General features: G+C 41.6%; 3 protein-coding genes and 1 pseudogene across 4 annotated transcripts in view; 1 reads left to right on the plus strand and 3 right to left on the minus strand.

Moving 5' to 3' along the window:
- The window catches only part of LOC134203338 (uncharacterized), a 1,233-nt pseudogene extending 479 nt beyond the window's left edge, over positions 1-754 (minus strand).
- Positions 755-5,231: 4,477 nt separating this feature from the next.
- On the minus strand, positions 5,232-6,297 carry LOC134203340 (uncharacterized). Its single transcript, XM_062678214.1, has one exon. It carries the CDS (start codon positions 6,135-6,137, stop codon positions 5,232-5,234), a length of 906 nt encoding a protein of 301 aa, XP_062534198.1. The 5' UTR covers positions 6,138-6,297.
- Positions 6,298-14,599: 8,302 nt separating this feature from the next.
- LOC134203339 (platelet-activating factor acetylhydrolase IB subunit beta homolog) lies at positions 14,600-50,840 on the minus strand. Its single transcript, XM_062678213.1, has 2 exons — positions 50,149-50,840; positions 14,600-16,005 (listed from the first exon to the last, which is right to left on the minus strand). The coding sequence occupies exons 1-2, from the start codon at positions 50,542-50,544 to the stop codon at positions 15,724-15,726; spliced, it is 678 nt and encodes a 225-aa protein (XP_062534197.1). The 5' UTR covers positions 50,545-50,840; the 3' UTR covers positions 14,600-15,723.
- Positions 50,841-69,851: 19,011 nt separating this feature from the next.
- The window catches only part of LOC134203341 (uncharacterized), a 4,665-nt gene continuing 2,427 nt past the window's right edge, over positions 69,852-72,089 (plus strand). The window contains exons 1-5 of one of the 2 annotated variants that reach the window (XM_062678216.1): positions 69,852-70,009; positions 70,084-70,282; positions 70,362-70,610; positions 70,673-71,020; positions 71,967-72,089. The exon at positions 71,967-72,089 is cut by the window's right edge and continues 593 nt beyond it. In XM_062678216.1, the coding sequence (XP_062534200.1) occupies positions 70,099-70,282; positions 70,362-70,610; positions 70,673-71,020; positions 71,967-72,089 (904 nt within the window). In that variant the 5' untranslated portion in view covers positions 69,852-70,009; positions 70,084-70,098. Of the gene's footprint in view, positions 70,010-70,080; positions 70,283-70,361; positions 70,611-70,672; positions 71,021-71,966 lie in introns of both variants that reach the window. The other variant, XM_062678215.1, reaches the window with a different exon arrangement.

Genomic DNA, 72,089 nt, shown 5'->3' on the forward strand with positions numbered 1-72,089 from the left:
AATATGGTTTATGATTTTGGTCGGATTTACCTTAATTCCAGTTATTGGTGTGAAGGGTGGTATCTCCACGTTAGTACTGGAATATTCGACGTCATCTAATTCTAAAGTACAGTGTGAATGCTGAATAAGATTTGGACCACTGAGGGACCTGGTAACTGAACAGTTGGATGTCAAAGTTATATTGTGTCCGTGGATTACAATATTGCCATCGTTAATCTTCCGTATAATTTTACCTCCATAAATACGTTCTATAGGGCAATCAGCTGTTTTTCCGGAGATTAACTTTTGCATACACTCTGTGAGTGGTTCCAAACTGCTACTGGAACATACATACTTTCAGATAAAATGGTGCTGGTACATGAATGCGGTAACCATCTTCAATTACTGCTTCGACAAAGTTGAGCGTATATAATGCTCCTTCGATTTGGGGTATTTTGAGTACGTTGATGATGTTATCTTTGTTGAACATTGCGTAAGAGCTTGCAATATTCAAAATGCTGTCCACCGAGTTAAGTCCAAAGTCGTTGTTGCGAAGGATTCGTTGAATGGCTTCTAATTCTCCTCCTTGGATGATGCGGCTACTTGGTATGCTACGTCTGGTCAGTGTAAGAGATTCCTCGACTACTTCTAAATAATATAATAGTTCATCTAATTTGAATACAAAATTGAGTGAATCGAAACTTTTGAATGTAACGTTTTCTAACTTCTGCGCATTATCTATCAGAAAATTGAAAGTGTTTGTAAGATTTTTCATTCGGTTTTCAAATAAATGATTAATATGTACCTGATTATTGTTTGCGACTATTAAGGAATTTATAGAGCTATTGATAACTTTCAAATCTTCCGCGTCAGGACTCCCTGATACGTATTTCCAAGCCCTACCGAGTGATTCCCATCTCTTGAATCTATTCTGAGGCGTAATTCAATCAAATGTTAGATTGATTTGGTCTATCTTTTTCCTAATAACTTGTTCGAAAAGCGAATCGGTTAGATCAAAACTCAGTTCAATCAAAGGTAATTGCCTATTTCCGGGGATTAAACCACCCGACTTGGACGTTAATTTACAATGTTATGAAAACTCATATGTGAATATGTACGTTATGTGGAAGGTATTGATTTGGAAAATGTATTGGAGGTAACCACTTTCCCTTCGATGGGACTCGAACCCATGACCCTACAGTACGCTAGACTGGTGCTCTTAACCAACTAAGCTACGAAGGACCTCCGTCGGCCTTCGCAACCTAGCGGCTACTGAACGAGCTCGAGATTCCCAAATCGGACGCATAGTCAAATCACTCGCAATCCATTTATCAAGCCAATACTTCCACATGTGTATTATACACGTCCACATTAGAGGAGCGTGAGTATTTAGAATGTCTGGCGGCTATATACATTCTTCATCAGCAACGGTACTGATCAAGTGAGGTTGTGTAAGCTATAAGGCTTGATAAATGAATTGCGAGTGATTTGACTATGCGTCCAATTTGGGAATCTCGAGCTCGTTCAGTAGCCGCTAGGTTGCGAAGGCCGACGGAGGTCCTTCGTAGCTTAGTTGGTTAAAGCACCAGTCTAGCGTACTGTAGGGTCATGCGTTCGAGTCCCATCGAAGGGAAAGTGGTTACCTCCAATACATTTTCCAAATCAATACCTTCCACATAACGTACATATTCACATATGAGTTTTCATAAGATCAAAACTGTTAACTGCATAATTGAACAAATCTATAGCTTCCTTGAAATCTGTCAAATTTATAGGATGTATTATTCTGTCGTAGTTGCTGCTAATCCTGACTTGCCCTAGAGGTATGATTGCTAGGGAGTCGTGGGTTAGATCGTATATACGGATGTCTGTCCAAGCCGTTGGTGTCCAGAGTAGGACACATAGTCTGAATAGAAGTCATGAGAATAACGTCTCGTAAGTTTAATTATATTTTTAAGTTTTTCCTATGGATTTTTATATCTTTGGTGTCGGTAACTGTTTTATCGTTTTGTTCCTTTATTTCGACTAATCTTTACCTTTGGCCTTTATTTTAGCAAGAATTTCTCTACTTCTTATGTCCTGATACCCTTTGTCTGTTTCTACTATTTTTGCATTTTGTCTATCAGCTTCTCTAGCAATATTGTCTTTGGCGGTTTGTCTTATGTGTTGTTTTGTCATGTTAATATCCTTTAAGTCCAGCGACGTGGAGTTCCCAAATATTATTTGTCTTGGTGTCAAGTTTGTTGTCGAGTGCTTGGCATCATTATATAAGGCTGTTATTAAAGAAAGTCCTTGATAGAGGGTCAGATTGATAATTTTGCGTCGGTTCGCTAAATACATTTCTAAAACAGTGTTATGGAACCTCTCGATGATGCCATTGCTATTGCTGCTACTGGCATAGTGAACGGCAACACCGTTTTCTTCCAAGAATGTTCTGAAATTTTGACTTCGAAATGAAGTAGCTTGATCACAGGTGATCGATTTAGGTATCCCGAAAGTTTTAAAATATTTGATAAGGGTTTCGGATAGTTCCTCGCTGGTTTCGTTGCAGATTTTGTAGATTTGGGCAAATTTGGAAAAAGAATCAACGATTGTTAAGAACTTCTCTCCTTCTTTAATATAAACGTCTATGAAAATATTCTCCAACGGTTTATCATATGTTCTTCTCGTGATTGAAATTTTGAATGGATGCCTTTCATATTTAGCAAATTTACAATCCTGGCATTCCTTCGCGAAAGTCTTAACAATCGATAACATCTCTGGGAAAAATACTGACTGACGAACTTCTTCGTAATTAAGCTTCCAATTTCTATGGTTGAAATTATGGGTTTTACGAACAAATTCATCTTGGTCTCTTGAAATTAAATCTGGTAACTTGAGGTTGCAGAATTGGATTCTCATCCCTTTGAAATTGTTATGTATGATTTGTAAGCAAGATTTCACAACTGTTGGTGGAGCAAAGATTCCATTCGTTATTCCAGGAGCTAGATAATTTTTAAGGATTTGCATTAGTTGGTCCTCCGTATAATCATCCTGGTGGAATATGTGCCTGCTAAAACCTGGAAATACAGAATAAGAAATGTGAGGGGACTTTTTCTTGTCTTGGGATATATGCATAATGAGTTGGTTTCTGAACTTATTTACTATGTCGGGCCCATAGACAGGATCATTTTCGTATAATTCATTTTCCAATACAGTTTGTAAATTCACTTCAGATTCTTCAATTCGTGGTATTCTGGATAGTCCGTCAGCTACCACGTTTTGTTTCCCTTTTTGTATATCAGTTGGAAATCGAATTGTTCCAGATACAGACGTTGGCGAGTTACTCGACCTGTGGCATCAGTCAATTTGAGTTCCTTTGTTAGAGGCTCGTGATCTGTATAAATGGTAAATTTCATACCATGCAGATATAGCCTGAACTTTTTGGCTGCAAAGTAAATAGTCAGAAGTTCCTTGTCTGTGGCAGAGTATTTCTCCTCTGCTCTCGATAAAGTTCGCGAAAGATACGCGATTGGTTTTTCGTGCCCGTCTTCCATTTGTGTCAGGACCGCTCCGATCGCGTGATTAGACGCATCGGTGGTCAAAATGAACGGCTTTTCTAAATCGGGATAAGCAAGTAAGAGTTTCGTGCTCATGATCTCTTTAAGCTCACTAAACGCCTTTTCATATTCAGAATTAAGAACGATAAGTTTATTCTTTCCCCGAAGCATGCTTGTCATTGGCTTCGCAATTTTAGCAAAACCCGGTATAAAGCGTCTGTAATATGAAACAGTACCTAGGAACGATTTAAGTTCCTTCGGTGTTTTCGGAAGAGGCCAATTTTTGACTGCCTCTACCTTGTTTGGGTTAGGTTTAACCCCTTCTGTTGTTACGACATGTCCTAGGAATTCTACCTCCTTACGTAGGAATTCGGACTTGTCACACTGAATTTTTAAATTTGCCTCTTTCAGTGTGGTCATAACTTTCTGAATATCCTTCATGTGTTCTTCCAGCGAGCTGGAGAAAATAATGATATCGTCCATATAGACGAAACATCTTACTCCAACATGCTTACGTAGCACAGAATCCATAAGTCGTTGAAATGTCGCGGGCGCATTCCTTAACCCGAACGGCATTCGCACAAATTCATATTTTCCGCTGTCGACATTGAATGCCGTCTTTGGAATATCAGCTGGGTCTACCTCTATCTGGTGGAAGCCACTAGCAAAATCAATTACAGAAAAATATTGCGCTTTCCCTAAGCGGTCTAGAATTTCGCTTATCTCGGGAATAGGGTAACGATCCGCAGGTGTGACTTTATTCAACTTCCTATAGTCAACAACAATGCGATACTTTTGCACTCCTGAATTGTCGGCTTTCTTCGGAACGACCCAAATGGGGGAGGTCCACGCAGAAGAAGACTCTCGTATGATACCGGAGCTCAACATTTTCTGAATCTGTTCGCTCACTCTTTCTCTAAGATGGTACGGGTATTTATACGTTCGCTGATGAATCGGATTGCTATCGGAGGTTTCAATTTTGTGTTTTACCTGGTGATTGAAGTCTAATCTCTGTCCTTCTTGGTAGGAAATACTTTTGAAAGGTTGTAATGTTTTTGCTAACAGTTTAACTTCCTCTTTACTTAAGTGATCCGCGGGGAAATTGAGTTTCGAGCGAGTTTCATTTTGATTTAAGAAAAAAATGTTCGTTCTCGAGCGGTTTAGCTTCGTTCAGTTTAGCATGTGTAGTGCTGAATACATGCACGGTGGCACGGTTGTTTTTGGCGGCATACAAATCAGGTTGTAATGTGACGCCGGTTGTTAAATTAATTTCGTCTTCAATGAGAAATGTCCCATTTGACGTAGTATTTATTTCTACTACATTTTCCGTTTGTTCGTGAAAGTTCCATGAACTCAGGTAGTATTTTGAAAGTTCAAAGTTATGCTTTCCAATCATCAGCTGATGATTGCCTGAATCTATTTTCGCTTTCATTTCTGCCAAATTTTCATAGCCAATGAGGCCATCGAAAAACTCATGAAATTTGAAAACGTGGAAGGGTAATTTCTTATTCAATACACTGGGAAAAATATTCATATGGATCATTCTATCAATTATAAACTTGCCATTCTTATTTGTTATAATCGCGGGTTTGTCTGTTATTTTAGAGTTACGCACATTTTTCGGATTTATGTACGATTTATTCGCGCCCGTATCAACTAAAAATTAAAGTACACCTTTTTTAGACCGGCAGCGAATGTATGGAATAAAATTGTTTACGTTGTTGTTTTCGTTTCGTCGTAAAAATTTGAATCATCACTCTGCACTGCATTCACGTTTTCATCATTTTCTTCATCGTCACTGATATCTACGTCGACTTCGTTGTTGTTGTGTTCTGCGCGGGGCTTAGGTTGATGCACTTTTCTATACGCAAATTTATTACCGTTCGCATTAGTTTTGCCATAATAATTGTTGTTGTTGTTAGAACCACTGCTACCGGGCTGACTCTGGGGTTTAGATTGTGAATGAAATCTGAACGGCTTAGATCGGATTTCGGCATTTTGGTTGATGCATACGGCTTCGTATGCTTCTTCTAACGATTGCGGTTTGGATTGCCTTATGATGGAGGCCAGGGGTTCACCTATGTTGTCAAGGTATTTTGCAACGCTTAATATATCTATAATTTGTTTCTCTGAAATTGGGTTGGATGAAAGATTCGCCTTCAATCGTGTATTTATCTCTTTACATTCATTATAAAATTTAAGATGGGTTTTGTCTTTACGACTGATATTAAATAATGCTGACACATTAGTAGCAAAGTCTCGGTGGTCCCCATATTGCTCGAGGAGCACCTGTTTGATACCACTGATGGTATCGGGATTGCCATTTGCGCATACTACCGCGCGAGCATCCCCTTTAATTTTATTTTTTATTGCTCTAAGATACATAGAGCTAATTGAGTCGGGCTGGCCGTTAGCCCCTTTGATTTTGAACATCTCGTACAGCTCATCTACTTCACGTAGCCAGCTGGATAGTTCCTTCTTATTACCGGTGAATTCCGATAAGTTTTTTATTGGGTCGGGAATAGAGAATTTGCTGCTACTCCCAACCGTTAATAAAATTCTTAGCTGTTCTAATTCAGCTTTAAGTGCTTCGATTTCGGAGGCTCTAGTTTCGGGCATTTTTGCAATATAAATAATATATCAAGTATAAGTGTAAATGAAAAAATGTTTTACTTACAGTAGCGAAGGCTGCATCCACGGGTTCTCTGCTGCTCGTTGCTGTGCGGCGGGATTTTCCACTATTTAAACACCTCACTAACTATCCCACTTCTGACACCACTTAGGGCAGGGGATACCTTCACTGACTTTTTAAAAAACTTTTTATTACAATAAACACTAACTTTATTTACTACACTACTTGCACTGACCAGAGCACTGATGAAAAAGAGGCCGAGCCACGCTGTTGCTGGCAGTTTTATAATATAAAACTGCTGACTCGGCGATTGTTCCGGCACCTTCGCTGATTGGTGCATACACGTGGCGTGATGCACCGTACGATTCGCTAACGCATACTTCTTGAAATAAAATTTCATTGAAATTCTTATAGAATGAACTCCCACGAAGTTTAATAGAAAAAAAACTCTTCAGAAACATAGTGAAAATCGTAGAGAAGAATTTGTCCAGAATATCTGAGCTGTGGCACGCAATTTCACAAGATTCTTGGAGCAGAAATTCCTCTTAGTTCATTAAGAAGAGATTCCTCAGAATTTCTGGAGGATCCTTCAAAATGTATGCCTGAGGATTGTCCTGATCTTTTGGAGAAGTAATTCCACAACTGTACTGCCACTGTTTACTACATGAATCATATCTCGCCTCACTTTTCAAAAGGTCCTAAGTAACATTTTTTCATGAATTAATTTGAATAGCGCAATCAACAGAAAAACATGAAAGCTTTTGATTGCAGTACTTAAATTAATTCATGAAAAAAATGTTACTTAGGTCCTTTTGAAAAGTTAAGCGAGATATATTCAATTGCTTTGAAACCATCGAAGTAGGCCTAATGTGAACCACAACTTAGAGTCACATCATCAGCAATCAAAGCAATCGGGGAATGTGTCGTCCAACACATTCAGTGAACAAATAGTTCGACAAGGTGCTCCAAGTGGCTCCCGCTTGCCAACAGTCAGTCAGGATGAACTCCACATTTTGGATTTCCAGCCTTTAAAAAAATGTTGTATTGAGCAAGCGGGAGCACCCATAAAGAAATTGAATTGTTTGTGCAAGTGGAAGTGATGTGGTCGAATACTCGGACACTGCGTGAGTAAATTTTAGAAAATAAATTAAAACTATTTTCTGCAGATTTGAACCACTATTAAGTCACGAGATTCAATTATTTTTCAATTGTTTTGGTGTATGAATGCGTCATTTTATGTACGGATCAATCCATTTTGCGTTGCGGCGCCTTCCTTAGCAGCAGCATAGTAGTTTCATTTAATGGAACAAATTAAGGCTCTATAAACCGTAATCAATCCGATAATGACGATGATTTATTCAAATCCGCACTAATACTAATGCACTTTTGAATGAAATTTAATATTTTGAGGCTATTTACCGACTTACCCTTCATCAAAATAAATTCATGGCATTTCCATATTAATTTTTCACTTATTGAAACTAGCAATTACTAAGGAATTGCTAGAAAATCGCTGAAAACTGCCTTTTTCCTAGGCCGACATTCGTACACGTAAAAAAATAACCTTATATGTTATGGCAAAAAACCATTCGAAAATACTTATACTCTTCATTATGCCACCTAATGAATGATCCCATATCAAAAAGCTAATAACATTCATAAGTTAATGAAAAGTATAAGTTTCCGAATGTATGTGACTAATGCGATGTATAAGTTTTTTCTTATACATGTCATTAAGCGCCTGCTTTGGCAAAAAGTATTAGAAATATTAATAATAAACAACATTAAATTTTTTTACGTGTATGCTCATCAAACGCATACTAACGTTTGAACGTTCGGATCAAACACATACACACCCACTTGATTTTTCACTTGATTTTTTTCCACTGTCTTCGTGATTTTATCACTCCTAAAAACTATTCACTAACTTAGTTTCACATTTTTCTTTAATCCTGGACACCAATTAATTCACTTCACGTCCAAAAACTGTCGAAAACTGCTTTCCAAAAATCGAAGTGAGAGACAAATTTGACGACCGTATTGTGAATGTAATAAAATGCGGAAGACTCAAATTCACTAGCGCAATAAGTGAAATGGTGAGTACAAAATCTACGCGATGCAACTTCATTCAATCCGAACAATACAACGTATACGCCAGCCAACACGCAAACAAAGGTGTGCATACACAAGAAAATAAACCATTTTATAAAAAGCTCAAATGACAGGAGACCTAACACTAATATTTACATTTTACAAGGAACATTTGCGAAAATGGAATGAAATGATGATGATGATGACGAATTGATGATGGTTTGCATGCAAATTTACCAAAACAAAGACCGAGCCGTTCACTCAAAATTTTGATCAGCTGATCGAATCTGTCTCGTAAAATGGCTTATAATAATCTCTTCACCGTTGCCAGATATATTTATTGAATCATTGTTGCTGGTCGGATTGAGCAAATGAACCAGAAACAAATATTTAAACACGTTATGTAAGCTTCTGTTACACTCTAAGTGGTGTATTAACAATTTTAAAAACCGATAAATATCTATAAATTTGATACACCGTGAACATGTGTTAGAATATAAAATAACATTTCGTCAAGTCTGGCAACATTATGTGTCAGCTGACATATTTTTAACACCCCATTTCCACTCACCCCAGTTGTAAACAAAATTTATTTATCACTGCTGCACTTTTCTGTGCCAATTGCATCACTATTACAAACAAGCGATACAGTCATTAATTTTCAAAACATTGTGATGGAGTCTTGAGCCTTAAACAAATTTCAAACATGAATAAAACACTGTTGGAGAAGCCAGTGAGTTTGTTCTATTTTACCTCAGATTCAAACTAGAATGGTGTTCGAGGGTTTGCAACGAGACTGAATCACTACTGATTTCACTCTAAAAGTGATTTGTAATCGATGGTCCATTTGAGAGCTATAAAAACCAATTTTAATTCACCGAGTAGTGATACTGCCTTTTTCGCATTTAGTCAAGACACCAACCTTATATGGGGCTTATATGGTTCTATGTACCATTTTCTTTATACTCAATCCAGTTGAAACCCGAAATAGGGTGCTAGCGAAGTTGGATTTTTTTCACAATCCGTACGTTAAACCTTACTTCGGAAGTGGTGCGCTGAATAGCACTTCGCGATATGAAAACAGCGCACCACTTCCGAAGTTAGGTTTAACGTACGGATTGTGAGAAAAATCCAACTTCGCTATCCCACAATTCCGGTTTTCAACTGGATTGAGAATAAAACTTTTAAACGCAACGGTCGATCGTTATCAAATTCAATAGTGATCAACAAGGCTTTGTCCCCTGTCGAAAAAAACTTGTTGCGATAAAATCGGTTAAAGATTCCTATACGAAAAGTTGTCTAATGTTTTTCTTAGCTTTTGTGCACACACATACACACACATACACGCATAGGGCTGCGAAACGGTGAGTTGACATCTGGGAAGGAGTGACCTACCCAGCTCGGGTCCTCACAAGTTCAAATCTCACGCTTATACGGGTCTTCCGATGACAATCGACCGCCAGCTAAGGGTTTTGTACTTAGCTGGTAGTGCAGCCTGGGCACTGTTGTCCTTCTGACATCAGCCAGAGTGAGGGGGTGCGACCAAGGGGACCATCGTCCCTAACCCTAAAGTGTAGGCGACAACCCCTTCGCAAGAGGTGGGTTGTTCAGGTCTCCGCCTAGGAGGCAAGAGACAATAGTTGGCAGCTCAGTGTGAAGCGACAGCGTAAGACTCTTAACCATCTCCCAGGCTCCGCCGGTAGAGGTTATAGACGGCCCATGGCTTGTGAAGGCAATGAATCGCAAACGCGATGGGCTTTCGGTCTTCGAGGTGGCGATGGAACAGCTGGACGCCATCATCGACTTTGCGTCATCGAAGCATAATATCAGTAAGGAACTCAAGAGGAGCTTGCTGAAACTTCGAAAGTCGATGCTGGACGCCAAGCTGGAGAGGGCGGTCGGGACGGCCAAGTGTGAACCCGTGAAATCGGTGGAGTCGAGGTCTACCCAGACTGAGGCCCAAGGATTCGCGGACTCGGGCAAGGTCGAATCGACCGAAGGCGTGCCAACGAAGACGGTGGTACCAAAGTCTACCCAGACTGAGGCTCAAGTATTTGCGGGTACGTCGGGGCTGACTGCTCCAACGGAGCAGACACAAAAACGGGGGAGGCAGTCTCCAGGGGATAAGCTCCCTGGGGCCGCTCCAAAACGCGGAGGGTTACTACCCCGAACAAGGGTAGTGGGACTGGGAAGCTGAACCCCGGCCAGGTACCTCCAAAACCGGGGAGGAAGGACCTGGAAAGGTCCGTCCACCCAAGAAAGACGGTGGTAAGGGATTACGGCAGGCTGAAAGTTCTCAGCCGCACCAGACCAGGGGAAATGGAGGGGAATGACGCCTCCTGGACCCTGGTCAAGAACAAGAGGAAACCGAAGACGTCAAGGGCCGAAAAGAAGGCCCAGGCGAATGAGGGTAGCAAGAAGTCTAGGGTAGGCGCCAATCGCTCCAGGGGCGATGCCCTAGTCATCACGGCGGACGAGGCTCAGTACTCGGACGTTTTGAAGGCGTTGAGGAGTGACGTCAAGCTCGGTGAACTCGGCGCCAACGTACGTCGAATAAGACGTATCCGGATGGACGAGATGATCCTCGAGCTAAAGCGGGGCGTCTCGCAAAAGGGCGCCGCCTACAAGAAGTTGGCGGAGGAAGTTCTAGGCGAGACGGTCAAGGTGAGGGCACTCACTACGGAGGTGAATCTAAGGGCTAAAGACCTGGACGAGATCACCGAAGTCGAAGAGCTCGTCACGGCACTGCGGCGACAGTGTGAACTGGAGACGCTCTCCGCAGCCGTTCGACTTCGGAAAGGTCCGGCAGGGACACAGGTAGCATTGGTTCGGCTATCTGCAGCTAACGCCTCCAAGGTAGTCAAGTTAGGGAGCGCCAAGGTGGGATGGTCGGTGTGCTCTGCATATACGAGCAACCCGAAGTTTGCTTCAAGTGCCTGGAACCGGGGCACAAGCAATGGGACTGCAAAGGCCCTGACAGAAGCAATCTCTGCCGACGCTGCGGGTTGGAGGGCCATAAGGCACAATGCTGCACGAACCCTCCCAATTGTTTGATTTGTTCCAGCAAAGCTGTGAACAGCAAGCACCCCATGGGGGGTTCGAAGGCGTTTAAGCGTGCTGCAAAATCACAGTGCAGGTAACGCAACTGGCTTGCTCGGCCTCGCCTCGAGTGTTTGGTGTGCGCAGGTTTAGAGGAAACGGCGGAACACGTGTTGTTCGTGTGCTCACGTTTTCGCGCAATGCGTGACCACATGCTTGCCACATGTGGTCTGGACACCAGTGGTGCAATTTATCAACAATGCCTGCTGAGTGTGATTCTTTTGTTTTGTATTTTTCTCTGCTCCTCTTTGCCTATGACGGTGCCTTTCAGTCAGAACGACAAAGCAGGTGTAGCCAAGATGAATACACCACTAGGTGTTCCAATCTGCCAAATTCACGATTCAGCCATCTTGGATTTTAGTATGGGAGAGCCAGCCGGTTTGTTTATGTTTTGCACCGAAAATGAATTTTTCACCCCGCCTTCTTCTCGTCCATAAATTGGGCAGACTGCAACACCTAGCTGTGTATTCATCTTGGGTGTAGCTTAGCAAACTCGGTTTGCCAACAGCGGGCTGAAGCTGATGATCATTCGGCACAAATTTCCTGTCATTGTTTTTCAAGTGATAGTATTCACCCATGCATTTATATAGGGCCGTCGCATTCACACAGCAGCGAGTGAACTGAATAGACTGTCAGTGCGGGCTGCGTGTGCAATGGTCCAATGCACCGAATGAACACAATGACGTTTGAGACGGGCGCTGTTTACTAAAAATGAACACTTGCATGAACTCGATGAATGAAAAAGTATTCATTCTTAGTAAACAGCGCACCGCTCAAACGTCAATGATGAACTCGGTGCATTGGACCATGAGAAGAGAGGTCTTTTGTTTACTTTATCTTTTATTGTTGCTGCTAACCATTTTCAGTTTTCACTGCTAGGAAGTGAGTGTTTAGAGGAATGGTATCAATATCAAACAAATTTCAGTCACTGAGATTGAGAATTCGCACCACTGCTGGACACTACCCCGGACAACCTAGTTCGGAGGATGTGTAAAGATGAAGTTGGCTGGAACGCCGTTTTATCGGCTATCGTCCAAATCGTCTCGGAGCTACACAGAAGGTGGCGCGTGGACTCGAGGAATGGCTAGTTCAGGCGCAAATAAGAGGTGGTCCAAGGGTTCGGAGTCGGCTTCATGGCTTCATGGTCATGCCCTGTGGTCGAACTCGATCCTTTTATCGAACAAGTGGCCGCGTGAAGAACAACATGGTATCGTCGCTTTCGCGGCGTCGGTCAACCGGGCGGGTTCCGAGCCCGAGGACGGAAAGGGGTCCTCGTCAAGGCTGGGGCAGGCGTAGGCACCGCGTCGGCAAGTCCCTTTGTGTGCTGGCGAATAGGCCCTATCGCAGAAAGGTCAATTTGGGGTGCACGCGGCATCATCATTCTTGATACCAGTCGTGCAGAGGGAAGCAGGCGCGTAGTCGACCCTGCCCACCTTCCGAGGACATAGGGCGTGGTAAGGCCACCAGGAAAGCCGGCAATGCGCTGGCACGACACCATGGTGTTCTTCTAAAAAAGCGAGTCACGAGGTTCGATGCTGCAAGGACTCGCAGCTAACCTCGAGGGTGCGTTATGCACTGGCCCCCCATTTGAAGCATTACTTTCTGGTTGTACCGAAGGGACGATGGGCTTGGCGGCAATGGAAACGGTTTAGCTGGTCGGGGATGCAGTCCTGCCTCCCTCATTGGAGGTGGCCCCTAACCCAGCACTTCCTGGTCAACCCAGGATGTCTGTTGAGCAGATTCCCCCTCCATTGTTTAGGAAGAAAAAAAAAAAAAAAACACAGACATCACCTCAATTCGTCGAACTGAGTCGATTGGTATATAACACTATGGGTCTCCGGGCCTCCTATAAAAAGTTCATTTTTGGAGCGAACATATAGCCTTTACGTATACTTTGTATACGAGAAAGGCTAAAACATGTTTTTTCCGTTTTCGTCTCTTCACGGTCTCGATCTTCCTGCTGGTCCTTTTTCCTCCGGATAATCGAGTTTTGTCTGTTCCGCGCCCGTTGATATCGTGCCTCGTTCGCCATCGTGCGGTGTTGCAGCAATCTCGCCCATGCTGCATTCTTCTCTTCTACAAGCTGCACACATACGCCGTCATACCAGTCGTAACTCTGATCTGGGGACACCATGCCTAGTGTGACGGTTGCGGAGCTTCCAGTGGCGGATTGAATATCTCTTCAGCCATCTTCAAAAGAAGCTGCGCCTTGCTGCTCTTCCGTTGGGAGTGTCACCTCCAGCTGCTGCGTGTAGTCTTGGACTAGTTTACCGTCTTGCGTATAGTACACCGTCGAGAGTTTTGAACGCAAGCATACTGCAACGAGGTAGTGGTCGAATTCAATATTCGCATTGTTGTAAATGCGGACGTTCGTGATGTCGGAGAAGATTTTACCATTGAATATAACGTGGTCGATTTTGTTTTCCGTTTTGTGGTTAGGTGATCTTCATGTGGCCTTGTGGATATACTTGCGGGGATAGAAGGTGCTTTGGACTACCATTCCGCGGGAGGCTGCGAAGTTTGCATCGTTGGTCGTTGTCATTCGATACGGTGTGCAGACTATCCGGTCCGATGACCGGTCTATACATTTCCTCTCTTCCTACCTGTGCGTTCATGTCACCGATGACGATTTTGACGTCCCGCAGTGGGCATCCATCGTATGTCTGCTCCAGCTGTGCGTAGAACGCTTCTTTCTCGTCGTCGGGTCTCCCCTCGTGTGGGCATTGCACGTTGATGATGTTATAGTTGAAGAAACGTTACCCGAGAAATTAATGAATTCCAACCGTGCAACCGTGCATGATATCAATGAAAATACGCATTCGGCCAAATTACCCCATTGGCAAAATCACTCCGACAACCCTACAATGTCGAACCACTGCGCTACAATGTCGAGCTACGATACTTTGTGTTGAATGACAGGTAAACAGCGTGAACCGATTGATAGCATACAAAGCGACATTCCGTGCTTTTCCCAAATATGTGCAGCGGAAAGTCCTACATTTGGAATGCCTGCTTGTGAACATTGGGAATTTTTCCGAGTTCGTCACTTCACATAGCATTAAGCTCTTTTGCTATGAAGATTGCCATTTTCAGCCAATAGAATGGAGAAGCATGGTGCCTCATTGGGTCCTAGTACAGTTATACGGTTGAGTGTCTTCAAGTATAACATAATACTAGATCTTCTTTCTTGTTTTTGCAAGTTACTATCTAGCATCTACCATGGACATTCTTTTCTTCTCGCTTAATGAAACAAGATCCCTTTCAGTAGCAAAATCACTGCACAGCATCTTTATTTCCATCTGGTTATTCTAGGGGTTATTCGCTCATCATATATCATGTTTATCATTCTTCCGCATCTGTTTCGTTATCAGACCACAATCTTTGGAATACGACTTGAACCCGGATTACGAATTCCAATTCAAACAAACTTGCAGTTGAAAATCTATAATTAAGTGTAATCGGTTATTGAATACATGAAGTTAAAAGGTAATTATAACAAAATGTAAACTAGTACAAAAATAAATTATATTTGGAAAGTTCGCAGCAATGTATGCATGCTGCACCTCCCCGGAGCTGAAATCTTTTCTTCCTTTTCCAATAAGTTTATGTTATTTGGTTGTTGATTTGTTCAAGTCCGATAAGAAGTCTCTTGCATTAACGCGCACTTTATATTCAATGCTCCGATTTAGTAGTTAGCACTATTTCTTATATTTTTCATGTAAGAACAGTATAGAAAAATATGCAACCATGTTTAGAGTAGATTTGTATTTCGTCGTAGATTTCAGTTCATCAAGATTGAGATCATAGTAAATTCTAGTGTTCTAAACTCGTGGAATTACTCGTTACTTTGAATAGTTTTGTGAGGTAAGGTGGAATGTTTTAAGAATCACTACATATTCGTAAGAAGACGGCGGTCTAAAGAATAGGGCCAAATCTTAACAACTAGCCTAGTACGGTTGGAGCCAAAACAGAAATTTCTGGAAGCTACTATCAATGATTATTTTTTATAAAAACTATACTAGCCGAGAAATAACTTCGCCATCAGCGATATAACGCTAACACTATGCCTAATAAATATTGGATACATGGAATAAATAATATCATTGTGAGTCAAAATAACGATTAATATGAAACACGTTCATAGTTCTATCGAATATAAACATTCTAATAAGCTTTTTATCATAATCAAGAGGAATGTGCAATTTTATAAGTTGTTTGACTTTAATCCTACATCGAGTTGCAAATGAGACAAAACAAATGACCTACTGGCTAAGAATGTTCGTAAGAAGTATGAGAATGTCGCACAGCTCTACCACTATCGCTGCCAATGCCTGTTGCCTGTTCCAAGAGAATTGACTCGTACCATTCGCCGTCGTTCTTGGTTCACTCCGATGGGGTAAGGTCACGCTCCTTCTCGTTTTCGGTCAGTATCTGCTGCAGTAGGTCCCAAACAGGCTCGAACACCTTTTTGCAGCCCACGTTCGTCAGGTTCAGGTAGTCGAACATATCGTGATGGCTGATGGTACCGTCACTCTGTATCAGGCCCGAGTCGACGCAAACAATCTGCACCTTGTTCATTCCGACGCAGCGTTCCTTGAGAAGCTGATTGACGGCACGGTTTTTGTCTCGGAGTGCGTTCGGCTGGTGCCCACGGGGAAGAAGAGTCTGAAAGCGATATAAATTATATTAGTACTAGCTTTTTTTATTTCTTTATTAAAGAGGCTTGCAGCCCAAGGCTGGCTCACCTCTGGAGAGGGAGATTAGTACCAGCTGACTCGGCAAGTTTCGTCTAAAGTTTAATGAATCAGAAATAAGGCTTATCATTTACAAAATAAATATAAGACAGAATGTAAGATAAATTGATTCATCGGAAATATTCAATTTTAATTTTCAAAGTTTCTCGCTCATCATACATTTTCCATTTTTCGTGAAACTTTTCGTGTGGTCAACTGGATGCAGGGTATTTTAGTGAAAGTAACCTCATCTAGCACTTACTTATGGATCCTGTACAACACCGGTGGTGCAAAGGGCCGACTCAGTTGACATTTAGCTTTCATAGTGTGAAGACGTTATTGAAATTATTGCCAAGTGAAAACAATCGCCATTACATTTTTCCGTCGGCCAACAACATCATCGTAAGGATTCCCTATATCTAGACTTCAGCACCATGCCAGCCCGCCCCAAGCTAGAAAAAGTTTTCGAGCTCATCAGCCAGAAAATCAACCTAGATATGTCCAAGGTAAACTGTATCCAGCCGAGCATGTCCAAGTCGCGAGTCATAATCGAGCTCAAATCACAACAATATGTGGAAGAACTGGTAGCCGAGCACAGCATGAAGCATACGGTCGAGCTAATCGGCAAACAATATGCTATCCCACTGGTACCGTATGACAACGCCATTGAGGTTAAGGTAGCCGATCTCCCAGCATACATCACAACCGAGAGCATCACTAAGCACCTAGCGCCCTATGGCGAAGTTCTCTCCACACAAGACGAAGTGTGGAAGGACTTTTGGCCTGGCCTACCGACAGGAGTGAGAATAGTTCGAATGAGACTGCAAAAAGCGATTCCATCGTATATCTCACTAGGAACACACACTGCCTTCATCGCATACCGAAACCAGATTCGCACCTGCCGGTACTGTGTGCGGCCATTGCATATCGGCCGTTCCTGCACTGAAGCACGCAGAGAGATGGGTCTCGACATCAATAGCCGTTTAACAGCAGCACAGGTAGTACAGGGAATATTACCTACTGCCCCGAAGAATCCCCAACCAACATTGATTTCCACTAAGGATCAAATGGAAACAACCGAGAGCGGTGAAAATCCTAGTTCGCATAAACCTTTGATAACCGCGATTACTGATCGCATCATGAACACTGCTAAGAATCAAATTCGACCTACCTCTCTCACTCGCATTCCGCTGGGAACATCTCAAGTCGCTGGCCCAAGCAGAACCAGTTCCCCTTTCATCGCTAAAATCACCACAGATGATATTGCATCACAACGCAGTAATTCCGACTTCAATATCTCGGATGATGCTGAAGAAATATCAACAAGTATCGCCCCTCCAAAACGACACCGATCACCAAAATCTTCAACTCCTAGTGAAGCACCATTTCTAGAAGTCAAACGCAAAAGCCGGAGCAGAACAAACAACACTTCTCGGTAAGCTATACTATGGGTATATGTCTCGCCGAAGCAAATCACGATACTACCACTCGTCTCAAGCAATATCCAACCCGCTTCTTTTCAATGTCACCTTCTACACATCGCTGGATTAAACGAAATCGACCTCTCCCGAAAAGCAACAATTATAAATCAACATACGGCAGATCCACCTTTAACACCAGCGAGGGCTTTACCGTCTGTCAGGTAAGCCCTAGTATATGTCCTGCCGAAGTTAGCACTACCATCATTCTGAAGCAATTTCCGTGTCTATTCACAAAAAAACATTCGCATACATACGAGGCGCCGTTCATCGAGTTAAACCATTCAACGAAAAATACATCCTGGCGAAGGAAGCTACACTCTCCGGCACTATAAAAATCACCACTGTCACCGCGGGCTTTTCCTTCTATGAGGTAAGCCAAAGTATATGTCCTACCGAAGCACCTCGTGATACTACCGCACTTGAAAAGTACACACCACTTTCAGCACTAATGGCGGTAAGCACCAACGAGGATAATACTCGATTTAATACGGATTTTCAATAGTCCGGTATTAAAGTTAATACCGCGAGCGGTAAGCACCAAGTTCGTATTAAGTACGCAGCCATATTTTGCTATGAAGGCTTTTGAGGTGGTGTGCGTATGAGAATGATGGAATCATAAAAAATGCGGGATGACTTCTGTTGTTTGTTTTTACTCATATTTCGCTTCAAAATGTATATCAAAACATCCTTCAGTAATTTCCTTTGAAATTTATTTAGGTAATTCCACCGGGAATTAATTCAGCAATTCCACCGATAATTCTGTAGTTCCAGCGCAAATTCTAAAAGTGAATCTATCAGGCATTCCTCCAAGAATTGCAGCAATAATTATACATATAATTCGTTCAAGAATTTCTCTAGCAGCTCCACCAGTGATTTTTTCTAAAAAAAAAACCACGAATTCCTCCAGGAACTTTCTGAGACCTCCACAAGGTATGCCTCCAGGATCTTCAAAACCAATTCCTTCACCAGCAATTCCTTCAAGAATCCTAATAGGAATTCCTCCAGAAACTTTATGGACCTCAATTTAAAACTCATCCAGAAATATCAGAAGGAAATCCTCCCAGAATCTCCACCAACAATTTTTCCAGGAACTCCTAATAGGAAATCCTCCAGCAACATCACCAGGAATTCCTCCAACAACTTCAACAAAAATGCCTCCAAAAACACCACAAATAATTGATCCAGGATCTTGATCAGGTTTTCTTCCAGCATTCCCAACTCCACCATGAATTCCTCTATCAGTTCCACCAGCAATTTCTTCAGGAATTTCCCCATCAGTTCCTCCGACAGCTTCAACAGCAATTTCCACAGGAACTCCGCCAGTAATTCATCAAGGAACTTAACCAGGAACTCCCTCATATGCTTCATACTCATTTTCTTCTGGAACACCAGGAATCTCTCCAGCAACTCCACAAGAAGTTCTTCCAGCAGCTGCACCAGCAATTCCCTCTGGAACTCTATCAGGACTTCATCCAGCAGCTTAAACACCAGGAACTTCTTTTGCAACCTTGCTGCGAAATCCTCCAGTAACTCCACCGGAAATTTCTCCAGCAAATCCATTAAGGGTTCCTCCGTTCCTCCATTAGCAACTCTTCCATGAACGCCACAAGAACTCCAGGATCACCATAAGCAACTTCCGCAGGAACCGCTTAATCAGCAGTTTCTCAAGGAGCATTAACAGGAATTCATCCATAAACTCCACTAGCAATTTTATCAGGAACTTTGCCAGAAATGCTTCCTTCCCCGCCAGGAATTCCTCTTCCCAACAGGAACTTCGTCAGTAATTCGTCCAGTAACTCTGGAAGCATTTTTTTTCTCTGGAAGCAGGAACTCCACCTGCAAATCTCTCGGAAATTCCACCAGGAATTCCTCCAGGAACACCACCAAGAATTCCTGCCACAACTCCAGCAGCACCTCCAGAAATTTCTTCATGAACTAAACTAGAATTTCCTCCAGCCGCTCAATCAGCTACTCTTACCAAAACGCCACCGGGAATTCTTTCATTAACTCCACTAGAAACTCCTTCAAGAACTCCACAAGGACTTCCTCCACGAACTCCACCAGAAATTCCTTCAAGAACACCACCAGGAATTCATGCAGGCACAACAACACCCCCACCAGCAATTCCTCCAGCAGCAGGAGGAACTTCCGGAAGAATACCTAGCGGAATTTTCGGGAAAATTCCTGGCGGAGCTTCCGGAGGAATTCCTAAAGAAACTTCCAAAGGAATTTCTGGAGGAGCTTCCAAAGGAATTCTTGGAGGCACATCCAAAGGAATTTCTGGAGGAACTTCCAGAAGAATTCCTGGATGAACTTCCAAAGGAATTACTGTAAGAACTTCCAAAGGAATTCCTGGAGGAATTTCCAACGGAATTCCATGAGGAACTTTCAAATGAATTCTTGGAGAAACTTCCGAACTTCATTTGGAAATTCCTCCAGGAATTCCTTTGGAAGTTCCTCCAGGATTTCCTTTGGAAGTTCCTCCAGGATTTCGTTTTTAAGTTCCTCCAGGAATTCCTTTGGAAGTTCCTCCAGAAATTCCTTTGGAAGTTCTTCTAGGAATTCCTTTGGAAATTCCTCAAGGAATTCCTTTGGAACTTCCTCCAGGAATTCCTCCGAAATTTCAACCATGAATTTCTCCGGAAGTTTCTCCAGGAATTTCTCCGGAAGTTCCTCCAAGAATTTCTCCTGAAGTTCCTCCAGGAATTTCTCCAGGAACTCCTCCGGAAGTTCCTCCAGGAACTCCTCCGGAAGTTCCTCCAGGAACTCCTCCGGAAGTTCCTCCAGGAACTCCTCCGGAAGTTCCTCCAGGAACTCCTCCGGAAGTTCCTCCAGGAACTCCTCCGGAAGTTCCTCCAGGAACTCCTCCGGAAGTTCCTCCAGGAACTCCTCCGGAAGTTCCTCCAGGAACTCCTCCGGAAGTTCCTCCAGGAATTCCTCCGGAAGTTCCTCCAGGAATTCCTCCGAAAGCTCCTCCAGGAATTCCTCCGGTAGTTCCTCCAGGAATTCCTCCGGAAGTTTCTCCAGGAATTCCTCCGGAAGTTCCTCCAGGAACTCCTCCGGAAGTTCCTCCAGGAATTCCTCCGGAAGTTGCTCCAGGAATTCCTCCGGAAGTTCCTCCAGGAACTCCTCCGGAAGTTCCTCCAGGAACTCCTCCGGAAGTTCCTCCAGGAACTCCTCCGGAAGTTCCTCCAGGAACTCCTCCGGAAGTTCCTCCAGGAACTCCTCCGGAAGTTCCTCCAGGAACTCCTCCGGAAGGTCCTCCAGGAACTCCGCCGGAAGTCCCTCCAGGAACTCCTCCGGAAGTTCCTCCAGGAACTCCTCCGGAAGTTCCTCCAGGTATTCCTCCGGAAGTTCCTCCAGGAATTCCTCCGGAAGTTCCTCCAGGAATTCCTCCGGAAGTTCCTCCAGGAATTCCTCCGGAAGTTCCTCCAGGAATTCCTCCGGAAGTTCCTCCAGGAATTCCTCCGGAAGTTCCTCCAGGAATTCCTCCGAAAGCTCCTCCAGGAATTCCTCCGGTAGTTCCTCCAGGAATTCCTCCGGAAGTTTCTCCAGGAATTCCTCCGGAAGTTCCTTCAGGAATTCCTCCGGAAGTTCCTCCAGGAATTCCTCCGGAAGTTCCTCCAGGAATTCCTCCGGAAGTTCCTCCAGGAATTCCTCCGGAAGTTCCTCCACGAATTCCTCCGGAAGTTCCTCCAGGAATTCCTCCGGAAGTTCCTCCAGGAATTCCTCCGGAAGTTCCTCCAGGAATTCCTCCGGAAGTTCCTCCAGGAATTCCTCCGGAAGTTCCTCCAGGAATTCCTCCGGAAGTTCCTCCAGGAATTCCTCCGGAAGTTCCTCCAGCAATTCCTCCGGAAGTTCCTCCAGGAATTCCTCCGGAAGTTCCTCCAGGAATTCCTCCGGAAGTTCCTCCAGGAATTCCTCCGGAAGTTCCTCCAGGAATTCCTCCGGAAGTTCCTCCAGGAATTCCTCCGGAAGTTCCTCCAGGAATTCCTCCGGAAGTTCCTCCAGGAATTCCTCCGGAAGTTCCTCCAGGAATTCCTCCGGAAGTTCCTCCAGGAATTCCTCCGGAAGTTCCTCCAGGAATTCCTCCGGAAGTTCCTCCAGGAACTCCTCCAGGAATTCCTCCGGAAGTTCCTCCAGGAATTCCTCCGGAAGTTCCTCCAGGAATTCCTCCGGAAGTTCCTCCAGGAATTCCTCCGGAAGTTCCTCTAGAAATTCCTCCGGAAGTTCCTCTAGGAATTCCTCCGGAAGTTCCTCTAGGAATTCCTCCGGAAGTTCCTCTAGGAATTCCTCCGGAAGTTCCTCTAGGAATTCCTCCGGAAGTTCCTCTAGGAATTCCTCCGGAAGTTCCTCTAGGAATTCCTCCGGAAGTTCCTCTAGGAATTCCTCCGGAAGTTCCTCTAGGAATTCCTCCGGAAGTTCCTCCAGGAATTCCTCCGGAAGTTCCTCCAGGAATTCCTCCGGAAGTTCCTCCAGGAATTCCTCCGGAAGTTCCTCCAGGAATTCCTCCGGAAGTTCCTCCAGGAATTCCTCCGGAAGTTCCTCCAGGAATTCCTCCGGAAGTTCCTCCAGGAATTCCTCCGGAAGTTCCTCCAGGAATTCCTCCGGAAGTTCCTCCAGGAATTCCTCCGGAAGTTCCTCCAGGAATTCCTCCGGAAGTTCCTCCAGGAATTCCTCCGGAAGTTCCTCCAGGAATTCCTCCGGAAGTTCCTCCAGGAATTCCTCCGGAAGTTCATCCAGGAATTCCTCCGGAAGTTCCTCCAGGAATTCCTCCGGAAGTTCCTCCAGGAATTCCTCCGGAAGTTCCTCCAGGAATTCCTCCGGAAGTTCCTCTAGGAATTCCTCCGGAAGTTCCTCCAGGAATTCCTCCGGAAGTTCCTCCAGGAATCCCTCCGGAAGTTCCTCCAGGAATTCCTCCGGAAGTTCCTCCAAGAATTCCTCCGGAAGTTCCTCCAGGAATTCCTCCGGAAGTTCCTCCAGGAATTCCTCCGGAAGTTCCTCCAGGAATTCCTCCGGAAGTTCCTCCAGGAATTCCTCCGGAAGTTCCTCCAGGAATTCCTCCGGAAGTTCCTCCAGGAATTCCTCCGGAAGTTGCTGGAGGAATTTTCGAAGGAATTCCAATAGTAAATCCTAAACAAATTTTCATAAAAATTCCTGAAGTTTCGATTGCACTCTTGCAGAAGTTTTCGAAGGAATTCCTGATGGAATTTTTGGAGAAAATCCCGAATAAATTTCTGGAGGAATTCCCGAAGGAATTCCTGAATTAATGCCCTTGAGAAATTCCTGCGGGAAATCTTTAAAAAATTACATCAGTAATTTCTCCGAGAATCATTCCAAGAATGCCTTCGAAAATTTCTCCAGGAATTCCTATGGGAATTATTTCAGGATTTCCTATTGGAATACCTCTGAAAATTCTTCCGGAAATTCCTCTAGGGATTCCTCCGAGATTTCCTCAGGGAAGGTCTCCAACAATTCTTCTGGGAAGTCATCCAGGATTTCCTTCAGAAAATCGTTCAGCCCCCAGGAATTTCTCCAAGAGGTATTCCAGGGAGTTCTCCGGGAAATACTCCAGGAATTCCTATCGGAATTCCTCCTGTAATTGCTCCTGGAATTTCTCTAGGAAGTCCTCCGGGAGTTTCTCTGTAAAGATTTACCTGAGGCACTCCTGGAAGAATTTCCTGAGGACTTCCTGGAGGCATTTCCGAAGTAATCCATGGAGAAATTTTTGGAGGATTCGCGAAAGAAATTCTTAGAGGAGTTTGTGAAGCAATTCCTGGAGCAGTTTCGGGAGGAGTTCCTGGAGGGATTTACGAAGAAATTTCTAGAGGACTTCCTTTAGGTCATTCCGGAGAAATTCCTGGAAGACTTTACGGATGACTTCCTGGAGCAGTAATTGATGGATTTCTTGGAGTAATGTTTGAAGGACCTGTCGGAGGAATTCCCGGAAGAATTGCTGGAGAACTTCCCGAAGGAAACCCCTAAGGATTTTCCGTGGAAATTCCAGGAGGACTTCTGGAGGAATTTCTGGATTAATTCCCGGCGAAACTTTTGAAAGAATTACCGAAAAAATTCCAGGAGGAATTCGCGAGGGAATGCTTGAATTAATTCCCTGCGGAAATTCCTTCAGGCCTTCAAAAATTGCATCAGGAATTCGTCCGGGAATCCCTCCAAGAATGCCTTCAAAATTTCTTCAGGAATTTTTATGGGAATTTTTTCAGGATTTCCTCTTGGAATTCTTCCGGGATCTCCTCCAGTAAATCCTGTAGAAAGTTCTCCAAAACTTCCTCAGGAAGTCGGCCAGGAATTTCCCCAGAAAGTCCTCCGGGATTTCCTTCGGCAAGTTCTCCAGTAATTCTTCCGGGAAGTGTTCCAGAAATTCCTCCGGTCCTTTAGTAATTACTCCAAGAATTCCACCAAAAACTGCTCCGAGAAGTCCTCCAGGAATCCCTTCGTAAAGTCTTCCAGGTATTTCTCCGGAAATTGCTAAAGGAATTCCTCCAGGAATTTCTCCGTGAATCCCTCCTGGTGGAATTTTTGGAGAAATATATTCTTATATAAATTCTTGGTAGACTTCCCGGAGGAATTCCTGGGGGACTTTCCGGAGGAAATCTTGAACGAACTCATATAGAAATTTCTGGAGGAATTTTTGAAGACACTCGTGGAGGAATTTCCGGAGGAATTCATAGAGAAATTCCTGTTGGAATTTTTCGAGGAATTCCGGAAGAAATTCCTGGAGGAATTCCCGAAGGAATTCTTGGTTTAATTCCCGGAGGATTTCTTAAAGGAATTCATGGAGGAATTCACGGAGGACTTCCTGGAAAAGTTTCTGGAGAACTTCCCGGAGAAATTTCTGGAGGAATTCTAGAAGGAATTACTGGAGGACTTCCTGGAGGAATTCCTTGAGGACATCATGGAGGAGTTCCTGAAGAACTTCTGGAGAAAATCTTGTAGAAATTTTCGGAGGAATTCTGGGAATACCTGGAGTAGTTCTGGGAATTCTTGGAAAAATTCAGCGAGGAAATTCCTGGAGTAAAATATGGATGAATTTCGGCATGAGTTTGCCATAACTCCCATATGAATTCCTGGAGGAATGTTGTAAAAATATACTGGGAATTCATTACGGTATTCTTGGCATTCCTAGAGGAAGTATGGGAATTCTCATGGTATTTTGGGAAATTCTGTAGGAATTCTTGGATATTTTGGGAAATCCATGGTGTCACACAGATTTCAGGAGAAATTTTATGATTGGTATTCTAAGAATTCTGTGGAAAACATTTGGAAATTTATTCTTTCTTTTTATACAGAAACTTTAAGAAGAATTATCGGAGATATTTATAGAGACATACTCGGAAAATTATTTCTAGGATTTCGGGAGAAATTGCGAAGGAAATCGTTAATGAATTGGTGGCTCATTTACCCTTAGAAGATTTTTCAAGGAACCTGTTAGTGGAATTCACAAAAAATATATGGAGTAGCTTCCAGTTAAAATCCCAATTATGTGCTTATTTTGGAGGGGCTTTCAAGAATTTTCGTAAGAAATTTCAGGGAATCCCTAAGATGTTTCATTTCATTCATTTCATTTATTTAGTCTACATCTATACAGATAACACTGAATCAACAATTTGACGCCACAATACACGGTTCGAGGCCGCATCTCTCCATCCTCGAATACGCCCCACGCTCGCCAAGTCGTTCTGCACCTGGTCTGCCCATCTCGCTCGCTGCGCTCCACGTCGTCTCGTACCTGCCGGATCGGAAGCGAACACCATCTTTGCAGGGTTGTTGTCCGGCATTCTTGCAACATGCCCTGCCCATCGTACCCTTCCGGCTTTAGCTACCTTCTGGATACTGGGTTCGCCGTAGAGGTGGGCGAGCTCATGGTTCATTCTTCGCCGCCACACACCGTCTTCTTGTACACCGCCAAAGATGGTCCTAAGCACCCGTCTCTCGAATACTCCGAGTGCTTGCAAGTCCTCCTCGAGCATTGTCCATGTTTCATGTCCGTAGAGGACTACCGATCTTATTAACGTCTTGTACATGACACATTTGGTGCGGTGGCGAATCTTTTTCGACCGCAGTTTCTTCTGGAGCCCGTAGTAGGCCCGACTTCCACAGATGATGCGCCTTCGTATTTCACGACTAACGTTGTTGTCAGCCGTTAGCAAGGATCCGAGGTAGACGAATTCCTCGACCACCTCGAAGGTATCCCCGTCTATCGTAACACTGCTTCCCAGGCGGACCCTGTCGCGCTCGGTTCCACCCACAAGCATGTACTTTGTCTTTGACGCATTCACCACCAGTCCAACTTTTGTTGCTTCACGTTTCAGGCGGGTGTACAGTTCTGCCACCTTTGCAAATGTTCGGCCGACAATGTCCATGTCATCCGCGAAGCAAATAAATTGACTGGATCTGTTGAAAATCGTACCCCGGCTGTTACACCCGGCTCTCCGCATGACACCTTCTAGCGCAATGTTGAACAACAGGCACGAAAGTCCATCACCTTGTCTTAGTCCCCGGCGCGATTCGAACGAACTGGAGTGTTCGCCCGAGATCTTCACACAGTTTTGCACACCATCCACCGTTGCTTTGATCAGTCTGGTAAGCTTTCCAGGAAAGCTGTTCTCGTCCATAATTTTCCATAGCTCTACGCGGTCTATACTGTCGTATGCCGCCTTGAAATCAACAAACAGATGGTGCGTTGGGACCTGGTATTCACGGCATTTTTGAAGGATTTGCCGTACAGTAAAGATCTGGTCCGTTGTCGAGCGGCCGTCAACGAAGCCGGCTTGATAACTTCCCACGAACTCGTTCACTAATGGTGACAGACGACGGAAGATGATCTGGGATATCACTTTGTAGGCGGCATTAAGGATGGTGATCGCTCGAAAGTTCTCACACTCCAGTTTGTCGCCTTTCTTGTAGATTGGGCATATAACCCCTTTCTTCCACTCCTCCGGTAGCTGTTCGTTTTCCCAGATTCTGACTATCAGTTTGTGCAGGCAAGTGGCCAGCTTTTCCGGGCCCATCTTGATGAGCTCAGCTCCGATACCATCCTTACCAGCTGCTTTATTGGTCTTTAGCTGTTGAATGGCATCCTTAACTTCCCTCAAGGTGGGGGCTGGTTGGCTTCCATCGTCCGCTGAACTGACGTAGTCATCTCCTCCGCTGCCTTGACTTTCATTACCTGTACTCTCAGCGCCATTCAGATGTTCCTCGTAGTGCTGCTTCCACCTTTCGATCACCACACGTTCGTCCGTCAAGATGCTCCCATCCTTATCCCGGCACATTTCGGCTCGCGGCACGAAGCCTTTGCGGGATGCGTTGAGCTTCTGATAGAACTTGCGTGTATCTTGAGAACGGCACAGCTGTTCCATCTCCTCGCACTCCGCTTCTTCCCTAAGATGTATTCCCACAAAAATTTTGAGCAAGAAAAATCCAAAATTCCTACGATAAATTCAATGATTTTCTCCACGCATTTCAAAAGAATTTCTTATTTCTTTCCTTTGAACATATCCTCCAGGAATTGCAAGAATTCCGCCCGGAACTTCTTGAGGTTCGTTTCAGAAATGCCAACTAAATTCCCAAATTATTTAGGTTATATTTGAGAATTTCAATACTTTTTAGGAACGACAGTCTAACACATTTTTACAGGAATTATTTATAGCGGCCATGAAAAAAAAAATGAATTACTATCCGTAACATTGAATGTTAATAATGTTTTCTATAGCAATCTCAAAACCTCATTATCTGTATTGACTATAAATACAATTTATAGAATTTCAGAATATTGAGATTGTAATAGGTTAGACAATATTTATGGAGTTGTCCTTCATTAGTCACCCATGCAAAAATTAGGCGAGAATTCAAACCATTATAACATTATAAATTTGTTCTATTTTAAGATTACCTGCACCCAAGACCCAGCACCGTAGAATGACCGAAGTATATAATTACTAAAGTCGATTGTCCTCACTCATTATAACTCAGAGTCGAATGGTGGCATTCACGGGGATAGTGCAAATTCCAATCAAATAGTTTCAAATCCCATTCAAATAATCACATGGCAAATCAAAAATTACTTCAAAGAGAACAAGGCCACCAGTTACCCTTGTAAGCAAACGCGTAGGATTACTAATCCGGAAATGGCGAGCTTAAGAACATGTTAATGTAATTAAATGCCAATGCCAATAAAAACAGTCTCCTAATATTTCAAAAAAACGTTTATTCTGTGTTTCGAATTAAAATATCATAAAAAGTTTATAACATAAGTATCATCTAAACCGCGCATGAGTAGCAAATTGGGCGCGTTTCGAACCATGGCAAAAATCTCGTTTGGTGTAGCAAGGTCCTTCTCAAAGCGTACATATACATATTTCATTCCTGGGAGGTACATCTCTGGAACCATTCACGAGAATGAAAAATTCCTGAAACTGTTGGATCTCCACTAATCCGAGTAGAGCAGAAATCATTCCAGAAATGCATTCCATTCTCCCGGTGTGCTTCCAATGTAAAAATCGATGTTATCCAGTGTGTCGTTGACCTATCGCTGCAATAAGATTTAGATAGTGATCGTGCAGTTTCAGCAGCAGAGCACATAGCTGAAAAATAGAATAACGATACAGTTTCAAGGTGTTGATACTAATAATCAATTGATGTAGGTAGATGATAAAGATAACTAATCAAAATTGATGTAGGTAAAGTGCGACTTATACAAACCTGCAATGAGTGTTCCCGCATCTTCGAAAATCTCCATCGATTTGTTCATATTTCCGAAATAGCCTCACATTATGAGGATACATTTGTATTTCTTTTTTAAGCTCATCAGCGACTTTTGCACCAGATAGTTCCGCGTCTCTCACCCGTTGGAAAAGCACCCGCAAGCAACTTGACCTTCTTGCAATTGCACTGGCAGTTTCTCATTTTTTGAAACTTCAATCACTCTGAACGACTCTTCCGCCAATTTATCACCTCCTGGTTCAGACCTGAGATTTCACGAAAACGAAGACGGGAATCAATGAAGTCCTGGTATTACGGATCACGATTTCCTGGTCAAATACAATTGTTAACTCGGAGAAACTTGCTCGTACGGATTTGGTGCCGACGTGCCGACGTAATGTGAACAGGAAACGCATAAACATCAAGCTGTCATTTTCGGTCATGCTTGTGTGTGTGAGCGCAAAATTGATTTGGCTGCGTTCATATAGAAAATCTCGGATTATCCTAATACTCCGAAATCGGCGTATTAAGATAAAATCCGGGATTAAATTTGTGTATAATACGGCTTGAAGCTTACTGAAATCGAGGATAATGCTAGATTTGCGTATTATCCTCGTTGGAGCTTACCGCCATAAGAGTGAATCGCGCACTTTGCTTCCCGTGGATTTGGCCTACTGCATTGATCCTGATGTGTGCGGCATCAATGAGGCTTATCTCATTCACGAATCACTACACCGAATGGAGATACACTACATCGATTATTTTCTCGCGGAGATCAGCTGAATCGGAACGTTCACGAATAAAACGACAACAAAAACACGACGAGACTGACATCATGAGAGAACGATCGACGTTTTGACATCCATAGACCAGTGCAAGATGACGTAGTTTGACAGTTCACAGAGCTTGTTTACAAGGACTTAGTCTCTGGAGCAGCTTCCGGAAAAACTGCTTTGCGTTTAATTAAGAATATTGATGTGTTTCGTGATTGATTTATGGTAGGAATTAAAGCATATCACTAGAATATTCGGATCAAAAAGATTTTGAGCGAAAATTTCGGATTTTTATTTCCGGCTGATCGATTTTAATTCTAACAATCTGTAAACAAGCTCTGTGAACTGTCAAATAAGTGAGGTTAAGTCAAGATCTTGCATTGGTCTATTCCGTTTCGGCTTTGTCCGTCGTGTCAGTGTCATTTCAACGCCAGGGACCGGGAACGCCACAAGATAAGTCTCTGCTTTTATTAAGGTGATGGATTTATTAAGCTATAATGTTGCAACGATCAATATCTGCAATATCTCTAATCAAACAAAAATTGATGCGCTGATATCTTTCATTTGATGCGCTGAATTGGATGTAATCTTTCTACAAGAAGTACAAAATGACAAATTATCAATACCGGGATTTGAAACAATTTTCAACGTTGATGGTCACCAACGAGGTACAGCTGTGGTAGTGAGAGATCGATATAATATACATAACGTAGAAAGGAGTTTAGACAATCGCATAACTTCGTTAAGGATAGGACCAGTTACGTTCATAAACATTTATGCCCCGTCTGGTACTGCTATGCGGAGCGCTAGGGAAGATTTTTTCAATTCATCAGTTGCGCACTATCTTCAACATTCTACGCAACATGTAGTGTTAGGTGGCGACTTTAACACTATAATTAATCCAAAAGACTCAACAGGCAGCGGGAATATTAGCCCCATGTGTAAACGTCTCGTCAGTGCTGCACAGCTAGTGGATTCATGGGAAGTTCTCAATGGGAGCAGGGTGGAATTTTCTTATATTAGACCCAATACTGCTTCACGCCTTGATCGCATACTGGTTTCGAATGCGATGAGACACCAACTTCATACTGCACATTTTTCTGTTACGGCATTTTCGGACCATAAAGCCTATATACTGAGAATCTCTCTTTCCAATCTGGGCACCCCAGTAGGGCGTGGTATTTGGCGTCTTCAACCGCACATGCTTGACGAGCAGGATGTGATGAACGAACTAACCAGAAAGTGGACATACCAGGCCTGGTAGCGGGTCACTTTTTAGTGACTTGGTCACTTTTTTCGGGCAAGTCACTAAAAAGTCTCTTTTTTCGACCTCAAGTCACTAAAGTCACTTTTTCTCGCGAGTCACTATTTTCAACTATTTTGAAACTATTGACTATTTTTGAATGAAGCTCTATGTATAAGTCTGATGATGCTTTGTTCATGGAGGAATTGAAATTACGGATCTTGGAAAAATTATCGCTCTGAAACTTCGCCAGCCATATTACTCGCTGCTCTTATTGGCATTTCACCAGTAGCTAATTGACCGTTCCCGTCAAAATTTTTAACTTGCACAATCGATTTTTTATTTTATTTAAAGTTAAAATATTTAGAAAGTGTTGTTTTTCAAGATTGGGTTAACATTCGCCCGATTTGGAACGAACAGCGGGTGAATTTTTCAGACCGGTTCACATGTGCAGCATTTTTTCAATTTTTGTTTTGGATTTTTAAAATAGAAGCTTGAGAGAGAGAGTTGAAAGAGAGAGAAAGTTTACCTTAAATAAGCCAAAGAATCGATTGAGACAATAAAATGAGATGCAATTTTTGACGGGAAAGGATATAGATATTATATAAAGGGGATAAAGATTCCCCATTTTTTAAGATTGCATGCGGGATACATCGAAAATGAGAAAAGTGGATCAAGTCTGCCCAGTCTCCCCTATCAATTGCACTATTAGCGGTTCAGATTGATCTTTTCAATTTTAGATATTCTTTCTTGTGCTTCAGGAAACCGAATAGTTGATGAAAGGCTTGTTATTTAGTGCATACCTAAAACAAACATGCTCACCATTTTTTTTTTTCAAACAGAAAATTCTTTGATCACAAACCTCGTGCTTAGAATCATAGGGGCGTAACTGCATTTATCCATTGCACTTCGTCGATATTTTCTTTTTATCATTGTAGCGAATTGCGGTAGTTTGCTGGAGATTTAATGGTTTGGTGTGATGAAGGATGATTGTATCTTGCACAGACGCAACAATCACGGTTGTAACTTTTGAGTTATTAACGAAGTTATGATTCTCAGCGCGTGATATTTTGGTAAAATAAAAATATTTATTTTCAAATCGAAATATTGATAGTTTCTTGATAGCATCTATGATTGTCCTGCATTCGAATTGAAAGGCGATACTTTAAATACGTAAGGGATACTCAAAGTAATTTTGCTGTAAGAACATGGGAAAATAAAAGCCGTTTTTCCCTCCCAACATCCACTTCGATCCATATTTTGGATTTTTTTAAAATATATTGTGATGATAATTTATACATTTGAAATAGCATAAATGTGAAAAATTGTTCAATCCGTTCAATCCCAGTTTCGTTGTAACTGAATTTTCATTACATTCAAAGTTAATTGCCTATATGCCGGGTATTAAGCCACCCGGAGTGGAAATTAATTTTCTGAATCTGAATTTTCATATTTTTTTTTTCGTTTTCTACCAAAACGATCCTTTCGCACTGAAAAATCCAAAAATTTCTTAAACCTATAGCAAATCTACATCTTTCTTAAGTAGGTGTTCAGCTAATCCAGTGATTGTAATTTTCACTCATTCTCACGAGAAGAAAATGTTCATTCACGCAGATTTTTGCCTAGAAATCATTTTTCGGGGAAGAAAAACAGGTCTTATGAGTGATAAATAACCATGTTTCGCTCACTTCCATTGGCGCAAACGTTTGATTTGCTCGCAGGACTACTCATAGTTTTTAGTAGTCCTTCTTTTGACTGATATTTAGTAAAATATCCTTGACATAAAAAGAGATGGCAAAAGTTAGCGTATACGATTTTCGTTTCTTTTCTGAGTTCGTTATGAGGAAGTGGTGAATGAAAGATGGTTTCCGCCAAAAATTACGAAAAAAAATTCTCCCAAGACCCAGAAACGCTTAATTTCGTCTCATCGGAATTGCGACTGAAACTGAAAGTCACTATTTGGTCACTTTTTCTGCAACTGAAAGTCACTATTTGGTCCCTTTTTTCGTCAGCTTTGGTCACTAAAGTGAAGCTGAAGAACAACAAAGCCCCTGGGGTTGACCAACTACCAGGAGAGCTATTTAAACACGGTGGTGAGGCACTGGCTAGAGCGCTGCACTGGGCCATTACCAAGATTTGGGAGGAGGAAGTTTTGCCGCAGGAGTGGATGGAAGGTGTCGTCTACAAAAAGGGCGATAAGCTGGATTGTAGCAACTACCGCGCAATCACATTGCTGAACGCCGCCTACAAGGTACTCTCCCAAATTTTATGCCGTCGACTAGCACCAACTGCAAGGGAGTTCGTGGGGCAGTACCAGGCGGGTTTTATGGGCGAACGCTCCACCACAGACCAGGTGTTCGCCATTCGCCAAGTACTGCAGAAATGTTGCGAATACAACGTGTCCACACATCATCTATTCATCGACTTCAAAGCCGCATATGATACAATCGATCGGGACCAGCTATGGCAGCTAATGCACGAACACGGTTTTCCGGATAAACTGACACGATTGATCAAAGCGACGATGGATCGGGTGATGTGCGTAGTTCGAGTTTCAGGGGCATTCTCGAGTCCCTTCGAAACCCGCAGAGGGTTACGGCAAGGTGATGGTCTTTCGTGTTTGCTATTCAACTTCGCTTTGGAAGGGGTAATACGAAGAGCAGGGATTAACACGAGTGGTACAATTTTCAATAAGTCCGTCCAGCTATTTGGTTTCGCCGACGACATAGATATTATGGCACGTAACTTTGAGAAGATGGAGGAAGCCTACATCAGACTGAAGAGGGAAGCTAAGCGGATCGGACTAGTCATCAACACGTCGAAGACGAAGTACATGATAGACAGAGGTTCAAGAGAAGACAATGTGAGCCACCCACCGCGAGTTTGCATCGGTGGTGACGAAATCGAGGTGGTAGAAGAATTTGTGTACTTGGGCTCACTGGTGACTGCCGAAAATGACACCAGCAGAGAAATTCGGAGACGCATAGTGGCTGGAAATCGTACGTACTTTGGACTCCGCAAGACGCTCCGATCGAATAGAGTTCGCCGCCGTACCAAACTGACAATCTACAAAACGCTAATTAGACCGGTAGTCCTCTACGGACACGAGACCTGGACGATGCTCGTGGAGGACCAACGCGCACTTGGAGTTTTCGAAAGGAAAGTGCTGCGTACCATCTATGGTGGGGTGCAGATGGCGGACGGTACGTGGAGGAGGCGAATGAACCACGAATTGCATCAGCTGTTGGGAGAACCATCCATCGTTCACACCGCGAAAATCGGACGACTGCGATGGGCCGGGCACGTAGCCAGAATGTCGGACAGAAACCCGGTGAAAATGGTTCTCGACAACGATCCGACGGGCACAAGAAGGCGAGGTGCGCAGCGGGCAAGGTGGATCGATCAGGTGGAAGATGACTTGCGGACCCTCCGTAGACTGCGTGGTTGGCGACGTGTAGCCATGGACCGAGCCGAATGGAGAAGACTCTTATATACCGCACAGGCCACTTCGGCCTTAGTCTGAATAAATAATAATAATTGGTCACTAAAGTTACTATTTTGAGCGGCAATGGTCGCTACCAGCCCTGACATACTGGATACGTGCAAAACGAAATTACCGCTCTTGGATAGAGTGGTGGGTACTTTACTGTAAACCAAAACTGACTTCCTTTTTGAAATGGAAGTCATCCATTACTCATCGTAACTTCAGTGACGCAATGGAACTATATCGTGGCTTACTAAAGAGAGCATATGACAACTATCTACACCTCGGTCGAGACCAACGACTCTCTGAACTTTATGCCAGCCAGATCCATTGCTGAAAACACTCTTGCAAATGAAAATCTCATGCAAGCGATAACGCAAGACGAAGTTCTCGCTGCAATCAAGGGTAGTTGCTCAAAAAAGTCCCCTGGTACGGACGGCCTACCAAAAGAGTTCTTTCTAAAAACGTGGGAGATCATTCGCTTTGAATTCACGAATGTGATCAATGATGCTCTTCAAGGAAACGCTATGAAACAATTTTTTGACGGAATCATAATTCTTGTAAAGAAGAAAGGAAGGGACAAAAGCGCGAAAGGATATCGTCCAATATCGCTATTGAACTACGACTATAAAGTTCTTGCAAGGGTACTCAAGCAGAGAATGCAGAGTTTACTTCCTTTGGTGCTCTCAGAACACCAGAAGTGTTCCAATGGAAAAAGGAATATTTTCGAAGCTACTTGTCGCATTTCTGACAAAATTGCACATCTAAAATACCATCGGCGAAACTCCCTTCTAGTATCTTTCGACCTCGACCATGCGTTCGATAGAGTGGACTACCGATTCCTCAAGCAGACAATGATACGAATGAACTTCAATCCACAGTTTGTAAACCTTCTCGATTCGATTTGGAGCCAATCATTTTCAAAGATACTAGCTCTGTTAGACAGTGTGACCCACTGTCTATGCACTTATTTGTGATATATCTTCAACCGTTACTAGATACTTTTGAAAGGCTTTTCCCACGCACTATATTTAATGCATATGCTGACGATATCTCTATGTTTTCGACAATGAAACCAGTCTCACGCAAGTAGTCGCAATATTCAATGACTTTGGATCAACTTCAGGTGCAATATTAAATAAACAGAAAACAGTTGCTGTGATGATAGGCAACATCAACCTAACAGCAGAGACGGAGTGGCTGCGCATCGAAAACATAGTCCACATTCTTGGAGTTCGTTATGGAGACAACATCAAGCAAGCACATAAGCAAAACTGGGAAGCTGTATTGAATGGGTTACGAACTCGATTGTGGTTTCATCATCCGAGGAAACTAAATTTGTTTCAAAAAACTATTCTTCTAAACAACTATGTAAATTCGAAACTTTGGTACATGGCTTCAAACATACCACTAACTAAAGGATTTGCGACCAAAATTAGGACTGAAATAGGAAAATTTGCTTGGCATGGCCAAAGACTACAACGTGTAGCATTTTCCAATATAACTTTACCAAAAAATCGTGGAGGTCTAAACTTGCATTGCCCAGAAACAAAATCAAAGGCTCTTTTGCTTAACCGATTAATAAGCCTAAATCAGCAACTTCCGTTTCAAAGCAGCATCATGAAGAACCACAATACTCCCATACCAGCCATGTTAAGTCACATAATCCTATTGAGGTCAGAACTACGTAATCTTCCGGATCAATTGAAGAACACTCCAACATCTGCTGGAATCTATCAACACTTTTTGACCCTCAAGCCGGATCCAGGTTTTGTTTCAGCAGAACATCGTGAATGGAAATCGGTATTTAAACACCTCCACAGCAAATGCTTAACTTCATCTCAACGATCAGCGTGGTATATGATAATGCATAAGAAAATCAAGCATCGAGAGTTACTGTTTAAACGAGGCGTCGTAGATGATCTATTCTGCGAGGCTTGTCCAGGAGAACCAGAAACTATGGTACACAAACTTTTCCGATGCGAACTTGTCAGGAATATCTGGAGCTATCAACGGAGGCAAATTATAGGACAAGAGGCTGCTTTACAAAGACTTGAACCAGAAGATTTTGTGTATCCTAATTTTAGAACCTTAAGGCGCACTTCTCAAACATTTATAATTGAAGCACTAGGGAAATACTTCAGTTATGTAACAGAAACACATCCAGAAAATTTAGGGTTAGAAAATTTTATATTTTACCTCAATGTGAATCAATAACTTAACGATAGAATAAAAGTTTTGCAAAAAATCTATACGTAAGGCATTATGTTGCTGTGTACCGTACTCAAAGTTTTACGCAAAGTGTTCCTTGCCCGCATCAGGAGAATATCCCTACGATTCTCTGGCGGCAGCATGCTGGATTCTGTGCTGAACGATCATATATGTGGGTTAGGGTGGCTCAAATTAGTATGGGAAAAACTTTTTTGAATTTTTCTGATGGGCCTCCCTCTTATTCGATTCTATTTGATGCCTTGATGCTCTGGACAGAATTTCAGCCAAATCGGCCAACGTTTGGGCGGTGCTAAACTCGTTGGAAGTTTATATGCAAAAATATATGCAGAAACATCCAAAAACAGTAAATTGCTGCTGGACTACACAACTTACGATGAAGAACTATGATACTCATTCAGATCTTGGAGAATTTAATACAGAATGTTATGCAGAAAACCGCGAGTAGATTAGAGTTTACCCGGCCAAGTTATTAGCATTTCTCTGAAGTGGGTTTTGAGCAAATTTCGTTTCTTTTACCTTTGAAAAGAAATAAATTCACCCCTACAACACTCCAGTAAAATGCTAATATCTTTGCGTAATAAACTCAAATCTTCTCGCGGTTTTCAGCATAGCATTCTGTATTTAATTCTACAAGAACTGAATGAGTATCATGGTTCTTGATCGTAAATTGTACCGTCCAACTGCAAATCACTGTTTTTGGATGTTTCTGCATACATTTTTCCATATAAACTTCCTTCGAGTTTAGCACCGCTCAAACGTTGACCGATTTGGCTGAAATTTTGTCCAGAGCATCAGGGCATCAAATAGAACCGAATAAGAGGGCGGCCCATCAAAAAATTTGAAAAAGTGTTTTTGAGCCACCCTAATGTGGGTTAATCTGGGTTTTGAATGGGTGCAATTGACCGCGCCTAGTCGTTGCTCTTCTAGGCAGCTTTTCAGAGTGCCTCAGATGCAAAGTAAGCTCAATGTTTGTTTATTTTAATGGTGCCAAATAAAATGCAATGATGTAAATTAGACCTCTTCATGTTTTCTAAAAGTATCAAAAATTCAACCGGTCAGCCCAGAATCACAATCCTTACGCTAAAATAAGCCTTTTGTGAAATTTTCAGCTAATTCGGATAAAATTTCGATGTGGCTCAAGTCGATTTAGTGTTTTTCAGCTATTTTCAATCTAGAAAAAATCTAACGGGAGAAGGAAACGTCAAAAATCATCGCAACCTCTAAACGGAAGCTTTTGGTGTACTCTAAAAGTCTTGTGAATATTGCGATTCGTTCCGTTTGCGTTTTGACCATGTAAAAGTGATTTTCAAGTATTTAAGTACATAAAAACACTGTTTCCCCTAAAACATTCAAAATGATCAAAACATGTGATCTATACCCCTAAAGAGCTTTTTTAGCCTTTCTTATGTGATATTTTCAATATACTTTATAAAGCACGAGAAAGGCATCATAGCTGCTAGGTGGGTTAATCTGGGTTTTTAGATAAGGAAACATTTGATGAAACAGACATAGTTATATTTTTGGCCGCTTCTTACTACAATGACATAGGAGGAAAAGAAAGTGTTTTCGATAGCGTGAGAGTGGGCGTGAAAGCTGGTTTTGTATGCTCCAATATAAGATGCGTGGAGGGTCGCTTATACCCGTCATAGTCATGCAATCGTCAAGTATTTGCAATCGTCAAACCATTCTTCCAAGTGATTTTTACTCACTTTTACTCACAAAAAAGACATTGATACGGAAACCTTGGATTCGCTCAAATTTGAACGAAAACCGCTGTGGGATCAAAGATTGAAGGTGTATCGGAATAAAGTGATTGCGGAGATGCTCTGGCGGCAGGTTTCTACGGAATTTGGTGACGTGATGAGCTATACTGCCGCTAACCGCAAGTCGAGCACATGGACGCCATATACAAATGTGCTCGACTTGCGGTTAGCGGCAGTATAACGGTTCAACAGTTTTTGGCGGAGGAATTAAAAAAGAAGTCATTACAGAACCAGTTCTTGAATATAAAATGCGAAATATCCCGGCAGGGTGATCAGGCGATGAAGCATCGCTGGGCTACAAGACGTACACGACTTGGCCGCATTTCGAATCAAAGCTTTTTTTAAAGAACCACATACAGCTACGAAAATCTGGTGGAATTTTTTAGCTCAATGGTTACGAGGATCCCAGGAACGGGAGTGCATAGCAGAAAATCAAAATGAGTACGTTGAGATTTCGGATACATCAGAAATCGACTATGAAAATGATATAAGACCACAGCGCCAAGTCTGCAAGAAAAGCGCACAGCAGCAATTGATCAACATCGAGAAAAAGAAATTGAAGCTTCTGGAACAAAAGTATCTAAAGGTGTGCCAGGCGAGAATGAGGATGAAGCATTCTTTAAAAGCTTACTGCTCCATCTTCAGAAACAGCAGGCGGAAAAAACTGGAGTCTCGCATGCAGAAGGTTTGAAATTTGGGTTATAAATTTATTTTACCGAAATAATAGATTTCCAGATGATCCGAGCCAGAGCCGAGATGTCTTCAGAGCTTCAAGCTCTGTGGATAACGATACGATCCAGCACTCTATGCTAATTCGACGGTCGAATAACTCTCTCGATACTCCGCTTCCTTCTAGTGGCCCACCATATCATGAATCCCCAAACAATCAGAATCAAATTGATATTGTGCAAAACGAATACCAAATAGAATTGGTTGATATTGCTGCTAAACGCCCCACAATCATTACTTCTAGCAGACAAGACTATACGATCATCACTTCTCAGATTTCGAAACTATCTGTACGTCGAGTCCTTCTTGGTCAGTGATGACATTGTACAAAATACACATTGCCTTTGCAATGTCGTCGACAAACTCTGCTGTAGTTTCAATTGACTTCATCAATGATTTAGGACAGAGGTTCCCAAACTTCTGGATATGCAACCCACCTAGCAGAATCTTATATTGCTTGCGACCCACCAGGTACCAAATGCATTGATTTTGTGAAATTAGTTAAAATAGAGTTCGCGTTTGATGGATAAATCATAATACATTGCTTTTTATCCCATCATTGTATTTGTCAAAATTTCGTCAACTTTTTGGATTGGATTTGAATTTGATTTGGGTTGGATTTGGATTGGATTTGAATTGGATTTCGATTTGATTAGGATTGGATTTGGATTGGATATGAATTAGATTTGGATTGAATTTGAATTAGATTTGGATTTGATTAAGATTGGATTCGAATTGGATTTCGATTTGATTAGGATTGGATATGAATTAGATTTGGATTGAATTTGAATTAGATTTGGATTTGATTGAGATTGGATTCGAATTGGATTTCGATTTGATTAGGATTGGATATGAATTAGATTTGGATTGGATTTGAATTAGATTTGGATTTGATTGAGATTGGATTCGAATTGGATTTCGATTTGATTAGGATTGGATTCGAATTGGATTAGGATTGGTTTTGGATCGATGTCAGGGTTTAGATTTGGATTGTATAGGACTTCTTTCTACTTGCTCAAATGTCGTATAACAAAAAAAAGGCCGTTGACATCGTCAGGTTTGTTGTTTTTTAATCATCCAATCATTACTTTAGATCATAATTCAAAATATGGAATAGATTTGTGGGACAAAATAGTAACAAAATTATGAATAAGGATGACCCACCACTGAACAGCCCACAGTTTGAGAACATCTGATTTAGGACATGGCCGCAGCAAATTTCTTAGCAAAGGGTATGCCTTAGCCCCTACAAATACATGCGGCATTTTTGTTGGAGGAGGTTAAGTCGGCTAGTTGAGTAGGGTAAAGTGACCAATAGTGGACCCTTAACCAATAGTGGACCCTCCAGCCATTTTTGCATTATTACTGCACAATGTCAACATTTCGCTATAAAATTCTATCGGGAGAACCTACCTTACAATCCTATGATTTGATTACATGCGTTGGAAATGCTATGGAAAGTCAAATTAGATGATTTTTTACAATTCTATAAAAAATAAACACGAGAGTGTCCACTATAGGAATATTTTCGGGGGTCCATAATAGGGAAGAAGAACGTCCCGAAACGGGACATGAAAATCAAATGAAGTGTCGACTATAGGGAAGCAATTTCCTATTATGGACCCCCAGGGGGTCTACTATAGGGCGAATTCAGTTAGACTTTAAAATGTTAATTTCAACGATTAACGTCGTGTATTTGGGTGTTTTATGTATGTATCGTGAAGAGGGGATGCAGAGCTTGTTGTTAGATATCAAGCAGAGTTAATATTTTGAAAATTTCTAAGCCGTATGACAGGAAGAGCAAAATTCCGCTACTAGGGGGTCCACTATTGGGCATTTTACCCTAACATGAAGAATATTTAGTTTTCCGTCATTCATCATGTAACCGTAAAATGGTTCCAATTTAAATATCACCTAAATTGAGAAAAAATACTTGACTATCGATTTTCATTGCCGTGTTATCTGCTGCATTTCACTTGACTGCTACTCTGCCCATGATCGCATATTTGTAACATTTGCATTTTGGTTGATTTTGTAAATCGTTTGTGAATCCTTCCCACAAACTCAATAATTTCACAGACTTTTTACAAAATGAAGAAAAATGCGAGTGTTACAAATATGTAATCATGGGCAGTACTGGTGTCCACGCGTCTTTCTATGACGCTCGCTCGTGATTCTTCAACCGAAGGAAAACAATCTGCCATCACCAAGCAATTAGGTTTTACTTTGATCAAAATTCATCTCGCCTCAAGTTGTGACTTAAGAGCTACTTTCACTGATGGTAGCCAATCGTTAGTACTTCAGACAAGAAAATTTAATCTGAGCGCTGCTGATGTTGATGACGACGACCGCACGACCCACACCATCGGTGAGAATAAAATTTCCGGTAGGAGCCTCGCCGATGCCGATGGTGGGACCGCGATCTGCTTTTCGCTACATCTCGAACGAAATGGCTCGCGCGCGCGGAAGAGCTGCTTTCTTGTAATCAATAAATTTGAACCTGTAGCCACGCCCCTTTGGTGAGTGTGTGACGGTTGCACAATATTTGCAGTCATACCGGACAACAAAGAGGCGGGACTAATGAATCATATTTATTGATTATAAGAAAATTGCGTTCCACGTTCCACCGCGCGCGTGGCATTTCATTTCCCAGCACCGGCGGAGTTGTTGAGCGAATTTTATTTCAGCCCGTGTCGTGGATCGTTGCATTATTTGGAATTAATCGGGCCACCGTTCTATACAAAGGAAGATTGAGGGGAGGCGAATATTATTCAAAGAGCAAATTGTCCACTTGGCGACGCCATAATGTTGCCGTCCGTAGCAGAATCACGAGTGCGCCCCCGGGGAGAGATACTACAAATATGAATTCGTATGGATGGCATCAGTGGCAGCAAAGTGAAGTTTTCTAAAGATTCTTATTTGGTTTTGTTGCAGTTTGTGTCCCTGGGAAGCTCATCAGACTGATCAAAGCAACGGTGGATGATGTGCAAAACGGTGTAAAGATTTCGGGCGAACACTCCAGTTCGTTCGAATCGCGCCGGGGACTAAGACAAGGTGATGGACTTTCGTCATGCGAAGAGCCGGGGTACGATTTTCAACAGATCCAGTCAATTTATTTGTTTCGCTGATGACATGGACATTGTCGGCCGAGCGCAACAGGACCCACCTGGGAAGCAGTGTTACGATAGATGGGGATACCTTCGATGTGGTCGAAGAATTTGTCTACATCGGATCCTTGCTAACGGCTGATAACAATGTTAGTCGTGAAATACGAAGGCGCAACAATGTATTCGCATGAATTACTACCTACTAAAATTATAAATCTTTCTCTGTATCGCGCTCTCGTGATTCTGCTACCAACGGAAAACAATCTGCCATCATCAAGCAGTTAAGTTTTACTTTGATCAAAATTCATCTCGCCTCAAGTTGTGACTTAAGAGCTACTTTCACTGGTGGTAGCCAATCGTTAGTACTTCAAACAAGAAAATTTAATCTGAGCGCTGCTGATGTTGATGACGACAACCGCACGACCCACACCATATAAATATAAAATATATAAATTTCAATAACTCTAAACTCTAAGCAAAATAATTATCAACCGTCTAAGACGAATTAAGTACTGTCCATTTAATTCCACCAGTTAATTTTCGTTATCTTTGCAGATACGTATTTCGACCACAACTGTGTGGTCGTCTTCAGTGTCTCGTACTTGACTCAGTGTCTCGTACTTGAGAGTCAAATACGAGACACTGAAGACGACCACACAGTTGTGGTCGAAATACGTATCTGCAAAGATAACGAAAATTAACTGGTGGAATTAAATGGACAGTACTTAATTCGTCTTAGACGGTTGAATACATTCCACTCAAAGAGCTTAATATATTTTTCTCAAAATAATTCTATTATAATCTGTTTTACGTAGTTTACGTCGGGTGGTCGTATCTTGTATATAACCCTTCTGATTTTTTATTATTCATTATTATATAAGTAATTTTTGAAACAAAGCTCGCGCTGCAAATCAATAATTTGAATTTTGAATGAAATTAATATTTTACATAATTGGAAATGATTGCGACCCGAAGATACAAAAAGGTTGATGAGGAACATCGTGTTTTCCATAAAGATTGGTTAGAGTAGTTTATGTTCACGTTGAAAAAAGGAAGGTCGGTTTGCTTAATTTGTTCGGAAAGTTTTTCTCAAACCAGAATCCAAGCATTCTATGAAATATGGTATTTGAAAGTGCCCAAGTAGGAAACCAAAGTTGAAGTTCTATCAAAGGTTTCAATTTAAATTTCCATTTGTTGATTCAAATTATTGGTACAATGGATTATTGAAGCAACAAACTCTCTTTACTCAAGCTAAAACGAAGTCAGAAAATGCAGTACGGGCCAGTTTTGCTGTTAGTAAGATTTTGCAAAACGGATGAAAACTTTCCAAGACGGAGAACTTGTTAAGGAATGCATTTTGGTTGTTGTTCACATCGTGTCCTAAGGAAACTTCCTATTTCAGTAGCATTAGTTTGCGCGGAACACGGTGAGGAGTAAAAGTTCTCGCAGAAGATTTGAAAGCTACGTACGTGAAAAAGCCGCCTGCTTCATATTCTACTCCCTAGCAGAGGTGGCTGTTTTCATAAGAGGAATTGATGGTCATTCTCGAATGACAGAGAAATTGGCAGCTTTGATGATGATTTCCCAATGCAGGGAACAACTAACGGGAAAAAAACCTTAGGGCTATTAAGTCCTGTATAAAGCAGCACAAGTAAATCGAATATGGTTGCAGTAACTCAATGGTGACTGAATCTTGCCATATAAGTTACTGAAATCTATGTGTAGCGTGTGTGCTGCTCGGGACCTTACGATTGATGGAGCACCAGCAATGACATGAAAGAAAAATGACCTTGTGATAATTCTAAGCAAGGAAAAGCAATGGCATAGGTCTGGCGATATGTCCCTGCCATTGCATATTCACCAAAAGAATCGATATGCGAAAACGATCAATATTCCTCAAGTATTGACGCTCGTTCTTAAGCCAGTTCAATGTTGGGGAACTCAACACCCCCAATTATAAATTATGTTGACGGAAATGAAAGCCTAATACGGAGACTTGCTGTATTATTGCGAATTTCATTAACTAAGCCTTGGTACCATTCTTGAGAGATTTTATTCTTTTAGAAAAGAAAATGGCACTATTTCTACAAGATAAAGGAAAACCACTACCCGAGCTGAATTATTCTGATGAAAATATTTAAAATGCTACGTACAAAATATTTTCTGGCCCGCCAGCAACTGTGGATTTCAAAAATTGGCCCGTGGCTTGAAAAGGTTGGGCAGGCCTGCATTAGCATAATTGGAGCACAGAAAATTCTACCAAAAGTGGATGATTATCGTAATAGGGCTTGGGGGATTAAGTTTTCATTTGCATTTAGAACGACAATCTGACGCACAAGAAAAATACTGCAAGTATATGGCAACGTTTTCTGTAACCGAAATATAAACATCGCAAAAGTTGATAAAATTCATCCGATAGCTTGTCGATACTGCATTCATTTGTTTTCATCATATGAAAAAGGAAGGAAGCCTTTTGCAAGCGCAGGAAATGACAAATCATTCATTTGGATGATGATGTTTGGGTTCAGTGTAGGATGATAGATTGTAAGCAAGGGCAATGCAATAAGGCATTTTATGAGACAGATCGAAACTGAACATTCCAATGAGTCGGATCATCAATTCTACCTATTTTACTTCGCGGTTTCTAGAGCTTAAGAACAAAGCTTTTCATACGATTTCTAATACGTGTTGCTAGATCATTCATACTATTGCATTCTAAGCATAAAATACTGAAGAAAACATGGATTATAAGTAATGTGACCAGATAAATTTTTTGTGAGCGCGCGACAAAAAGAAATCATAGTTTGATATGTTTTAGAAATACGCTTAAATCAAATCTTTCAATTTTTTATTTTACAAGGCTTAGTGTGCTAACTGTTCAATAAACGGCAATTCATTTTAGAAGTCAAAGCTTTCTTCAAAGTTGAATGTGCAGCTCAATGTAGCTGCCATGGAGCTTCGTATAATTTTGAAGTTTAGTGGTTCCTTGTCCGATATCTGCAAAGTAAATGGAAGTTTGAAATTGTTTAGCCTTGTATTTTATGTTACCTATGAATTTATTTTCCATTGATTTAAGCAAAAAAGTAAATTCAATTAATTCAACGGAGAATAACACGTAGAAATTAAGCAATGATGCAAACCGCAAGTTGAATCATGAGCGATTCTCGGTGCCATGATGTTTGACTCGCGCTTGATTTAAATTTTGGATGAGATTTAAGAATTTGAGTTTTCCCAATATCAACACAGTAAAGATCGTCTTCTAACTGGGGTAGATTTTCCGCAAGATTTTGGTCCGCATTGCATTTAAATGGAATGGAATTTTGGACGTTCCGTGTTGAAATCCAAGCAACTATGCAGCAGGATATACATGGAAGCAAATTCTGATTTCAGGATTCCCAGGGTGTAAGGCTTGGGCAGTGCCGTAGCGTGCGGTTGGCCGGGTTGGCCCCCGCCAAGGGCGCCAGTCATCAGGGGCGTCAAAACCAAGAATCACGCTATAAAAAACAAAACATGTTTATTAGTTACAGGGCCAATTAACAAACCGAATACGAAATCTAGAGTTCTATAGATATTTTGAGTAATCTAAAGAAAAAAAAAGAAAAGGTATTTCTTTCATATCAAATAAACATGTCAAATGGTTTGGTTTTAGTTTTGGCCGCTATTTTGACTTCTTTGAGATCTTCGGAACCGATTGTAATAAGTCTAAAAATCTCATATTCAGAAAAACAGTGGATCGGACTTATATATATTTTTGGACTGTAACTGTCACTGTTCCTAACGGCTCTAACGGCTTATAGGCTTATATAACGGGGTAGGGGTAAGAGTAAGGATGATATAGATTTAGGATAAATTTGCTCGTTTCATTCAGAACACCAGTCTGTTGTTCCAGAAACCGTGACTCAAAATACACCGTTTCCATTTCAAGAGTTGGAGTTTATTGTCCCAACCATCAGGGTTTTAAAAATAATTTATCACGATTTTCAAAGTTCCCACCTCCATGATGTACTTTAAAAGTACGCCAGTTCCTTCAATTTGGTGCAAGAAACAACCATTATGTACAGTATGAGCTGAAAGGAATGATCTTCCAGCCCGTTCTGAACACTTCTATAGATTCCATACGCAGATCCAGAAATACCCATGACACTGCAAAGTTCCATGCATCTTTGCCATATCTAGCAAATAGTAAAAAATATCACAAAATTTCATAATTTTTCAGGACAAATCGCCGAATACTGCTTACTATTTTAAACACCTTCATTTCACTAAACTTTTTAACCTTACTTCTAAGCAGTGGTGCAATTTATCAACAATGCCTGCTGAGTGTGATTCTTTTGTTTTGTATTTTTCTCTGTTCCTCTTTGCCTCTGACGGTGCCTTTCAGTCAGAACGACAAAGCAGGAGTAGCTTAGCAAACTCGGTTTGCCAACAGCGGGCTAAAGCTGATGATGATTCGGCACAAATTTCCTGTCATTGTCTTTCAAGTGATAGTATTCACCCATGCATTTATATAGGGCCGTCGCATTCACACAGCAGCGAGTGAACTGAATAGACTGTCAGTGCGGGCTGCGTGTGCAATGAGAAGATAGGTCTTTTGTTTACTTTATCTTTGATTGTTGCTGCTATCCATTTTCAGTTTTCACTGCTAGGAAGTGAGTGTGAAGAGGGAATGGTATCAATATCCAACAAATTTCAGTCACTGAGATTGAGAATTCGCACCACTGACTTCTAAGTGGTCGGGGCTCAGCGAAACCGCCCCAACCGCCTTTTTGACTAACTTGTGATATTTTGTTCGTAAAATCAAAATCGAGTAAACTAATTCATATCAATTTCTTCGTACATTTGTTGTTGACTATCCTCAGTTATTGGGTAGAAGGATATCCGATACGAATTGTGATCAATTTGTGCAAGTGTTTTTCATTGACGCTTGGTGCGATTTGGCTGAACTCCGACCAAGTGATATTCAAATAGTTATTGGAATGTAAAATATTGCACATTCTTTCTTTAGTAAGAGAGGGGCGCCCAAAACAGATTTCGCCAAGGGCGCCGGGAATGCACGCTACGGCTCTGGGCTTGGGTAAAACTAACTATAGAGATAATTTATTCTGAGTCACAGGAAAACATTTTAATCTTGATTTCTATGATCCATGAATTTAAAAAAAATCTAATAATTTCTTTTAAAATACTAAGTAATAGCTAATAACGTATTCTATTTTTCTGTATTTCGCGGGATATTATCTAGAAATAAGTTGAATGCAGGACGTTTCGCGGGACGCTTTCCAGCGCGGGACAAATAGTGAAAATGCGGGACTGTCCCGCGAAACGCGGGACGTATGGTCACATTAATTATAAGTAAAACGTTAAAAAAATTATTTTGTGTTTCGACCTAACGGAAAGTTCACGCAGAATCATACCAAACAAAACATAGAATGTAAATAATCGGGCCGCCGCGAAACGTCTCATAAAATACCTTATAGTGCTGTCCAATGAGCAGCTCGAAGTAGCTCGAAGTTGTTCTTTTAGTCAACAAATGGGCATGAGCAGGGCAGGGATAATTCCACTTTCGGACAGTGGGAGTTGTACATGTTGTACATAGATCACAGTAGCTTATGTGTGACCCGATTTAGTCACAATTAGGTTGCTGTAACCAGTGCTGCTTGGGATGGCTAGCATTTCTAGTTGTCGCGACCGGGTTTTATCGACCCGAGCTTCTTTGTGGTACTCGACAATACAACTATTCCTTCTCCAACAGCGATGCCTCGACTCAAGGATTGTCCCTGGACCTTGAGAAGAACATCGTATGACATCATCAATGAGTACTCTCGAAAAATTAGTCGAATTTCTTTTACCGATATCAATCATATAATTTTTTGTTTCATAATAATTTTTCTCCATATTTAATAATCATACTCCACTATTTCCATTACTGCACTTACTAGTGATGTACAAAAAATCAAAAAATCAAATTCAAAAAATGTACAAAATCAAATCAAATAAATTATAAAAACTAATCCGCGTGTAAAAAATAAAGACGCCGAAAATTATACTATTCTGGGCATAGAATCTTTTCCAAAAAATTTGCCCTAAATGTATGCAATTTCTAGAGAATTATGTTTTAAAAAAGTATAAATCTCGCCTTACTTTTCGAAAGGACCTACGTAACATTTGTTTCATAAATTAATTTGAATATTGCAATCAATAGATTAATAACGAAAGCTTTTGTTTGCAGTACTCAAATTTATTCATGAAAAAAAATTTAATTACGTCCTTTTGAAAAGTTAAGTGAGAAATAGTTAGATAATGCAATAGAAATTGCACACATTCAGGTGACAATATTGTAGGGATCAGAGGAAAGTATATGAAACAGATTAAATTAGTCAAGTTGTGGTCCTACGCCAATCCATTATTATTTACATTCGGTAAAATGGTCGAATCCAAATTTTGACATGGGTTGGTAAAACCTACCGATCTGATTTTTCTCGGTAACGAAGAACGGAGCGAACAACAGCTCGAGAACAACGATAGAAATTCGTGATGGTGATAGAAAGAGAAAGAAAGATTCGGAAGGGGCTTCGAGCAAAGCCCATTTGAAATGAGACATCAGTTTGGTGTAGAATGTGGTTAGCGACGGACGTCATCCAGTCAGGTGAACCACCAAATCGGGCCTCGAAAATGGCCGGCGGATCACGACAAATATGTGTGCTCTTTTGGGCATTCCTTTTATGTACATTACCTTCGTGTGAATTTCAACAACTTTTTCTATCTTTGTAGTTGGAACGCTTTCGATTAATAAACGTTGCGGACGGAAAAAATAATGGGGGGATGTAGGCAATTAACCTTTGGATGCATTAACCATACTAAATCGAATCCAACAGTCGCAATCGAGAAAAGCATCATTACCACATGGGTTTTTAAAGTGAAAATTTTAAGTTATCGTACCGTCGTCGGGGGAGACAATGGGTCAATTGGGGGTGAGAAAGGGGTCACTGTTTCAACTACATAGATTTTAGAATAGATTTAATGTATATGAGGACAAGGAAACTTAATTATAAGAGACCTTTTTGAACGATTTTGTTATCCGATCTCCAGACTGTCGGTGAGGGTGCTGACCCATTGTCACCCCCGACGACGGTATTCAACAATTTTTATATTTTAAGTTACGTAAATTTTGTTCTAAACCAGTGACATAAGTAATCGAATGAATTATCTCAAAATATTCCTACATGATGATTACTGCGTTATTCAATGCACAAAACTGTTTTACGTAGCCGAGTGGACGTGTCTTGTACACAACTCCTGATTTTTGTTCATTTTAAAAATAATTATTATGCTCCTTGACTTTTCGGAGACCATTAGGACATAATTTTTAATAAATATTTGTGACTGCCTTTCCCTTCTAATAGAAACCCATATACTAGGAGTACCTAGGAGCTTACGTATTGTTTACTCAACTTGATCTAATTTTAAAATTAAGTGAGAATATTTGACAATTCTAATTCATTTGATTTAATAACTAAAAACGTACCATTAAACAGCGGGCATTCAGCTTTTCAACTGTTTTAGAGATGAAATTAAAACGGCCTGCTGGGGAAATGCATGTATCAGGTTCAAACTCAAGACAGTGTCCGTAGATTGATCCGTAGAGCCGTAGAAACTAATCAATACTGTAAATCTACGGAAATTTTCGTAGATCTAGCATCGCTGTCTCAGGGCTATTTATACCCATTGATCCCATTACGATCGCTTGTACCCGTACCTTCGTTTGACTTTTGATCCGTTTGCGGAAAAAAAATCCGACAAGCGGTGGTAAACCTGCAAGGACACCCTTCCGAAAGAAAAACCTCTTAGAAGGTCACATTTCACGCTCAGCTATGAACATTAATTAAAACATGAGTCTTCAGTGTGTTCAGTGTTCAAGTGATGAAGTCTTCAAAGATTCAATTTAGAAATTGCCCAAAATTTTCCCGAAGAAACTGGGGAAACATTATTTTTCATTGCTATGAAAGGGGGCTTCTGACAGCTCTACTACAGACTATATCGAACTGCAGCGTTGGTGCCGTCTCGAACAATAGCAACTGCCGCAGTATGGATACTACTGTGACGCTAAGCTCGCCCTGGCAACGATGGACACTGCGAGCAAGCTGTGGATCCCTGCGTGGTCAGACAGATAATTAAAGGGGGTCAATGAGGCTAGTGGGAGTATTCTCGATACTCTTTCCCTGGTGTATTGTTTCATTGAAAGCAAGGGAATTCAAAACTAGTGAAAAATCTTTTAAATTTAGATCCTGAATGTGGATCTTAGGTTAGACTAATACAATTCTGCGCCCCTGATTAAATTTCTGTACCTTTACCCGCAAAGCTGAATGAAAACCGTTCCTTTACTTTTATATTTGTTTCCACAAGTACCGTTCCTAGAGCTAAAATACAATTTAAAAAGGTCCTAATTTCATGTCTCATTAACAGGTTAGCAATACGAGCTTGTCGAAATTCGAACCATAGTTACGTGCAGAAACTTCCGTCAACTGAGCCAACATCCTTTCTACTCACCGGAATCACGATATACACGTCGGCCAGTTTGCTCCGGATGGTCTTCACCAGTTCCAACAGTCCTTCGGTTACCTCTTCGGCGCTGTCGCTAATATTATTCGTTCCAACATGCAGCACGATCGCCTTTGGCCTCACGTTTTCCAGCTCGCCGTTCTGCAGTCTCCAGAGCACGTTCTGGGTCCGGTCGTTTCGTATGCTGAAATTCAAACAATGCATCGGCACAAAGTGACTGTTCCAGTATTCGGTGAACTGCAGCGCTTCCAGAATGCAATCTCCGACAAACATCACGTCCGGGTCTTTCTCCTTGCACTCCTGCACGAACCGCTTGTGCACACTGAGCCACCGGTCGTCACCGTCCAGATCCTTGCAGATGGTGGGAATCGTCGTCGAGGTCATTCCGTTTGTTCCACCGCGTAGGATTTAACAGCGTAAACAGCGCTTTTCGAGTAGTGAAATTCGATTTGGTGGGGGAAGAAATTTGCAGCCGTAGAAAAAAAAATCGTTTGTAAACACGACCGGCCCGATGGGAAGCTACCTTTCTTTTGACTATATATCAATGCAGCCGTCAATATGGGTTCTTAATGTAATGGAATAAGCACTTATTTAATCTGCTGCGATACACAACGGACCAGGAAAGGAACTTTTTCCAGTGAGCAGCAGCACCACAATTTTTCTTCCAGCACTTGTCGTCACGGTCGTCACCCTTTTGTCGTCGTCTGCTTGTCATCCGCCTTCAGGGATGCCAGATACAATTTTTAAATGTCTGTATCAATCTCAGCAAAATGTCTGTATTTGTCTGTATGGAGTTTAAAAGCTACATGAATTAGAAAAATGTTTAAAAATCATGTACTTTTGACTACATAGAATGTCGAGGTTTCAATAATCAAAAAGTCGATGTAAGACTTAGTCGAGTCAAGTACAAGATAAATACTGAAGACTATAGATAGTAGAATCTATAGATGAGCGAAAGCATGGCTGAGTCGATTTTTTTGCCCGTGCACACGCGCATATGACGTCACAGCCCTCAACGTTTCCATTGAAATCGTGACGTCATGCTCGTTTGGAGACACGTTTGACAGCTCGTTTGGAGACAGAGGATTTATCTTCGCTCATCTATATATTCCACTATCTATACTGAAGACAAATAAGGTTGCTGTTGAGGTCGAAATACGTTTTTTGGTATTTACTGTAAAGTTACAATAAAGTGGTGGAATTAAATGGGATAATACCACTAATACTATCTCGTCTTATGCCAAGGCTAAATTGAACATAATTGAAAATCCATTGGGAAGTCCAATAGTGGGGTCTCCGACGTTAGGCATAATGTACGCTACGCATAATGGGCATTTGGCATAGTTCAGCCTTCTCTATGTCATGGGATGTTCTTTGGGTCATTTTATGCCTATCGTCCATTAAGCCTAACATACATTGTGCCTAACGTCCTTATGCCTAACGTACTTATGCCTAACGGAGTATACCCCAAAAGTGTTCGGAAGAGAGGCACAGATAGAAAAAATCCGTCTGGAAACCCAATGAACGGAACTGACGTCTTTTGGGTTTACAAACGGATAACCTTTGGTCTTTCAAACTTTTTTGGGCTTCCGTACGGAACCCTTTTTTAGCTTTGGAATCCCAAAAGGGTATCCCTTGTACAGAAACAGAAAAAAAAATCCATTCAGAAGCCCAGATAGCTCCTGAAGAATTTTGTTCAGAATTCCAAATAATTGCGTTCGGAAACCCAGAGAAAGGCTCAGGTTTACGCACCGATATTTTTCGGTTTTCTAAACGGAGCTCTTTTTGGCTTTCGGAAAGAACTCTTCTGGGTTTTCGAATCGATTCCTTTTGTGCTTCCTAGGAAATCCCATAATTATTCTAATCAGAATCTCTTGTCCAGAAGCAGAAAAACATTTTATTCAGAAGCCCAGAACCAGGAACTAATAACCGGGACGTCGGAGTCCCGAAGAACCGATTTAAAATTCATGCAACCCAGATGAGCTAACGAGACCAGCACCGCCAGAGGCGCTAGTGTATTTTTACTCGCATTAATGGTAAATTTATTTTAAAGTGTATGGTGAGTGTAGACTTTTTTGACAAATCAATCTTGTTTATATTTTGTTTCAATAATAAATATTTTAATTTTGGTTTCGCGAACTGTGTATTCCTCGGACAACACAGAAAACCGATTCGTTTGCAATCCGTGCCACATCCGAAGTGACCGTCTGCGGCCAAAAAGCGGTGGCCGGTCACGTATTATGAACCGTAAAAAAATTAAATAAAAAGTGTCGCTGGAAGAAAATGTGATGTGGCGGCTGGCGGCGGCTGCCGGACTCGGATGTTTGAAAATCGGAAGCGATACGCCGGAAATAAGCAAAAACCGGGTCACAGCTTAACGTGGCTAAACACACCGTTGCTATTATTTACGGTTATTTAAGGGCAGGTCTTGTTCGAAACATCAAAAGCGAAGCGGATTTAATTCCTCCTGACGATCAAAATAAGTCCTTTCGGCTCGTTGACGAGAAGTGAATACGAATGTCTTGCGAATGAGAACAGACAGACAGACAGACTTTTAGTCAAACTCAATGTTGAAAAGGTATGTAACTACGATAGGCATATTAATGCGTTTTCATTGTTGTAGGAGGACATTTTCGCCTCGAAATAGTTTGCACTAGGCACTCCTTCCTTTATAAACTGTATTTATTTTGTCTTTATTGGTGAGACTTTCAGCCCTAGGCTGGCTCGTCTCGTGACATAAACTGTATGATTGCTATGATGGATTCTTTATTAGCGCACCATTAAAAAGAACGAATAGAAGATAACCCACGTTGAAGGTAACTGGGTTTGAATCCTGGCTCGAATTCTATAGGGTATTTCCGAATTCGCTATTGAACGCAGCATGAGGGTTTTTCACATAACAACTATGCGCGTTTCTTCACTGCAGCAGAATTATTTCATTCAATTGAAAAAAAATTCAAATATGAATGAAACACAGCTGAGAAAATCAGCGACTTTGTTCTATTCTGACTCAGATTCAAACTAATGTCGTGGCCGAGGTCGTGACAATGGTTTTATCTCGGTAGAGGTCACCTTTATATTGGTAAACTCTACGTTCATCACATGATGTCTATCTTATTCGAATTCTCAAGAGTTTACCTGAATATTCAGGTAGAATGTACGTGCACGATCGGTTCAGTGCATGATTATTATCGCTAGGTTTCTAGTGATTGTTCAGAAAAATTAAACTACTTGATTGGAATGCGGCCAGTATCTACCCTTCAAAGACAGTAAGCTGTTGAGACATATCAGATTAGACCGAAATGGATTAGACGTAGAATACTTAAGCCCCAAACACAATGTTCATATAATTTATGTCAAAATTTGCCGTTTCCGTAGCCGTTCCGCTTACATTGTTTCATGTAACAGCTTTTTATAGGGAATTCCACTTGGAGTTGATGATGGGAATATAAAGAGGGGGAATCAGACTGCCAAATTGGTGTCATTCCTTATACTAACTACATATTCATTTATTTTAACTCTTACAGATCCGAGCTCAATTCTAATCAAAGCTTTACCACCCACAGATATATCTGACAACGTCGAGCACATCGGACAATTCCTGATATTGTGCGTAAAACAGACTGGACGGAGTACTGAAGCTGAATTCCTAGCCCGGTGGGATCTACATAAATACACGATGCATGCATAACCCATTATATAAGCATGAAACACACGATCTACTAATGAAGAATATATCATCAGATGTAGCACCGTTTGTCAGGTGTCAGGTGATTTCGTGTACGACAATGAAAAGGCCTCCAAGTCATCGGTTAACAAACCGAGGTCGTGGGATTCAGGGTGGCTACAAATCGACGGATATGAAGATTATGAAGTATAGCGTGGCTTTAGTTTCCTGTGAGATAATTTTGAAATTGCCAGCAAGGAAAACGGTAAATGTAAAATAAATAAAATAATGAATGCTCAAAAAAAAAGTACAATAAAGTGTCATATGGCATATAATAATAGCAGAATTGTTTTGAGAAACTTATGTGGATACGGTTGGTGTCGTTGTCACATTTGGCGCTTGCGGTCCTATTCTGGGCATTGGACTACGCCCAGGACTGAACATGCATTCACTCGCTGAATTAAAACAGCTATTCGGAGGTAATTCTGCGCTTCCTCCTTTCACGCAATATCTTCATGTGCAGGCAAACATGTCAATAGCCGTTCATCAACGTGAAAAGTAAGTCCCCAAGCAGCTTTACTTAGGCTGACAATGGGGAAAGTGTACCGGGTTTGGTCCTACATATATGTCAAATCAAAACTGATTAAATTGCACTACCATACAAGTGAATAGGAATTGAGAGCCTATTATTGAAGTGCACATTTCAGCAGTATTTAAATGTAGATCCATAATGGCGCTAGGGAGGCACTTGGGAAAATGTTAGCGTGTAGTTATTGCTGCTATCAAGAATATCTCTGCGTCCGAAAATAAGTTATGTTTGATGGATGGGTAAAGTGGTTCAAAACGCTTATTTGTTCCTCTCTCATGTTTTAAGTTAAGTGTTCTCTGAAAAATTTGCTGAATTGGATGAAAACTAAGTTAACACAAGCTGCTTTAATGTTGTATGGAAATTAGTTTAAGGAAATTAAATGTTTCATGATACTGATTATAGTGCTTTACCATTAAGCGCTGGCGAAAACAGAACCCACATAACTCAAAGCAAAAGAAATCCTTGGTTAATCTTTTCAATAATTAGATTAATTTAAACCGAGCTGAGAATCTTCGGGCATGTTCATTTAACTTATCACTGAAACTGGCAGTAAAGTATTTATAGTAGGGAAGATCCATTAATTACGTAACGCAAAATTGGAAAGTTTCCACCGCCCCTCCCTCCTATGTCACACTTTTTTATGACGCGTCTGAAATTGTGTATGGATCGTCACACTTTACTGGACCCCCCTCCCCCTCTAAGCGTTACGTAATTTGTGGACGTTCCTAGCCTAAATTTGCCAATATCATCTATCGCGCCAGGAGCAGCAATAAATATTGGTTGTTGAGTAGCTATGCGATTATCTCCAGGAATTCGCGACATGGATTGAAAACGATTACTAATTATTGGAACAATTAATTAGGATGCGATTTTCGTTGAGTGGAAGCTTTTGAGTATTTATTTTAGTTTTGTCATACTTGTTCATGGGAAATTGTACAATCTCCAAATTGTCCACAAGTTTAGATCAAATAGTCTACCGAATCAACCACGGATTTCATGATTCTCCAGCTACTACAGTAACCCATTAATGTCCTCTGAGTATAATTGCTTTGCTTCAGGTTGGCGTTAAAGCACAGGTTGTAAAGATTTCCAAATTGTACTGAAGTTTGAATCAAATCAATCACGACTTGCACGATGATCTCAACAACGATTGTGTTCACTTAGTATATAGAGTAGAGTTGGGAGAGTGAGCGTGGGGTAAGAGTACGTTTTCGATTTTTTGAACTTATAAAAAGAGCACTGCATCAGTTTGATAGGTATTCTGACTAACTATTGTCATATGTAGGGGTGATCGGGGCAATATGGGCCACCTAAGGAAATGTATTGGTTTTAATGTGTATATACGGGGCAAAATGAGCCACCATTAGGGGCAGTATGGGCCATCCAAAATGTTTTTCTGAGAAAGAAAAGTGTTGTAATATGGATGAATATAGAACAGTTTGGAGTATTCTAGGTATAAAAAATGAGATTAATAAAACCGCACAACAGCGGACCGAACCGATTTGCCACTCTTCACCGATTGCACAGATACTTTTCAATGAATTATTGGCAGTGGCTGATTTTCTACGCCGCTCACATCCAGACGCTTTGGTATATGTGCAAAATAGCCAGCAAGAGTTAACCGCCAGAAATATGTATGGTGAAAGTCATCTAACGCGGGTTTTCTCAAAACTTTTCATAAAAAACTATTTGGTACCGATTATATAGGAAAGTGTCCGCTACCATCCCTACCAAATATTTTTTTGATGAAAGTGCTTAATTTTGAGAAATCGAACCATAGATTCCTTTCGCCATACTGATTTTAGAAAGTTAACTCCTAGTGTGCCGCTGTAAGCACGCTCAAAGCAGGCGATTCATTGGTTAAATACCCCGTTTCGATCTGACCTAGAAATCAAAATCGAAATAACATGGTGCAAATCCGGCCGGATTTATTAAGGGGGGTCCTGGGTCAGGCGCAGTCAAAAACGGGTCATTTTTATTTAAACCATTGATAAATGAACGACAGCGCCCAGAATGTTGATGCAAACGTGGTCAATCATCATAGACCAGCAGCAGACGTTAGTTTTGATACAATTGAATCACCAGGACATGGTTCCGGATGTTCCGAGAACCTTGTTCCCTGGGGTAGTGGACACTTTGATGTAAAACCCAGTCTTGCGACATATCAAACTTCATGGTTTTGGAAGACAACCTCGATAGATGAGTTTTTGAAAAGTTTTGGATACATTGGACACGGCCGGAAGTGTTCCCGGGAGCTTGATTCCCTCAAGAAAGTGGACAAATCTCGCCTAGCAGTCTAGCACCAAAACTCATCTTGCGACATATCAAACTCCATGGTTTTGAAAGACAAGCTCAATAGATGAGTTTTTAAGAGGTTTTGGACACATTGGCCACGTCCGGAAGTGTTCCCGGGAGCCTGGTTTCCTCAGCGAAGCGGACAAATTTCGATTAGCACCGAAACCTATCTTGTGACATATCAAACTCCAAGCAAAATAATGAAGTTTGATATGTCGCAAGATGTGTTTCGAAGCCAAACGAAATTTGATCACTTCACTGAGAGAACCAGGCTCCCGAATACTCAGACGTGGACGTGGACGTCCAAAATCTCTCAAAATTCATGTATTGTGCTTGTCTTTAAAATAATAGAGTTTGACATGTCGCAAGATGGGTTTCAGTGCTAATCTCAAATTTGTCCACTTCCATGAGGGAACCAGGTTCCTTGGAACACTTCCGGACGTGACCAATGTGTCCAAAACCTCTCAAAACTCATCTATTGAGCTTGTCTTTCAAAATCATGGAATTTGATATGTCACAGTTTTGGTCAGTTTTGGTGCTAGGCGAGATTTGTTGTCCACTTTATTGAGGGAACCAGGTTCCCAGGAACACTTCGGACGTGGCCAATGTGTCCAAAACCTCTTAAAAACACATCTATTTAGCTTCTCTTTCAAAATCATGGAGTTTGATATATCGCAAGATGGGTTTTGGTGCTAATCGAAATTTGTCCGCTTCGCTGGGGGAACCGGGCTCCAGGAACACTCCCGGACGTAACCAATGTGGCCAAAACTTCTTAAAAACTCATCTATTGAGCTTGTCTTTCAAAATCATGGAGTTTGATATGTCGCAAGATGGGTTTCGGTGCTAATCGATTTTTTCCGCTTCCCTGAGGGAATTCGGCTCCCAGGAACACTTCTGGCCGTGACCAAAGTATCTAAAACCATTCAAAAACTCATCTATTGAGATTGTCTTCCAAAACCATGAAGTATGATATGTCGCAAGACTGGGTTTTACACCACTTGAAAAGTGCCCACTACCCCAGGGAACCAGGTTCCCGGAACATCCGGAACCATGTCCTGGTGATTCAAGTGTATCAAAACTAACTTCTGATGCTGGTCAATGATGATTGACCACGTTTGCATCAACATTTTGGGCTTGATTTTGGGCACTTTTGTTCATTTATCAAAGGTTTAAAAAAATGACCCTTTATAAATCCGGCCAAATTGGCAACATAGTCAAATCATGTCATTTACAAAAACAAAAGAAATGATGACGTTTCTTCCCTGACAATTTCATGGCAATCGGGCGAACAATGAGCCCACACAGAGTCTTTTCTTACTTGTTAGCAAATTAAAGCCTAATATCTTGCTTTGTGTAGGTATGGCCATATTGCCCCATGGAGTGGTTTTTTGAAAAAACAAGTTTTATGATAAATTCAGATTTGTATCAGTACAAACATGTGTGCACCATATTCAATTATAACAAATCTTTTTATTTTTTTATTTTCATTGTCCTTACCGACTTTTGAGTCGAGTCAATCAAGAGACACTGAAGACGACCTTACTGATGAGGTCGAAATACGTATCTGTCGAGGTCGAAATACGTATCTGCCAAGCTACAATCAAGTGGTGGAATTAAATGGAATGATACAAACTCGTCTTATGACAAGCAAACTGTTATGTTGTTTCGCCTTCTTTACATAGTCGCATTTGCAAATATGTTTTGCTTTAAAATATTTATTTTTTGTTTGGATTTGAATTTATACAAGTCTGGTGTAAACTCAATGATTATTCGCTTTATACTAAGGACAGATCTGTGGTACTTGTACCATGGCACAAGAGGACAAAACAATTATTCCAAGACTATCTTTGATAAGGACAATAATTTGTATGGTACTCATTTAAGATTAAGATTAAGATTCTTGTACCATGGTACTTGTACCACCAGTGTGTCATTAGTATTACATAACAATTAAATGAATTTTGAGGCTTTACAAAGCTAAAAAACACATTATTGAACTACTTGTAACATTAGTAAAATTAAACCTGCAAATTGATATTGGCCGCGAAAAATTTCATCATCAAATTTGGAAGGAAATTACATTTTAAGCTTTTTATTTGCAATATTATAATAAATGAAAAGATGGATTTGTGAGAAAAATGATGCCTGGTATCAGCATCTTCAAGAAATCAAATGTTTTTCGGGTGATTGGAATTAGGAACACGAATGAACGGAATTAGGAACAATGCCATTTCAGATGATTGGAATTAGGACCACATAATTTGTCAATGTTTTTTTCACTAGTGGAGCCTAAGTCTATGAATGCATCCCAACATATTTTATTTTCAATTGTATATAGCAAATGACACTATGTAGCGAAATTGCAGCTTCAAAATACTAAACGGCTATTTTTTAGAGCTTTTAGACATAGCGCATTGTCTTAGGTGAACGGAATAAGGGCACAGCACGGTACTAACCGCAGAATGCTATACCGCTAAATAATATAAACCGCGAAATGTTAAACCGTGATATGATACTGAACGCGAAGCGGTAGACCGCAAACTAACACACCGCAAAATGGTTAATTGCGGAATGTTTTACCGCGAAATGTTGTACAATCGAAGATAGTTAATTTTCTAAAAATAATTGCGTTTTCGCAACTAGTATTCCATTACTAGGGAATCTACTTAAGATCAAGTGTGAGGTAATCCGGCAGGTGGCGGCATCATTACGAAAAGCACGGCGATGGCAAAACCGTTGGCGGTATGGTGACGAGCCTAGGGACACGTAGGACATACGTTTTCCGGATCTCCAGGAGATTATCCGGATGAAAAACAACAAATCTCCTGAGGTTCCCGACTGCTATTAAAACAGGTGAGCCACTGGGTATTTACCAAGGTTTGGGAGGATGAGGTACTACAAGGTACTCTCCCAATGTATTGCAGAAATGCCGCGAAAACAACGTGCCCACACTTCATATATTCCTCGAACATCCATTCCTTAACTTCAAAGCCGCATATGATACAAATCGATCGAAACCGGCTATGGCAGTGTAAGGAAATCCAGTAGATTGGACGGCTGAAAAACAAAAACACTTCGATGTATCGGGTGATGTGCGTAGTTCGAGTTTCAGGAATATTCTCGAGTCCCTTTGAATTGCACAGAGGGTTACGACAAGATGGCAGCAGCTTAGCAGCGTGTTTCGGTAACCTGAAGCCCGGGCTGGAGCACTCTTGTAGATTCTGGATTTGTAAATAAGCGAATACCGTACGACGTGAAGGCCTACGCAAACATTCCTGGTAGTATCGGCAGAAGCGGAGGTAGTGTTTCTTGGCGCGCAGTGCAGCCGTAATGTAGATCTTGATTGTGCCCTTTAAGTTATCGTTTGACTTCCGGTTGTTCCAATACCATATAAATCTGATGCAGGCTTTGGAAGACAAGTGCCAGTTCGTTAGCAAAGCGCCAATGCAATTTCTTAGGGACGACTCGTCTCGTCAGCCGATGTACATTCGATGGGAAAACGCAGCGATGGAAGTCCAGATCTGACTGTTTTTCTTGTTTGCTATATCCAGTGGAAGCTTTCTCCTCGGCTTTCCCACGTGATGGGAGAATCAGTTCTCCGACAAGTAACCGAATTTATTCATTTTTGGTTCAAAATTGCACTATGAAATCACAACTGGATAAGAAGGGTTTTCTCTCGGCTTTCCTGGCAGGTGACTGGTGAAGTGCAAAAAAAAAAACAAAAACACAAAGCTGCACGGAGAAAAAAACATGGAGAAATACGTCGAAACTGACAACTGGCTTAGTGTCTTTTCAAGTGTATACCTAGAACTCTACACACCGATGGAGACTTCAAGCGCAACACCGAAAAATTCCGAGTGTCATATCCCGGTTATTAGTTCCTGCCAGAACGCTCCAATCGAAAGTCCAAAAGTATTTCTTTCGAAAGTCCAAAAGGATTCCGTTCGGAAGGCCAAAAGTATTTCGTTCAGAATTCTAGAATGATTTTGTGCAGATTCCTATTAGAATTCCGTTTAGAAGTTCAGAGGGATTACTTTGTGAAACCCAGAGCGATTCCTTACGAAAGCTTAAAAGAAAATCGGATATTCTGTTAGTAAACTCAAAAGGAATACGTTCGGAAGTTCACATAACTCTGTACGGAAATCCGTACGAACGGATATATTTTGGGCTTTTGAACTGGATCATTTTGGGCTTCAGAATGGATTAATTTGGACTTCTGAATGGAATCTTTTTAGGTTTTCGAAAGGAATCGAAGAATCTTTCCGTTTAAAATTCTAAAAGATTTCTGTTTGGAACCAAAAAGGGATATAACCCGTTCAGAAGTTTAAAAAGCTTTTCTCGGAATTCTAAAATGGTGCCGTTTGGAATCCTTATAGAATTCCGTACAAAATCCCCATAAAGATTTTGTTTGAAAACCCAAAATGGTTTAATTGAAAAGCCCAGGATTTTTGTTTAGCAGTCCAAAGTTTTTGAAAACGGAATGTCTGTAATGCTACGTTTAGATAAGGCAAGTGAATTGAACAAGTCGCTTGAATCGAACGCGAATTGAACGTGTAAACACCTTAATTCAATTCACTTGAACGAAAAGAAAGTTGAACATGTTCAACTTTTGGCAAGTCAATTGAATTCAACTGAGTTGTTCAATTCACTTGCCCTGTCAAAACGTAGCATAAAAGTCTGTAACTTCAATCAAATGTCTGTATAATGTCTGTAATCTGTATGATGTCTGTATGCAAGACCAAATGTCTGTATAAATACCAGGCTACTGACATCCTATTGTTTAGCCCATCGCCAGGTCGTAGCCAGGATGTCCTGGGCTATAATTTTTTTTCATACTGCGTTTCAATGATGACAGCGGTCTATGTCTTTTGATGATGATGACACCGCGCTTATCACCGGGTCGATAAATACAGACATGTCTGTATGTCTGGCATCCCTGTCCGCCTTCGCTTTTGTGACTGTCATCCGCGGCCTGACAGTAAGCACGAAGGTAGGTGAAATCGGGTAGGTGAATTGCAGCCAAGAAGCACAACGATGCAGTGCCATCTGAATGTGAGTAAAGAAACTTCCGACCGTACACTGTAAAAATAATAGAGGTAATAAACTATAGAGGACGATTAAATACCAAATTTTCAAAACGACTTATCTGCTTTTGTAAACAAAGATTCAAACGTCGATTTGTCGAATCAGAGAGCACTCCCACGCAAACCAACACCATCAACAGATGGCCGAAGTCTTCACCTATGTGTTGATGGTGCTGGTTTGCGTGGGAGTGCTCTCAGATTCGACAAATCGACGTTTGAATCTTTGTTTACAAAAGCAGATAAGTCGTTTTGAACATCTGGTATTGGATTGTCGCTGCGGTTCCCTTTGTTATCGCTTCCAAACATGTTGGGTACCTATCTGTCAAAACGTACTGATTTTTCCTTCGTTGACGTAGGGATGCCAGACATACAGACATAGGCGAATTCGAGAAGGATCCAGTGACAGAGTGCGCTGCGAGTGTTTGGGAGAAAAGTCGTCAGAAGTGATTATTTACATTCAAAATCAAATTTTCTCCATCAAATTTACTTAACTTTTTGGTATATTGTCACATGTTTTCCACTGGCAATGGTTTCTTACAGCCTTTAAGGTGATTATAGAATGGAGCCCGTGGTGAATTTCAAATTCACCACACGTTTATTTACATACATTTTCAAAACCCAAAATCTGGCGTAATAGTTTTCGTACAGTGCCGAAACTCAAATTATGATTTTTCAACATAACTAAGCAAACGATCTACCATTATTTCAGACCCATACGTGTTATGGTTTTTTCATCTCGTGCTCTTGAAAAAAAATATTAGAAAAGCACGTGGTTGACAAAATGGCCGATTTCTGGCTTCATTCTATAATCACCTTAAGCAGCTGTTGAAGACAAATCCCACCCAAATAAGCCCCGAATTAAAAATCCGGGAGTTCATAACCAAGATAGTGCGGCGGAGGCACTGCAGGAGATGTGCTATTTAATCGGAATAATCATATTCAAGCACCCACCGGATGAAAGCTAATCCCAAAGAAAACAAAATTTTCTTCCAATTTGCGACTATTCCAGCTTTCATAAATGGTTGGATTATCCAGAAAACGCGAAAATCGTACTCCCTCCGTATGCTGCCAATGCACTTTTTTGGCCAACGACACTTTTTTCGTGGTTCTTGTGACGACCACCAGATGTCGAAATGATCGTTGAGCTTTATTGTGCTTCCAGTTGAAAACCGAAGTGAGCTCTCGCGACATTTGAGTTTTTCCTTATTTCCTGATGTCGCAACTGCATCACGACTAGTGCGCATCTATGCCACCGTCGTGCGCCATAATGCGCACTAGTCGCGACGTAGTTGCGACAAAAGGAAACGGGAGAAAACTCGATTGTCGCGAGAGCTCACTTCGGTTTTCAACTGGAAGTACAATACTCAAATTCGCCTATACAGACATTTGGTCTTGCAAACAGACATCATGCAGATTACAGACATTATACAGACTTTTGATTAAAGTTACAGACTTTTACAGACAATCAGTTTTCGAAAACTTTGGTCGGTCTAACAGAATCCTATTGGGCTATCTAATTAAACCATTTTGGGTTTCCAAACAAAATTGTTATGGGGATTTCGTAAGGATTTCTATAAAGTTTCCAAACGATAACATTTTGGAATTCCGAGCGGAGCCTTCGAGGCTTCTGAACAGGATTCCTTTTGGGCTTCGAACAGAATCCTTTTGGAATTTAAAACGGATAGATTCTTTGATTCCTTTGCTAAGCTTAAAAAAATTCCATTCAGAAGTCCAAACTTCATCCATTTTGAAATACAAAATGATCCCGTTCGAAAGCCCATCCGTTCGTACGGATTTCCGTACAGAATTATGTGATCTTCCGATTATAATTCTCCTGGGTTTACTAACGGAATCCCTTTGAGTTTTCGAACGAAATTCTTTTGGGCTTACGAAACGAATCTTCCAACGGAATTCTGATGGGATTCTGAACATAATCTTTCTTGAATCCCGAATGGAATACTTTTGGTCTTCCGAACGGAATCGTTTTGGACTTTCAAAAAAAAACTTCTAGACTTTCGATTGGAGCATTCTGGGTTTTCTGAACGGAATCTTTTCTGCTTCTGAACAAGAGATTCCCATTGGAATAATTAAGCGATTTTCTACAGAAGCCGTGAAAGGATTTTACTCGAAACTGCAAAAGAAATCGATTCGAAAAAACCCAGAAGAGTTCTTTCCGAAAGCCAAGAAGAGCTCCGTTCAATTCTTCTTCAAGTTATGAACTTTGTACTGAACTTAAAATCATTCTAATAAAGCTACAAAAAAAAGCTCCGTTCAGAAAACCAAAAAAAAAAACTCGGTTCGTAAATCCTTTCTTTGGGTTTCCGAACGAAATTATTTGGGATTCTGGAAGGAATTCTTCTATATTTCTGAACGAAATTCTTATAGGCTTCCATAACAGAGTTCTTTTGGATTCCTAACGGAACCTTGTTGGGCTGAATGAAATTATTTTGAACTTTACTTTCGAACGAATTCCTTCTAGACTTTCAAAACGAATACTATTAGAATAGCGAGTGGAGTCGAGTTTTTTTTCTCATTCTGTATAAGGGATATCCTTTTGGGATTCCGAAGCCTTAAAAGATTCCATTAGGAAGCCAAAAGTATTTTGTTCAAAGCGCAAAGCTTACTTGTCTTCAGTATCTCGTACTTGACTCGACTAAGTATTACAATGACTTTTTGATTTTTGAATCCTCGATATTCTACGTTGTGAAAAGTGCATGGTTTTGATTAATTTTTTAATTCCTGCACCTAATAGACTCCATACAGACGAATACAGACATTTTGCTGAGATTGATACAGACTTATAAAAAATGTATCTGGCATCCCTGTTATATAGTGCCCTATAAGTTTTAGCTCTTAAAAACACTAAATTTCCTACATTGTTAAAATGAAATTAGAAAATGTTGGAATCCCAACTTTTTTTTATCTGTGCATCATCATCAGTGTGGGCTATGGACGTTGATTATGCTGAAGTGGAAGAATCGGCCTTTAATCTCTGTGCTTTAATCCTCAACCTGCACATTCTCTCATTGATCGGCCACCACCCGATTACACGCCTTTGCATATCGCCCATCACTATGAAAGCTGTTCCCAGCTCATGCGTGTTGCCGCAGCTCTGGTAGATGGTATGATTACCTCTAAACATTGATTCGCACTATTGATCCCTTCCAACAAACCTCATGCAGCACTACGATGCCGAATCCACGGTCCTTGAGAACATCAGCGAGTATGAAGTTGAGAGATTTGCAGTTCCACGAACCGAGTTAGTCCCTTTCCTAAGGTAGCTCGTATCTCGGCCAGCACCACGAGGAGGTAGGGATAGGAGTTGCTGGGTAAGAGGCTAAGGACCGCGAGATGGGGTTTATTTCATTCCTTCAGGTACGCGAAATACCAATGGTACGCTTTACCCAGCATTTTCCGTGCCAAACTGCTTCATATATGATTCAAAATAAATAACCTTTATGTAATTTGATTCGGATATTTATTCAATTCTTTACGACTTTCTTCTAATTGATCCCAAACTCGCAAGAACTATGTATTGGTTTTTAGCGTGGAACAACTCCGCGCATATTATTGTGCTTTGAATAACTTTTTCATATGTCTACATGGCAATTTCCTATAACGGAAAACACATCAATCCAAGACAAAATTTTCAAAACGACTTATCTGCTTTTGTAATCAAAGATTGAAACGACGATTTGGCGAATCTGATAGCTCTCCCGCAAACCAACACCATCAACAGGTAGCGGAATCCTTCATTTACCTATTGATGGTGTTGGTTTGCGTGGGAGAGCTATCAGATTTGTCAAATCGTCGTTTGAATCTTTGTTTACAAAAGCAGATAAGTCGTTTTGAAAATTTTGTCTTGAATCGTAGAATACACCATTCTACTTAACATGATTGAAGTTAATGATATGATTTAAAGTTATTCTAAATACCTCATTTATAACTTTATTTATGTAGGAAGATAAATAACTTCATCTTGACATTTAAGATTTAATAAACTCATACATAATTTTGTCATGGAGATCACAATAAAACCACAAATTCGTATCATTCATTCATTTATTTAGTCTACATCTATACAGATAACACTGAATCAACAATTTGACGCCACAATACACGGTTCGAGGCCGCATCTCTCCATCCTCGAATACGCCCCACGCTCGCCAAGTCGTTCTGCACCTGGTCTGCCCATCTCGCTCGCTGCGCTCCACGTCGTCTCGTACCTGCCGGATCGGAAGCGAACACCATCTTTGCAGGGTTGCTGTCCGGCATTCTTGCAACATGCCCTGCCCATCGTACCCTTCCGGCTTTAGCTACCTTCTGGATACGGGGTTCGCCGTAGAGCTGGGCGAGCTCATGGATCATTCTTCGCCGCCACACACCGTCTTCTTGCACACCGCCAAAGATGGTCCTAAGCACTCGTCTCTCGAATACTCCGAGTGCTTGCAAGTCCCCCTCGAGCATTGTCCATGTTTCATGTCCGTAGAGGACTAACGGTCTTAATAACGTCTTGTACATAACACACCGCAGTTTCTTCTGGAGCCCGTAGTAGTCCCGACTTTCACAGATGATGCGCCTTCCTATTTCACGACTAACATTGTTGTCAGCCGTAAGCAAGGATCCGAGGTAGACGAATTCCTCGACCACCTCGAAGGTATCCCCGTCTATCGTAGCACTGCTTCCCAGGCGGACCCTGTCGCGCTCGGTTCCACCCACAAGCATGTACTTTGTCTTTGACGCATTCACCACCAGTCCAACTTTTGTTGCTTCACGTTTCAGGCGGGTGTACAGTTCTGCCACCTTTGCAAATGTTCGGCCGACAATGTCCATGTCATCCGCGAAGCAAATAAATTGACTGGATCTGTTGAAAATCGTACCCCGGCTGTTACACCCGGCTCTCCGCATGACACCTTCTAGCGCAATGTTGAACAACAGGCACGAAAGTCCATCACCTTGTCTTAGTCCCCGGCGCGATTCGAACGAACTGGAGTGTTCGCCCGAGATCTTCACACAGTTTTGCACACCATCCACCGTTGCTTTGATCAGTCTGGTAAGCTTTCCAGGGAAGCTGTTCTCGTCCATAATTTTCCATAGCTTTACGCGGTCTATACTGTCGTATGCCGCCTTGAAATCAACGAACAGATGGTGCGTTGGGACCTGGTATTCACGGCATTTTTGAAGGATTTGCCGTACAGTAAAGATCTGGTCCGTTGTCGAGCGGCCGTCAACGAAGCCGGCTTGATAACTTCCCACGAACTCGTTCACTAATGGTGACAGACGACGGAAGATGATCTGGGATATCACTTTGTAGGCGGCATTAAGGATGGTGATCGCTCGAAAGTTCTCACACTCCAGTTTGTCGCCTTTCTTGTAGATGGGGCATATAACCCCTTCCTTCCACTCCTCCGGTAGCTGTTCGTTTTCTCAGATTCTGACTATCAGTTTGTGCAGGCAAGTGGCCAGCTTTTCCGGGCCCATCTTGATGAGCTCAGCTCCGATACCATCCTTACCAGCTGCTTTATTGGTCTTTAGCTGTTGAATGGCATCCTTAACTTCCCTCAAGGTGGGGGCTGGTTGGCTTCCATCGTCCGCTGAACTGACGTAGTCATCTCCTCCGCTGCCTTGACTTTCATTGCCTGTACTCTCAGCGCCATTCAGATGTTCCTCGTAGTGCTGCTTCCACCTTTCGATCACCACACGTTCGTCCGTCAAGATGCTCCCATCCTTATCCCGGCACATTTCGGCTCGCGGCACGAAGCCTTTGCGGGATGCGTTGAGCTTCTGATAGAACTTGCGTGTTTCTTGAGAACGGCACATCTGTTCCATCTCCTCGCACTCCGCTTCTTCCAGGCGGCGTTTCTTCTCCTGAAAAAGGCGGGTCTGCTGTCTCCGCTTCCGTCTATAACGTTCCACGTTCTGCCGGGTACCTTGCTGCAGCGCGACCGCCCGCGCTGCGTCCTTCTCCTCCAGAATCTGTCTGCACTCTTCGTCGAACCAATCGTTCCGTCGACTTCGACCCATATACCCGACGTTGTTCTCCGCTGCGTCGTTAATGGCTGCTTTGACTGTATTCCAGCAGTCCTCAAGAGGGGCCCCATCGAGCTCACCCTCTTCCGGCAACGCTGCCTCGAGATGCTGCGCGTATGCAGTGGCGACATCAGGTTGCTTCAGTCGCTCTAGGTCGTACCGCGGCGGTCGTCGGTACCGAACATTGTTGATGACGGATAGTTTTGGGCGTAGTTTAACCATCACCAGATAGTGGTCAGAGTCGATGTTAGCGCCACGATATGTCCTGACGTCGATAATGTCGGAGAAGTGCCGTCCATCAATCAGAACGTGGTCGATTTGTGATTCTGTCTGCAGTGGCGATCTCCAGGTGTACCGATACGGGAGGCTGTGTTGGAAGTAGGTGCTGCGAATGGCCATATTCTTGGAGGCGGCGAAATCAATTAGTCGTAGGTCGTTTTCGTTCGTCAGCCGGTGAGCGCTGAACTTTCCAATAGTCGGTCTAAACTCCTCCTCTTGGCCAACCTGAGCGTTCAAATCTCCTATGATGATTTTGACGTCGTGGCTTGGGCAGCTGTCGTACTCACGTTCCAGCTGCGCGTAGAATGCGTCCTTATCATCATCAGTGCTTCCGGAGTGTGGGCTATGGACGTTGATTATGCTGAAGTTGAAGAACCGGCCTTTGATCCTCAACCTGCACATTCTCTCGTTGATCGGCCACCACCCGATCACACGCCTTTGCATGTCGCCCATCACTATGAAAGCTGTTCCCAGCTCGTGTGTGCTGCCGCAGCTCTGGTAGATGGTATGATTACCTCTAAACGTTCGCACCATTGATCCCTTCTAACAAACCTCCTGCAGCGCTACGATGCCGAATCCACGGTCCTTGAGCACATCGGCGAGTATGCGTGTGCTCCCGATGAAGTTGAGAGATTTGCAGTTCCACGAACCGAGTTTCCAATCGCTAGTCCCTTTTCGTCGCAGTGGTCTTCGCCGATGGTTCCGGTCCGTACTCTCTTGTTGATTGTTCGTTGCTTATGATTTTTAAAGACTGGCTTGCAGGGCCTGACACCAAACCCCCTAAATTTCCGGAGGACCATTCCTCCTTATTTCCGGTGGACCATTGTGCACAGTTTCACTTAGAGTCCCTCGCTGGCACTCGGACGATGATCAGCCACCCCTAACATGGAGAACAGACGCTGTTGTGAGCCGATCCTGACATGGAGAACAGACGCTCAAGAAGATTTGCACCTCCGGAAGGAGCAAACCCCCTTCCCTGTCAGCATACGACCATAGTTCCCACTGGGGTTGGTTACCCGATCTTCCCTAAGGTTGCTCGTATCCCGGCCAGCACCGCGGGGAGGTAGGGATAGGAGTTGCTGGGTAAGAGGCTAAGGACCGCGAGATGGGGTCTATTTTATTCCTTCAGGTACGCGAAGTACCAATGGTACGCTTTACCCAGCATTTGCCGTGCCACCCCGTGCCCGTGCCAAATTCGTATCATATATTATATTAATTAACTTTAACTTTTTTTTTATGCAATATTATATGAATCTAACTCCATATGGATATTTAAATAATTTCAATCTGACATCCTTATACGACTGCTGGTTTGCTGAGGTATTACGTAGTTTACGTCGAGAGGTGGTGTCTCGTACACAACCCTTCCAATTTTTCTCCTTTTCTTTATGCTTCTTTTTTATCCTTTCTCCTTCTGTCTTCCTTTTCTTTTATTTTTGTTTCTTTTCTTCTTCTGTCTGCTTTTTTTCTTGCTCTCCCTTCTTCTTATTGGCTTTTGCTGTCCTCTTATTATTCCATTTGCCTCTTCTGTTTTCCTTCTGGTTTCTTATTTTAGCTTAATATTTGACTGATTTATGATCAGCATTTATCTGTAACAATTACCGTTCTCGTTGGTCATAGTTGTTACGTTCATCCCATGTGGCTGCTTTCCAAAAAACTATCCTTGAGGCAAACTGAATATGAATTCTTCAGATAGCGTAAGTAAATCATGTGTAATAGGCTAATTTAGTAGGAATCACAACGAGATGGCGCTGAGAGTAAAAAAGTGATATCGATTCTGACCAGCTGTCAAACGTATACAAATTCAATTTTCGGATATTTAATTAAGTTTTTATCTAATTGTTAAGTGGAATTTAATAATACCAGTACTATTTTAGAATAATAAAAGTTATTTCCTAAGCAAAGGTAAGCGAATTTGCGTGATTCTGATAATAATTGTCTAGAAAATCTATAATGTTTACATTTTTGAACATCAGCAGGAAACTCGGCTGAAAATGCATTATGAACGAGAGGAGTTTTGTGTCGTCAAGACCTGTATGAAAAAAAATTGCCAGCTGTTCCCTGTTCCACATAAAGGCAGTAGTGTTTTCAAACATTGGAGCCGATTTGTCCATCTAAGTGGGTATCCTGGGCACCGGATTTGTGATGCTCATTTTACGCCAAGTGATTTTCTCTCTGGTAATTATAGATAAATATGACGAAGAACGGATTCTTCGTATCAAAAAATTGTGAATAACAAGTGGTCTTTATATTACAGTCAAACAGATAAAGTTGAAGATTACCTCAGTTCCATCGATTTTGCCAAAACGAGAAGAAAAAGTATCAGCTAAAACCGGATGCTGTGTTGTTGGGTGCAGAACCCGAAAAACGGCAAAGCTTCTGAAATTTCCAGCAGCACTTCGTGCAAGGCGTAAACGCTGGAACTCAGTGCTCGGACTTCCGATCGATGATACAACCCGTCTCAAAATATGTCGCCAACATTTCACGTCTTCAGATTTTATTCAAAGTAAGTATTTACCTATTAGTAGCCGGTGTGAATCGTATACTTAGCAAAGAACATTTTTTCAGCAACTAGGCGGTATTTGAAGCCGAGTGCAGTTCCGACTCGAGGTGTTACGCTTCTAACTAAGAGAAAGCTGATAGTGTACTCGAAGGATTCAACAGATAGTGATGTCGACGACCAACCGGTGCCAGAGCATGGATATTGTGTGCCATACAATCTACCTCGAAGTAGAGCTATTTGTTTTGTTCCGAGGTGCACAGCTCGAGCAGGGAATGGTATTAAGCTGCACAAATTTCCTCTACGCAACCGTGAAGCTTTGAATAAATGGATTGGTGCAATAAAAAGCAAGAAAAGGCCTACCAAGTATTCCGCAGTTTGCAGCAGGCACTTTAAAGCTCATGATTACCTGGCAGGTATGTACGATACCTTCACACTGGAGGACCTAAATTTACATTCAGGGAAAGGACTACTATAAGACTGGAAGCATTCCGCTTTTTATACTCAATTAAGTTGAAGGGGACTAGTGAAGTTGTATTTTTCTCGTAATCTGTACGTTAAACCTAACTTCGCTAGTGGTGCGATAGTCTAATTAGGGCTTAATTAGACTAGTGCACTACTAGCGAAGTTAGGTTTAACTTACTTTAACTTATCAACTTGACTAGCGATATTTTATCACAGAATAAGTTTTCGTCGCTATGAGGCGGAAATCTCTAGCAAACCCCTGCCTGTAGAATTTGCTTCAGAGGAAAATCAATGAATTGAATTGACTTGAATGGCCACACAGAATGGACAATTTTTTGTGTACGAAACGTTTCTATTCTTGATGACCCTAAGAGTTTTTATGTATAGTGAATCAAACGTTTATTTTAAATTAAATAAATAACCTAGTAATTAAGTATAAGAATATGGCTTTTTAAATCGAGAGATTCCAACATTTCTATATGTATGCTTCAAAGCCTACAAGCCTACATGCTTTTTTTTTATTTGTAGTCCTGGGTTCATATGCGTCCATTGCTTTTGTTAATTTCGAACAGTTCCTCTTAGCATGTGCTACGATTACATGTTCAAGTATTCAAATAAGGTTATGCTCAAACATTACGTAAAAGCACAAATTACATTTTAACAGTTTATCTTAAGCGGATCGCTCTGAGGCTTAATATTTACGGTTTTTTTAGTTAAAACGAGTTGTTGGCATTTGTTCGGGTATATGGAACATTAACAGAACAATATGGAACATTAACAGATCTGTATTCACGAACCCACCACTGATAAATTAAAAGCGCAATATTTGATCAAACACAAACTTTTTCTTCTTAATTTTATTTACACTATATTAAAATATAATTATCTACATTTCAGGAGGAAAACGACTCAAGCCGAATACGATTCCATCTTTATATCTACCTTCAACTGATTTGTTGTTGCTACCAAATCCATACAAGTTAAACTTTCCTTCATCAAAACTTCGGTCATCCAATTCAA

The sequence above is a fragment of the Armigeres subalbatus genome, unplaced genomic scaffold (assembly GCF_024139115.2).
Source record: "Armigeres subalbatus isolate Guangzhou_Male unplaced genomic scaffold, GZ_Asu_2 Contig1797, whole genome shotgun sequence".
Lineage (NCBI taxonomy): Eukaryota > Metazoa > Arthropoda > Insecta > Diptera > Culicidae > Armigeres > Armigeres subalbatus.

Coding starts and splice junctions, on each gene's coding strand:
- LOC134203340 (XM_062678214.1), bottom strand. CDS start 6,137: ATGCCCGAAACTAGAGCCTCCGAAATCGAAGCACTTAAAGCTGAATTA.
- LOC134203339 (XM_062678213.1), bottom strand. CDS start 50,544: ATGACCTCGACGACGATTCCCACCATCTGCAAGGATCTGGACGGTGAC. Junction 16,006..50,148: donor ACGTGTATATCGTGATTCCG/GTGAGTAGAAAG, acceptor TATCGCTTTCAG/ACTCTTCTTCCCCGTGGGCA.